The sequence below is a fragment of the Amblyomma americanum genome, chromosome 6 (assembly GCF_052857255.1).
Source record: "Amblyomma americanum isolate KBUSLIRL-KWMA chromosome 6, ASM5285725v1, whole genome shotgun sequence".
Lineage (NCBI taxonomy): Eukaryota > Metazoa > Arthropoda > Arachnida > Ixodida > Ixodidae > Amblyomma > Amblyomma americanum.
This window is the reverse complement of record NC_135502.1, coordinates 125409739-125481827: the sequence shown is the minus strand read 5'-3', so window position 1 is coordinate 125481827 and position 72089 is coordinate 125409739. Positions and strand designations below refer to the sequence as shown.

Genomic DNA, 72089 nt, shown 5'->3' with positions numbered 1-72089 from the left:
AAGCGCACAGTGAGGAAATTGAAGGTGTCAGCAAATGCAGTAAGGAATCCCCATAAATGCCTTTCACGAGTGTGTTCAGTCACTGCGAACAGGAAGGGCAAATGAGCACTCAGACGCTTGATAAGCACAGGTACTAAAAAGGGTGCTTTGGCGATTTGAAAGAAGATAAAACGCGAAACAAGCTGGTGCAGGAATAAGTGAACAAGGCCTATTGCACACAGACTCTAGAGAAAGAAATAGGTTATCGCGACGCATGGGTTGCCATTGCGAGCACCATACGAAGGTAGCAAATATTTCGTGCGGCAGCTGCACTTCCTTCCACGCACAGTGGTAAACCTGCAACATATAAGCAAGTTCTGCTAATAAAAAAAAATGTTGCAGACTTGCGTCCGAGCAAACACTCACAGGTCCCTACCCATCCAAGACTGGGTTTGTCGCCTCATAGAGATTATCTGTGAATCCCAGTAGGCTCTACTGCTGCGAATTTGGTGAAGAGGAGTCCCTAGGTACTCAAGCGTCCCTCAGTTCCAGCTTATGCCACCAAAATGACTTGGCATTGTACCACAATGACCCAACCAAAACCCCTTGGATTTATATAAATTAGGAGCGTCACCTGATACCTCACAAACCTGTTCAGTCAAATGTAATGCCACAAGCACACTCGTTTTGTCAAAACCAAAGAGGTCAACATCATCTGCATAGGCTAGAATCCTAATTTCACACTGCACCAGAGAGAAACTACGGATAGTTGCGCTGTTATTAATACTGAGGCAAATGGGTTCAAGCTATAGGGCAAACAACAGTGGCGATAATGGACAGCCTTGGCGAACAGATAATTTCAATAGAATATGTTTGGTTAGTTCATGGTTAACAATCAGCCTTGTACATAACTCCTTATAGGACAGTCTTATGCCCCTAAGCAAAACATCACCAATATTTGCGTGCTCTAAGACCGCACACAAGAAATCTTGACAAAATTTATCGAATGCCTTGGCAAGGTCAATCTGAAGCAGAGCTACTTGTCCGGATTCATCTGATACTGTCTCCATTACTGAACGTGCAATATTAATATGAGTTTGGATGCTGCGGCCGTTGATACCACAGTACTGATGCGTTCTTTTTAAGTCAGAGACAACTAGCTGCAGACGATTGCAAAGACGCTTTGCAAAAAGTTTGTAATCTACATTGCAGAAGGAAATTGGAAGATATCCTCAACTGTTATCAACCGATTAGTATCTGTGCTTTTTGGAATTAATATCGTATGCCCAGAATAGAAAGAGGGGGGGGGGCAAAAAACCAACATCATAAGAAGCTTGGAACACCTCCATCAAAACAGGCGCTAGGCAATTTAACAAGGTTTTATAGGTCCCGCGAGTTATATTATCTGGCGCAGGAGATTTCTGAGCCGTGAGGTCAGAAATGGCGGATTTAATTTCGTCCAAAGTGATTGGCCTCTCTGCTACAGCACTCTGCTCATGGTCAAGCGGAGGAAACGCTTCGAATAAGCGGCAGTAATCTGATCTCATATTTATGCCCGCAGAACCCCCAAACAGCTTCCGATAAAAGCCAACGAAAGCGTCAATAATACCAAGGCCACCGGTGTATATGCAACTACCATACTGAATTGCGAATATTTCATTAGCAAGAGTAGTCTGTCTTTCATCACTGAGGGCTTGACGAGATGGTTGCTCATCTCAAAACGTACGGTGCCTAGACCTTATCAAGGCCCCCTTGTAACTTTCGGTTTCCCACTGCTGAAAATAAAGCTGTGCTCGATTTCAGCGACGCCTTCAGCAGCGGACCTAGCAGACGCCAGGAGAACTGCACCAAGTAGCAGCTGCAGCAGCAGCAGCAAGCGGCTGTAGACAAGAAAGAAGAAAGAAGAAGGGCAAGCGCTGGTTCTTCTTTCTTCGTCTTGTCCGTCGTCGCTGCGCTCTTTTCTACTTCAATAAGCACCAACTCGCTCAGTTTTCGGTTCTTGTGCATTTATCACTTAAACCAGCGCCTCAGTACTGGTCAACAATCCTCATAAATGATACATTTTTCACATGTAGCTATCCCAGAGATTCTTATGAACGTAACTCGAGTACATGTTTTGTGAATGTTCTCGCTCGGCGGCCTATCTCGGCAAGACTTGGTCGGCAGACTGGTTTTGTCTCCGTCGCCGGTCTCAAACCATGTCACACTGCGAAGGTGTCACAGTCGGCCTAGTGTGACAGCTCGGTCTGCCACAGACATAGTCTGCCGAGCGGGTTGGCCGATCTCTGCTGTCTTCGTCGGGTGGGCGTCGGCGGCGTGTCGCGCTAGTGTGACAGGGCCTTAACAGACGAGGACAGAAGAGACCAGAGACAAGATACAAGATACCGTTGTCATGTGGCCTATACTACAACTTGTATAACGGTGAGACCGGCCGCCGTATCAATCACCGCCTATGCCAGCACGCGAAAGATGTAGAAAACTAGTTACGCAAAAATAACATGGTCATACACTGTAGGAACTGCGAAGACTGCGAACACTGCGAAACATTTCTCAACAAGGCCATCATCATCGCCAAATATAAAGATGAGAACTCGCGGCTCATCTTCGAAGCACACAACATACATAAATACGGTGACACGTGCGTTAGACAGCCGTGGTTGGCTCTGATTCCACGAGAGCTTGCCTATTACAATAAGTGACACCTTTTGATAGTACCCCATTGTGGACTTTCCCCGATATGTTTGATGCTTAGTGTTTTTCTTGCCATGTTTCCTTTATCCTGCTGTCTTTACTGTCGCAATAAATCATTTGGTTGCTACTCAGCGCTTTTGTCTGTGTTCTTATCTTCCTTCCTCTGTTAGCGCTTTTGGATCGGTTTCCATCAAGGATTGGTTGTTTATTTACTGTGTACTGATTTATTTGTTTTACTTATTTACTCTGTAAAGACGAGGAAGAATATTTTCTTCAGCGGCAATCCTGTAAAGAAAACAGCGAACATTCGCCTTAGGGGCAGCGCGTGTGTCTGCATGACTTAAGCCTGAGGACAACATCATCATCATCATGTGTCTGCATGACATGTCTGACCTCGGACTATTTTCGCCGCTGCTCCCGTTGCCCTGGGAATATTCAATAAACTTCCGTCTTCCAGTACATTTACTGACTTACAAATACACCCCAAGAGGGAAGCATTACAAAGAGAGTTGTGGTTTACCAATATAAAAGTGAGAATGAAGACACATTCAATAACACCCACTAATAACTGTAACGATCACAATTGCTCAGGATTGCTCTTACGCACCTGTACAACGAGATAAGTAAAAGCTTTTAATTGCTGCAGTCGAAGTGGGAAGCCTCTTCCGACCACACGAGGCAAGAAGTAGAAAAAATATTTAATAATTCTGCTGCATTGCTGCAACGGAAATTTATAAGCATGATCACTTTTTGAGATGAAACCTAAGCGGGAGTAAAAGTGAACTAGCGACGTAATCTCCCAGCGTGGAAGAATTTGTGAAAGACCCCGACTCACTAAAAATTTCTGTGCGAGCTTAGGCTTGGAATGCTGAGCCGAGATTTCATAGTAATGACACTGGCTTTACGTTGAAAAATAGCACTGAACGCACAGCATGGGTTCTCATTTACTTTGAGCTTATCATGTATTGATATGTGATTTGGAACCCAGAAGGCATTGCTGAACTCGAGTGTCTTGTAGAGAAGTAGCTTTAGGGATTATTAATGGGACCCGCCGCGCTGGCTCAGTGGTTAGGCCGCTCGACTACTGATCCGGAGTTCCCGGGTTCGAACCCGACCGCGGCGGCTGCGTTTTTATGGAGGAAAAACGCTAAGGCGCCCGTGTGCTGTGCGATGTCAGTGCACGTTAAAGATCCCCAGGTGGTCGAAATTATTCCGGAGACCTCCCCTAGGGCACCTCCTTCTTCCTTTCTTCTTTCACTCCCTCCCTTATCCCTTCCGTAACGGCGCGGTTCAGGTGTCCAACGATATATGAGACAGATACTGCGCCATTTCCTTTCCCCAAAAAACCAAGTATTATTATTATTAATGGCTGACATAGCTTTAGTTTCGATTATCTTCATTATTAGTGCGACAAATGTTCAAGTTCCATCCAGGATCGTTAGTTATATGGGCTCTAAATGGTGATATGATGACGCTGGTTCTTGCACAAAGCGTTTTCTTTTCTTTGAAGGCGTGTTTTTTGAAGCACGTGACATACGCATTCCTTTATAGAGTCGAGCCCACATACAGCGAACTTGACGGTCACGCGGGTTGCGTTCGTTTTATCATAAGTTCGTAGCAAGTGGACTTGCCTTAGTGCGGCCAATAAACTGACTCGGACATAACTGGCGGTAATTTCTTTCAAAATCGTCGTTGAACTATGTGTGTTTCTTCAAGACAGACTCTATAGAGCCGCTTTTCAAGCTCCTATAGCGGGAATGAGCTGCTTGCCGAGACGCTTGCTCTGTATGAGAGCGATTGTAGCGTTCGCCGAAACTGCTTACGGTAGGTCGCTATCCTCGTCTTTTTTCTTCTACAAAGTTGCGGTAAAGCAGATCCAAAGCTACCGCTTCGCACGTGCGTCTGTCGTCTGCGCGTGGCCTGCACGCTGGGGCCGCAGAAGGCAGAGTTTCAATTGCGCAGGCGACGCATTCATTGTATAAATCGCTGACATTAGTTGATGGCCGGCTGCCTGCATTAGTTTAGCTTTCAACGCTGGCACTGTGCCGCTCTTACGAGGCTTCTGCGTCCAGTTTAGACGACTTGCCGAGCTGGTACACACGCACGCACCGATTGACCATTTAGCCTATCGGGGCGCGCTTCGCCGGTGGTCAACTGCAGTTCAATGCCCTATTTCTCGACAGACAGCTCTACTTCACGACCAAATCTGCTAAAGCTGTGCCACGGCTGACGCCTTGACCATGACCTTGAATAAATAAAATAAATATTGCCGCGACCGCGATTCCGACCAGAAGCGGCGCGAACAGATAAGCTTCTCTGGCCACTGCACGACAGCGCTATGCTATCGCCGCAGCCAATGACGCCTCGTGTTAAACTGCAACAGACTATCGCGCTGCGTATTGCACCTCGCCGTCTTCATCGACTTCCATCTGCGGCGAGAAGAGATCAGATCAGCTTAACCTCGATAAGAGCTTAACCTGAGTCTAAACACATGCCTTCACTACTACTGGCTTTAGGTACGTTAAAACCCTACCACATTTTCATTGCTTTTTGGAGGGGTCGACACTATTTATGGGGGTATCACGGGAGCTGGGAGACGCTCTTTTGTCTCTGCGCAGACAGCATACCGCTTTTTGGCTCCGGTGGCGAGTTTACGATGTCTCCTCGTTTGCAATAACCGAGTGCTACGGCTACGATGATTCGTTTTTTCTGACACGCACTGCCATAGTCCTAACACATATCGGGATGGTAGAACCGACCCTTGTTCGTTTTAAGGTTTTAAGCGAGCATTTGTTATAACTGAGTCTTTATAAATGGGCTCGACTGTATTTGCTAAGTTCCTTTAAAAAGTTGTCACACCTAGAAACAATGCTGTTCTTATCTTACTGTAAGCATGTAATGCCACTAACATTCTTAATTACACGAAGCACTACACGATCGTCAGCAAACTGATGAGCAGAGGAAGAGACGCAATTTGGTAACTCATTACACGTCACTATACTTCAGTACACATCATATCCTCCCTGCAGGGGATCCTTGTGCCGCACTGCTATGCGCGCGCGTTGTGCTCGCATTTTAAACGGCAATCGAGAAAATTATTGAACGTGACTATCAATGTAAGTTCGCTGCAGAGTACAACGGCAGCTTTTTATTTACAAGTGGTTCTGAGTTGGTACGAAAGATGCTGTTTGGTCGGGGTTTTGAGAGCTAGTTTTGAAGCGCACGATTTAAGAGGTGATACTATGTTGTGATTAGGAGGGGATGCTGTTAAAGAAAATGCTGCATTGAGGAATTTTGGGTGCTGTATTTTGTTTTCATCAGCAAATACAAAGGCGTCCATGTTATCTGCGTAATGTGCCGAAGGTTAAAGTCATGGCAGCGCTTACGCCTTCTTGAGGCACATGAATCGAGACCTCTGGCTTGCATGGCGTTTGTCTGAAACACGCTGGTTCCTTTGCATGACAGCCGGCGTCCTGCACTCGCCCTGCTTTTCGCGCCTCCGCGTCACATCGCCTTTACTGCTCATAGATTGCCACACACCAATTGCGATCTTTGATGGCGTGAGAACCTTGCGTAGTCTGATCCTGCCTGGTGGCTCAGTTACAGCGTTCGGCTAATGAACACTAGGACCGGGAATGAAATCCTGGCCACGGCTGGCGCATTTTGGTCGAGGTGTAATGTAAAAACGTTCGGGACCTTCCAAGTTACATTCTTAAAGAAGAAAATGCGATAGCAATTGCATTTGACCCTCCCCCAAATTTTGAAACGAGGCCCACCTCGGAAAAAGGATTAAGGTAGATTAGTAGGTCGATTACGCCGCCAACAAGACGCCACCAAACGCTTCGGGACGCCTCTCCGGAAAACATGCTGAAATTCGTCAAGCTGTACCCCGCCGGCTGCGCTTTCGCTTCGCCGATTGTCCTTGCTGGCGATTGATCCCATTCGTTGTGTGCGCCCCATCAAGGCTCACCACCCCCAAAGTTATCCAACGCCGTAGACATTACGAAACGCATGCAACATCTTGCAGTTCAGATGGCCGTACTGTGTAAAAGAGAATACGCATATGTTCACGCATTTCAGTGATCACAAAGCAGACACTACAAGGACGAAAGAGACGGAAACAGCACAGCGTCAATGAACGCGCCGTCCAAGCGCATTAATGCGCGTTTTTGCCATTTAAAATTAACCCAAGAACGCACTAACAACATCAATAAAGCTATCCTAAAACGTCCTGTGAGTTACGGCATCACTTCCGTCATTTCACAAAGCAGCTATCCGACAGTTCGCCGTATACTAGTAAGGCAAGCATCAATCTATTCTCAAGAACATGCATCTGCACTCATTGCGAAGAGCAGAGTAACCGAATGAGGGAAAAACTGCTTTCAGGTCTATCCGCTTTAATGCTTTCGTCCAGCAAGCGTCACGCAGCTCTCAGCTATGTTTACCGAAATCGATGGACGCGGCGTTTCTTAGTGCACTTGTTTTTAAGATTTTGTACTGTAGGCTTTTTTACAAATTATTAACTCGGACACGCCGGCCGCGACGAAGGGAACTCCGCTGCGTTGCTATGGTGACCCATTAGGTACGGGAAAGTAGGTATTACGGTAACGAAATAGCTCAAAAAAGCTCTGCCGAGCTCTGCAGCTCAGATGGATGTCAGGATTCAAAACGAGGAACTTCGGTCCCCTTCCGTGAAATGTAAACACCTCCGCATGCTCAAGCCCCGCAAGACTGAGGGGAATAAGGCGATGACATCTACTAGGACATCCTGTGAAAAAGCATTCGTATACCTTCGGATAGAATGTCTTGTGTTCAGGCCACTATGTCTACGGCTGAATTATGCATACTGTAAGCAGAATTTGTGGCAAGGTTCGAGAGAATTAAATGGAATTCGCTGCAAGCCTTCACAGTATCTCGGGCCAGCAAACGTGCGTACAGAGCGTAAAACACACTGGTAGCGCAGCCCGAAACAGGACTCGTCGACGCAGTCAAAAAACGCGCTCTGACTCGAAACTAGTTTCCATTGGAGAAAGAGCAGATCTATAAGAAGGTATAAGCTTATTTAAAAAATTAAAAGCTTAAGTAAAAGAGTGCTTATCTAGAAATGATTTGCGGATTAAAAGATGAATTTTGCACGAAAAGGAGAAGTGAGCAATTCAATCTACATTGCTGCAACGGTAGTAATGCTACACGAACGTTTCTGCCCAATTGCTTAAGGCATCGAAACGCGTGTACCTCCAAAATATGATTGCGCACGCTGGTAAAAACATCCAGAAGCAGTGGAAGTTCCATACAGTTCAATACTCGGGTATTTATTTTTCCTTGTATACTTAAAGAGCTCCCTAACTATCCGCCGCGGTAGCTCAGTGGTTAGCGTGCTCATCTGCTAACCCGGATAAACGGGTTTAATTCTCGTCGCGGGACCCGTGCTCCAATAGAGGCGCGCCTTTTCCAGGCCTTGATGTTCAAGCCTGCATGTTTCCTTCAACTTGTCTCGCAACTCAAGAACGTACGTGTACGTTGTCTTGAGATCTGATGCAATCTCTTTATTAGCCCACAGCTCCTTGAGTATTGCAAGTGGACTTCTAACGGTTCTCCCATACAACATCTCGAAGGGCGAGAAACCAAGACTCGTTTGCGGTACTTCGCGGTAAGTGAACAGAAGAGCTGGGAGATATCTATCTCAATCAGTAGGTATCTCGTGCCACATTTTCGTCATCATGTTTTTGAGGGTGCCGTTGGACCGCTCCACAAGCCCATTACACATGGGATGGTAAGGCGTTGTCAGTAATGGCCTTACTGACAACAGGCGGTTAACCTCCTTCATTAGTTCCGATGTGAAGTTCGAGCCCCGGTCACTGAAAACTTCCCTCGGGAACCCATCACGCGAAAACATTTCCACAAGTCCCTCCGCCACTTGGATACTGTCAATAGTTCTCAGTGGAGTAGCGTCAGGATAACGAGTGGCCACGTAACCAGAGTAAGCACATATCTACTGCCTTTGGCGGACACTGGAGAGATTGGCCCCACAATGTCAATCGCCACTCGCTGAAACGATAGGTCGATGGCTGGCATCTTGCCCAGAGGTACAGGACCAACTCTTCTCTTCGAAACTGTGCGCTGGCACACATCACATGAGCGAACAAAGCGCTTAACGTCACTCTGAACACCCGGCCAAAGGACTCCTCGGTGATCCTAGACACCTTTTTTTGAACACACTGCTTTCCGGCCATAATGGCGTCATGTCCTAAGCGTAGCACGGTCTCTCGCATATCTCTCTGTAACACCAGCTGTTGCACCCGCCTTCCTGAACTAAATATGCATTCCCTGTGCAGAAGACCATTTACCAATTGATATTCGAAGTACGTGCGACTCTTCTTTTTTTCACTTTTTTCCCGAATATTTCGAAGCAGGTCTTCAGGCTCGGGTCTTCTTTTTGCCTAATTGCAATTTCGCCCGGTGCTACGCTCAGGCACATCGTAACAGGAGTAGAGAGCGGACGCTGCGTTGCTCGGGCTGTCGCTTGAGCTCTTGTCTCCACTGCCGACGAGAAACTGACTGCACCCGTATGAGCTGTCGCAGGCCTTTCCTCCTTTGGATGTTCTTCAACGTCGAGCATCCTCCACTCGGGATCGTGGTCTTCGACACTTTTTGCACCCGTAATGTTTCCCAAGATGAGGTCGTAGATGGGTTTGTCTACGCATTTTGCCACTACCTGCCCAGTATAATATGGCGTGGACACTAGAATCCTGGCTTCAGGAAGGTACCTTACTGTGCTATTTACAAGAGTGACGGCCGATGCTTAGATCCTCGTCCTTCACAAGGCTTCTCCGAACCAAGACTGTGCTGGCTCTGCTGTCTCTAAGCACCAATACAGGACGGTCCCCTATTTGCCCAACCACCACCGGCATTGCTGCTTTCGACTTGGGTATTCCACTCACTGCCTCATTTTCCAGCGGCGTTTGCTCTCCTTTCAGTTGTGGAACTTCAGGTGGCGTGACAAGTTCTACCCTAGAGTCGACAACGCATGCAGCTCTGTCCTGCGTTCTGTATCGGCACTAATCCAGAGTATGACCCCTCTTCTGAAAACCTTGACACACAACCTGTGTTTTTTGGGCAGCGCTACTAGTTCGACAGTCAGCTGCACGGTGTCCCACCTTGCCGCAGAGAAAACACCTTACTGGCTTTTAGATGCACCGCCATATGCTCTTGGTTTTGCCGCATCATTCTCTAGGATTGTTTGGGGTTTCCTCCTTTGTCTTACTCAAATTTCTTAGCCCTTGAGCCTCGTGGAATTGGTCTGCAGTGTCGGCGCACTCTTCCAATGAACACAACTTTCAGGAATAGCGCTAGCTTTGAGCTGCAGCACACTTTAGAACACAAAACTAACAAAACTAACACAAAACCCAAAGACTATAACTACACGCGACACGGGCACACTGCTACCAGCGTCTACTACTAGCGTTCTGCTATTAGCGGTCAGCGTTCGTGCTCACGGTTGGTTCGGTGCGGCTGCGACGTTGTATGGATCCCGTAGCCGGCGTCGAGGCGGCGTTCGGCGTGCTTGGGCTGGCGTTGCTTGTGGCGTCGCTGGCTGCGTCGTATAAGCTCCCGGTCCAAGCGCCCGCGGAGGTGATGCCGTGGAGGTGAGTGCAAACTGAAAGGCCCCATGTGATATAAATCAATACTGAGCCCTCCTCATAGGTCAAATGCAACTTCAGGACGCGTAACCTAACACCATACAGCCGCCGCGGTGGCCGAGTTGTTATGGCGCTCAGCTACTGGCCCGAAAGAGGCGGGTTCGATCCCGGCCGCGCCGGGCAAATTTCGATGAAGGCAAAATTCTAGAAGCGCGTGTACTGTGCGATGTCAGTGCACGTTAAAGAACCCCATGTGGTCGAAGTTTCCGGAGCCCTTCACTACGGCGGCTCTCATATAGCTTGAGTCGCTTTTGGACGTTAAACCCGCATAAACCAAACCAAACCTAACACCTTACAATTTACATAAATGTCTAAACACCTCTACATGTATTTAATAAGCTGATGACAAAACAATTTTTCGCAAAGGAAACTCTCTAGATTCATTGATGAACTGGCTTAGTCATGATGCCTCTAGAATTGCTGAGTAGTGCCTGGCTAATACGCTAAAGTAAGTTGAAGTAGCCTAAGAGTTCTATGCAAATATGTACAGTAACCCATGCAATCAGGGCGTAAATGAGAGAGGCAGTAGCGGACAGGACCGGGACATCCCGCCAGTAAAGAAAGAGGAAGAAAAGTAAGCTGCAGGAGCAATGAAGAGGGGTAAAGCATTTGTTGAGGATGAGGTAACAATGAATTTGTTTAAGGACGCAGAGGAAAATGTGCTACAAAAACTAAACACCCTGCATACGAAATGCCTTATGACGTCAAGCGTAACATAAGCTGAGAACAATGCTATCACCATCTTAATTCTTAACAAAGCAGACATCAAGCACTTGAAATATTACAGACCAATCAGCTTACGGTTCCTTGTATATAAAGTATTTAATCTTATTTATTTACAATACAATGGTCTCAATGCAAAACCTTGGCAGGCGGGCAGTTAGGTGAATAGAAAGTTCAAAATAATACAAGGCATATTACGAAAAGATCAAAACGAAAGCAACTCTACAGTGACCATTTCTTACTAGTAGCAAGGTTAGCAAACAATAACTTCAGAATTCAGAGCAGCTGAAAAAATGAAACAACAAACAAGTTCTGCAGCAGTCGTTTATGATAGCAGAAGTAGTATTAGCAGGAATATTTCATGATAACAAAAAAGGCAGTACTAAGCTAGAAGCAAGTCAACAAGAAGAAAGTCACAAACGAAAAAGTTTACCACGGCCATCCCTACAAAAAAAAAACGTCTCAAGGAATGAGAACCAATGTAGATTGTGCAATAACTGGTAGAAGGTCGGATGAGGAGCATTTTACTGGTTTCTGTTAGGTTCTAACCTTGAGGTAAAGGAAGATAGTCATTCCTCACTAGTAATCGTTGAATTGAGCTGAATCCATTCGCTGATAACTAAAGGGAAAAGTGAATGCTTGATAGCTGAGTTGAGTTGCAATTGATGCACCATAGCGTCACTTATATGCTAATGATGACCTAAAAGCTGTCGGATCTGCCCCGCTATGTGCACCGTCGCTTATAATAGTACATATTACCCTCCCGCAGTCACCATCTATGCACACATTCACTCACAGCAGAACATGGTCCACTCCAGAAGTCAGCATCTATGCACATATTCAGTCACAGTAGGCCATACTCCGTTCCTGCTGTCACCATTTAGAAACAATATACGTGTCCTGCAGATATGTTAAAAGAACGCGTGCAGCCTGCCTTCTGCATGTCTGGATTTTACTCAGGTCGACAATGTCCTGAACTCTACTGTGAACGGTTCCTGTCTTCTTCAAGGAAGCCAACAACACATATCTTCCGCGTTGTACTCTGGGCAGTACATAACATAATGTTCTATATCCCCGCACACACCACATAAAGAACGCAGCGGAGACGATGTCATGTCCGTCATATGCATCCAGACAGGAATACGAGCAGGGCTCGTGCGAACTCGATGTAGTAGATAGGATAGGATAGGAAAACTTTTAATATCCAACAGAAAGAGCGTAGCCAGAGGGCTACCCGCCTAGACGACGGCCGAAAGGTCTTGACTCTCGGCGGCGGCTTCGGCCAGTCGGACGAGTTGTAACTGAGTCGCCGGGTCGGAGCTCAGTAGTAAGGTCTCCCATTGATCTTTTGTGTTAATACCTCGTCCCTCCTGGGGAGCATGAGGACATTCCCATAGTATGTGGTTCAAGGTGGCCCTAAGTTCGCAGTTCGCGCATTTTTCTGAAAATTGCCCTGGGTACATAAGACTCCAGAGGGCCGGGTTTGGAAATGTGTAAGTTTGTAACCGGCGCCAGTTGATGGCTTGGTATCTGGACAAGGATCTATCCGCTGGAGGAAGTCTAGCTCATTGCAAACGATAGTGTTGTGTAATTTCTATGTAGGTCACCATGCGATCCCTGTCTGTAAAGACCACCTCGCTCGGGTCCGCCCGGAAAGAAAAGCCTCGGGCGAACTCGTGGGCCGTCTCATTACCAGGCAGGGATGCATGTGCTGGTGTCCAGGCTAGCGTAACTTTCCGGTCTATTACATGACGGCTTAGAATTGTATTCGTTAGAGGGGAGACCCGGCACCTGCTGAAATTTAGTATGGCAACTTTGGAGTCACTGATGATGTATCTCGCTTTTGTGCCTACACAAGCCAGTGCTATGGCAGCTTCCTCTGCAGTCTCTGGGTTACCCGAGAGTATGGAGGCACTGATTTTGAGGAGTTGTTTATTATTGACGACCGCGACGGTCATCGTGTTCTTACCATATTCAGCGGCATCCACGTAGACCACGTCCTCGTCTTTGTAGGAGCGGAAGCGTCTCTCTAGCGCCTCTGCCCGCTTGGCCCGGCGCACTGAGTGATGAATAGGATGCATATTCCTGGGTAATGGGGGTACAACTATATTGTCTCGAATTTTTCCGAGCATGTCAACTTTGGCGGTTGTTCTGTTATCTCGGCTAATATTGAGTTTTTCTAGAATGGCCCTGCCGGTTGTGGTCCCGGCTAAGCGTTCGATTTGGGACGTTCTCACTGCTTCCGTAATTTCTTCCAGGGTATTATGCATTCCCAGCTCTAGGAGGCGGTGAGTGGATGTACGGATGGGCAATCCTAGAGCTTGTTTCGTGCATCGCCTGATAATCCCATTTATCTTTTCCTTTTCTGAAACTTTAAGGTCAAGGAAGGGGGCAGCATACGATATACGGCTTACTACGAACGCCTGTACAAGCCGTAGGAGATTCTGCTCTTTCATGCCGTGTCTTCTGTTGGCAATCCGCTGTATGAGCCGCATAGTTTGTTGCGCGCAGTTTTCCATCTTAGTTATTGCATCACCGTTATACCCGTTGCTTTGTATAATCATTCCTAAAATTCTGATTTTTTCAACATGAGGAATCTCCGCCCCTTGAGTTTGTAATTTGATGTTAGGGATGGTTCTAGTTTGTCTTTGATGCAGAGGTCTATAAAAAAGAAGTTCAGACTTCTGCGGCGAGCATTGCAAGCCCCTACGGCTGACATAGTTTTCGACCTCATTTATGGCCTTCTGTAGCGTACTTTCGATGTGCGCGTCGTGGCCACGGGTCATCCACATGGTGATATCGTCCGCATACATGCAGAAATTCAAGCCATTTATCCCCTCCAGTCTCGTCGGGAGCCGTATCATGGCCACGTTGAAGAGAATAGGGGAAAGTGCCGAACCCTGAGGGGTGCCTATGCTGCCCAAGTGTATGTCTTGAGACTGACTTTCACCAAAGTGGATGCGCGCTATCCTGTCCGAAAGGAAATTGGCAATGTAGTTGTATGTGCGCTCCCCGACGTTTAAAAGAGCCAGGTTTTCTAGTATCGCCTCGTGTTTTACATTATCGAAAGCTTTAGTGAGATCAAGTCCCACTATTACTTTCGCATCCAGCGACTTAGTGTCTAATATGTCATGTGTGAGCTGTATCATGACATCTTGCGTGGACAAATGCGATCTAAAACCTATCATCGAATGGGGGTATAAGTCGTTGTCTTCCATGAAATTGTTTAGTCGCGTTTGTATGACATGTTCCATCAGTTTTCCAACGCAAGAGGTGAGGGATATAGGCCTTCGATTTTCTAGATTGAGCGTTTTGCCTGGCTTAGGTATGAAACTTACCTTAGCGGTTTTCCATTGTTGGGGAATCTCACCCTTCTCCCAGCATTCTTGCATGAAATTGGTCAGCGCCGTTATAGATTTGTCATCTAGGTTTCTAAGCATTTTGTTGGTTACACCATCGGGTCCGGGGGCTGATTTGGTTTTCAGTTTTAGTATTTCTGCTCGAACCTCGAATTCGTGAATAGGGGCGTCTAGTTCGCTGTTGGATTTACCCTCATAGCGCAGTAAGGTAGTTTTGCTGGTGGAGCCTATATATCGACAACGAATTGCATCGAGGAGTTCGTGCTCCGAACCTTCCTGCTCCGAACCTTTGCCCCGCCGCGGTGGCTCAGTGGTTAGGGCACTCGACTACTGAACCGGAGTTCCCGGGTTCGAACCCGACCGCGGCGGCTGCGTTTTTATGGAGGAAAAACGCTAAGGCGCCCGTGTGCTGTGCGATGTCAGTGCACGTTAAAGATCCCCAGGTGGTCGAAATTATACCGGAGCCCTCCACTACGGCACCTATTCTTCCTTTCTTCTTTCACTCCCTCCTTTATCCCTTCCCTTACGGCGCGGTTCAGGTGTCCAAAGATATATGAGACAGATACTGCGTCATTTCCTTTCCCCAAAAAACCAATTATTATTATTATTAACCTTCAAATTTATAACCTAATTTCTGTAAATTTTGTCGCTTTGTTAATTTGCTACCTTCTGGATCCAGGAGGTGCCGAAGGAGGTTCCATGTTTTGGCGAGGCCGATATTGCCCTCAAGCTGGTCGCACATTGTTTCCCAGTTCTGATCGCAGAGTCTAAGTGCATATGCCTCAATCGCTTTGTTGTGGCGCGCTAGGCGTCTTCTGAGATTGCGATTCCACTTTTGTCTCTTTAATCGCTTTTCCATACTAGCTTTGGCCTCCCACATATGAAGAAGGCGGCTGTCTAGTACTTCAAGTTCCGCGTTGTCGTCGAGCATTTTAGTCGCATTCTTGGCATCCCTGCGGAGTTCCTCCGCCCATTGTTCTATGTTTGTGATTTCTGCCTTTCTCCCGTCCTGGTTACGAGCGTCGCGGAAAGCGTCCCATTCGATAATATGCGGGGAGCGCGTTTGGCGCTTGGCAGGGCCGACGTCAGTTTCCGTGACATGTAATGGTCACTGCCTAGGTTTAGCAAGGAGTTGGACCAATTAGCTGTACCCGCATTCTTCACCAGGGTGAGGTCTGGGGACGTGTCAGCGCACACGCTGTTACCCATTCTTGTGGGGGTAAGAGGATCCGTGTGCAGGGTGAAGCCCATTTGCTGTATGTCTAGCCATAGCTCTCTCCCCTTCGTACAGGGCCGCGGGTAGCCCCACGCAGGGTGGTGGGCATTGAAGTCACCTAGAATAACCAGTGCGTGCTTGTTGCCGATACGCATCACTTTCCTGAAGAGGGAGTCGAATTTAACCTTCTTTTGACTTGGAGTGCTATAAATATTCAGAATGAAAAGACTGCGTTGGGTATTTGTGGCCGGAATAAGTTCGACGAGGACGTGCTCTATGCGGCGGATGCCCGTGTCATGTTCCATGGCCGTAATGTTCCTTCTAACGAATGTGGTAACATTAGGTTTGTCGCCTATGGCGTTAAAAGCTTAATAACCAATTAATTTTGACGCGCCTCCAGTCTTCTGGAGGGCGATAACCTCTGGGTGGACCTTCAGAGACGCAAGGAGCTGCTGGAGGATCGGCCTTTTCCGCCGATACCCCCGGCAGTTCCATTGCCACAGCAAGTAGTTGTTATTCTTTGTGTATATGGCCATGTTGAATTTGCTGAATGGTATGTTCCACAGTTTGCTGCCATATATTGATGGCTAAGAGCTCATTCCTGTGTCCTTGTGTTACGTCTGTGAGTCCCTGTAATGCGGAGAGAATCGACTGAATTTGGTTTCGCATGTTAGTTTCCAATGCCTGAAATTGCGCTTGTATTTTGGTATCCAGGGCCTGAATCTGGGTCTGAATGTTGGTCTCCAGTTTATGGCAGACTTCCTCCAGCGTAAGTTCGAGTTGTGCGCCCTCCAACGATTTTCTCTTGCTGGGTGATGGTAGGGATTTCTCCACCACCATCGTACTCTCCTGGGTATTATGTGGAGGATTTTCGGCTTCCTGTCGTTTCTTATCTATCTGGATCTTAAGCGGCAGCTGCTTCCTAAGTTCCGCGTTTTCATTTTGAAGGGCCGTAACCGCCCCGGTTAATTTTTCCACCATGCGTTTAAGTTGTAAGATGTCCTCAGACCCACCGGGTGGATGAGTACGGGAGACCTTATCTACAAAGCTCACCCTCTTGTGGTCATCCGGCACGTTGGTCTTGTCCGTGGGCGGGGTTTACCCTTGCTGATGACACTCAGAGCGTCCCTCGATTTTGGGCCGGGCTCCGATGTTCCATTTGTTGCCAGTGTTGTCCCGCCCCCTGGAAGCGGAGCACTTGCGAGAGCTGGAGTGGTCCCTGGAGCTGGAACGACCCCGGGAGCCGGAACGACCCCGGGAACTGGAACGACCCTGGGAGCTGGAAGGGCCCTTGCAGCTGAGGCGGTCCCGGGAACCCGAACGACCTCGGGAGTTGGAGCGTCCCGTGGACTGGACGTGACCACCAGAGCCTGTCCCCGACACCACGCATGTGAAATCCCCCTTCTGCCCCGGTTCTTGGTCTGCTCTGTCGTCCAGATGCGTTGTTCTCGCTGTCTGTTGTTGCCTTGCTCTCATTGTCTTGCGTTCGTTCCTTCCACTGTCGCTTCTTAATTATGTGCGGGGTTCTGTACAGTTCCCGGCACTTCCTGTCTCCGAGTATGTGCCCTTTCCCACATAGGGCACACTTTGGGTCACAAGTATGTTCCCGAGGGGGGTTGCTCATACCACATCCTCGGCACTTATGTTGTCTGGGTTCGGGCATACGTCGGCTCGATATCCGAGTTGGCCACATGTCACACAGACCTCATATTTTTTCTTGTAGAGATGACAGCGTAGCGGCATACCTCCATAATAAATCCAGTGCGGCACTGTCTCATCTTCAAAGAGTAACAACACGCTGCAAGACTCACGGCCAAGTCACCTGACTCCCATCACCTCCGGGTTACGCGAGCACTTCAACATATCTTGAATGAATTCCACTGTGTGCGAGACCGGACTTCCATGTATAACTCCTTTCCCACAGCCGTCCGGAGTAGCCAGGTAGACGAACGCGTCAACGCGTCCCTTTGGCGTTGGAATGGAGCCGATTTTCAGGTACTTTTGCATCCTCTCCTGGCTGTCAGTGCATATGAGAATCGAGTTTTGCTTGTGGTTGACGAGCACGATATCTTCCTTAACTTCCGCCGGTTTAAAACCTGCCGCTATCTTCACCGCGTCCGCCACTGTTGCGTCAGTGCGTTCCATGATCAGTTTGAGACCCCCTTTCGGTCTGAGCACTATTTTATGAAGCTCGGGGGAGAGGCGCGGCTGCTGCGTGTCAACAGATTGCCTCGCCAGCTTCCTTCCCTCTCTCTTTATCGCCATTATGTGCACTGAAGCTTTGTCTTGCCTCCCATCTCGGGTCGGGTCGCCAGCTTGCTCTCCCTCCCCTGTCTTCGAGAGGGCCTTGACTTTGGAATAATTAACCTTAAACCAACCTACTTGAGAGTGGAGCTCTTCAGGCTGGATACTCTCTCCTTCCACAGTTACTTCCATGCGAGACATGGCGCAGCTGAGTTACACCGCGACAAGCCAGCCTGTGCGTCCGCTCGACGGGCGGCTCGAAGAGCCGCTCACCAGGTTAGGCTTAGCAGCCTGGCCGGGTGGCGTGAGCCCAAAAGTCTGTAGAAATTGCAAAAGAGGGCTGCACTTGCCGAAAGAGTGGTATCCCGGTGGTCGCGAAGACTTCCGGCGTTGAAATAGCTCAGTAGTTTGCGAGCACAAACGACAAAACCGACGAAAACATCGAAAATTTGCGGAGCGCACATAGGATGCGTCCACTCTCCTCGACGCCGGCGTCCGAGTCTCTCGATGTAGTAGAGGGGCCTGGGATCTTCTCAGTCCCTTGGTCACACATGGGTTGTGGGGCGAACTCCACAGGGTACTAAAATGATCGAGCACCGTTTCTCTGAAGAGTCTTTTTTCATCTTGAGGTACTTTTCTGAAGAATTTCTTCACAGAGCATTATGGGCATGACTGTCTGCCAATTCATTGCTTCTGACTCCTATGTGAGAGGGCACATATTGGAAATATAGAGTAAAGCCTCTGCTGTGCAGATTCTGCACCAAGCGTAAAGAGCTTATGGACAAGGCATCAGTAGGCAAATCGCGCTCTAACCTCTGAAGGGCAGCTTTTGAATCAGTTATGATGACAACAGGTTGAGCCGGACAAGACGCAACTTCCGTAAAGCCGCCTCAATAGCAACACTTTCGGCCGTTGTGGAGAATACGACAGCAGTAAAGCGTGCAGACCACTTACAGTCCAATAAAGAAAAGTAAAAAGCAGCTGCGTTAGCTTGTGTGAACTTGTCCACAGAACCATCCGTGAAAATTTGGAGATGGCGGGCATAATATTTTTCCAAATGTTCAAGTACGAGCAAACGCGTTGCTGCCAAAGGAGAGGTGCGCTTCGCGCTCACATGGGGAATTGTGGCCTTACAGTTGAAGGTCGGAAAAAACAAGGGAGGTTTCGACCGTTTTTTTTTGCCTTCGAACATTAAGGCCTAAAGAACTAAGAGTATTAAGTTCCAAGCAGGCCTTCGACTCGTATTTTTTTTCCTTCGAACATTAAGGCCTAAAGAACTAAGAGTATTAAATTTCAAGCAGGCCTTCGACTCGTATCTCTGGCAGAGCTGCTGGAGGAGGGATTGCCCAGCTACTGTCTCTCCTAGACGGCCAAGATACATTAGTAGTCTTTGAGAAGCGACAAAGCTAAGAGGTTTCGATAGGGACTCATGAAGCACTGGCTTGTTCGCCGCCGCCTGAAGAACTCAAATCGCTCTTCTCAGGCCCTCTCTATGGAAAACTTCGAGATGTTCAAGTTGTGATGCCGAAAGGGAAATTAAAGGTAATTCATACATTACGCGACTGACCACCAGCGTTTCATGAAGTCTGACAATAGAAGAAGGTTGGTTTTCCCATTTCTCACTTGCAATTCTACGGATCACATTGAGACGCGAAGACAGTGATGAGACAATCGCGTCGACAGCTTTTCGCCACTGTAGATGGGGGTCAATAATGACGACCAGAAGACGAGTGTGATTGAATTGGCGGATGTAATAGTGACCAAGGTCTATCTTCAACCCCGCTTTACGTCTTCCTAAACCTGGAAACTGAACAAATCCGGATTTTTTCATTGATAGAGAAAATCCCACACCTTGAAGGTAAGCTTGTACCGAAAGTACAGCCTGTCGAGCTATCAGGGCTATTCGCTTGTGTTGGTAGCCAGTAATCTAACTACAAATGTCATCAGCATATATTGACTTACGCACTTGCCTGCAATTTTATTGCAACGAATCGGGAAGGCCAGTCATTACGAAGTTAAAGACTGTGGGGAAAAGAACACTTCCTTGAGGCACACCTCGTGATTGAACCCTTTCGGTGCTTAATGTACTCCCTAACCGTAAACGATCCGCGCGATCACTTATAAACTTGTAAATGAATCTTAACATATGGCCCTGTATACCCATGCCTTGCAAACTGTTTAGAATTGAGCTCTGAAGCACGTTGTCGTAAGCTTTCGCAACGTCAAGAAAAATGGCTAAGGTGGAAAGGCCGAAAGCTCTCTGGTGTTCAGTGTGACTCACCAAGTCTAAGACGCTATCTTGGGCACTAAGACCTCGGCGGAATCTTATCATATATGTTGGAAGTGCCTTGCTGTCCTCAAGCCACCACGTAAGGTTCTCCATCAAGTCAGCTACACAGGAGGTCAATGGCACAAGGCGATACGAGGCAAGCTCCCTCATGTCTTGCGGAAATCCTGGCTTCCCGCCGTTGCCTTTGCGCGGCTGTTGCCGGCGTCCCGCGTTGTTCTCCTCTTTCGCTTTCTCGCGCCTCAGGCGACGGAAAGGAAGGCGGTTGACTAATCACTGTCATTCGGCTGCAGCTACGTCCCGGCTTCCCAAGGGCCTTTGCCATTGGTGCCTTTTGGCGGGAACTCAGCACCTCCCTGGGCGGCCGAACACCACGCGACCGTCCGAGCGGAGCCCAAGGAAAGACTCCTCCGAGACAGCGTATGGTGCGTACGCTACTGTCTGTCCGGGCCGGCCTTTGCCGTTCGTACCAGTGCATACTCGAGCTCGCCAGCATGGATCCTCACCCTGCAGCGGCTCGAGCCTCTCCAGGGGTCCAGCGACCTCCGACAGGCGAACCTGGCGTTGGCTGCCCAATCTCTCTCGCAAATGGCCTAACGGCCGACGCAATAGAGATCACAGCACTGCCGCGGGGACGATCTCCTGCAGCGGCGTGCTAGCGGCGTGAATTACTCTTGTCGCTCCGAGCGCGCAGCGGGGCCTTTGCCCCTCACGCGCCCCGGGACGGGGTGACTGTTGAGTCTACGTACTGCTGGAGGACGGCGTGAATAAACGTCTCCTTTGTGAACTCGGAGGCCTGTGTCTTTGCGGCGAGTCGCTCTCCTCTCTGCAGAGGTTGAGTGTGTCGCAGCGGTGTCACAGGGTGCGTGTAGTGACGGCTGATCGGGGACCTTGGCTCGCGCGAAGCCCGAACGCGTGGTGGTTAGTGGCCTATTCCCACTGAGAAACCCACAGTCTTTGCCAGGCTTCAGTACTAGAACTACACATGTCACCTTTCATGACGGAGGAACATCGCCCGTCTCCCAAACTCGACTGATGAAGTTTAAGACCTCCTTCCTGAGTTCCAGGGGCAGATTATGTAGCATTCCCTTGGTGATACATTCGGGACCTGGTGCACACCGGCGCCGCAGGCCACCTTCCTCGGCACCTTCCTCTGTCAAGCACGCAATAGGTTTTCCTTGCGTATTGCAAGAGATTAAAAAGGCTTCCTTGGGCGAGATTCTCCATAAAGGCTCCAAACAACTCTCCATATTCTCGTCATCGGTGAGAACAGTCAAACTAGCGCAGAATCAGTCTCTTTGCGATCGGTAGAGTTTGTTAGTGTGCCGTCAAATGGCACCATTTAGCCTATTAAAGGTCGTCTTCAAGTCCCTGTCGTCCTGTTCCGCATGAGTGGTCGTTCCGCCTTTCTTCTCGCTGCACAAAGGTTCCTGAGTTTTAAACCCGGGGCCAGAAAATGATCCGGTAACTTTACTGCCGTGGTTGCTGCCATCTTACTAGAAATAATTTTCTAAATAGCACCACCAGAAACACGTTCTGGGTGCTCTCTGTACTTGTCCCAGTTGACCACATTGCTGTATATAGGCCCCGCATACGAAAGTCGGTAGCAAACAAAAAAATCGAATAATGATCACTTCCCATGCGATCAGGCGCTGTTGACCACCCACGCGGACGTCAGGTGAATGCAAAGTCAGGTCTATAGCTGTCGCTTAGGCTGCAGGCCGGAAGAAAGTGGGGCTTCCGTCATTGGCAACACACAGGCCCAAACTGTCCATAACATCTACAAATTTGCGTCCACGGGAATCCGAGGTCCTCTCTCCTCAGACGGCATGATGGGCGTTGAAATCAGAGCAGATGGTTCGAGAAGCTGGGCAGCGGTCGCAGAGCGTCTGCAGAAACAAATCCAATGCTAACTTCTTCCGCGGGGACACGTACACAGATGTAACAGAAAGAGTTCGAAAGCCGAGTTGTATTGTCACAGCCACTACCTCAATGTTATCCGTGCAAAGATCGGTAACGCTTAAAGAAAAATGTGTAATTTCTCTTCTTACGTAAAGCGCGGCACTTCCTGCAGGAAATGACTTTATGCTGCAGTTTTTATGGGTGACATATTCAGTCAAACATCTCCCGCTTGGCAGGCCGGCTTCCGACAGGGGCAATACTGGAACACAAGTCTCTTTTAAGAATACCTTTGGTTCCGCTAACCGACTTAAAATCGCAGCGCTGTTCCATTGCAATATAAACGGCACTTTTCGGTATATATTATATCCATGAAGTGGCACACCATCCATAGTAGATCGAAAGGAAGTTCGCTGCGAAGGTGGTAATCATGGACTCAAAAGAAAGCACCAGCTGTAGGAAGTTCTTCCGGTTACCAGGTGGCATCGCTAGAACATGTGAATGCAGAGCCCCAAACAAAACATGAAAAAGGTCAGGTACACCTTGATTTTTAAACTCCTTATTTTGAGGCAACGCATTCACAACATCGCCAAAAGATGCCGCCAGGGACACTCTTGGCCGCAGCAGCTGGTTTTCTCGTCACTTGTGCACATGAGAGTCCCCCTTGCCGTCGAGTCTGGCTGTTATCAGGTCGCTTAAGAGCCTGGACACTTTTTGCTGGAGGTCGAACAACCGACTCGCACGCAAGGGACCTTTGCGTCTTGCTGGACTCAGGTCTCTTAGGAACATTGTGGGGTAACGGAACAATATCAGACTACAACACTGGGAACTCGTCAAATCCTGGCACAGGCTTCTCAGTCCGTTGTGTTTTGGGACCAGCAATGAAGGATATCCGACGGTGCAGAGCGCTCACACGGAAGGGGCAGCCTCCGAAACTCGCTGGATGGTCGCCATTGCAATTGGCACAAGCAAAATCGGCCTTGCAGGCTTCAAAGTCGTGGTCGCCACCACACCGCTTACAGCGTCGCTCCTTTATGCAAACTTAGGACACATGCCGAAGCCGTTGGCATCTAAAACACCGTGGAGGAGTTTCAGTGAAATTCGCAACTGCGTGTTTCGTGAATCTCAGATCATTCTTTTCGGGGCGCTCTGTGTTAGCAGCGAATGTCAGCACGATGGATTTGGCACGTTTCGCAGCCCATTGCTTTTCTTGAGACTCCCCACGACGCACGAGTCGTTTCACGTGCCGAACACCTTGTGGTTTCAAGTAATCATGTAGGTCGCTCTCTGAATACCACTTTGGTGCACCCTCAATAACACAGGTGCTCTTCATGTCGAAATGGGGCAGTCGCAATTTAACTTTGATGTTACCAATCTGAGAGCACTGCAGAGGCTTGTCAACCTGCTCTTCCGTTGAGACATCCAGCTGAAGGGCTCCTTGCATGGTGGACCGACTACGAATCGAAGCTGATGCCAGCAGTGATTGAATGGTCGCGAAAAGCAAGATGCGAATCCTCTCTCTTAAATTAAACCCTTTCTCCGTGGGCCCACTACTACTACCGGGATCCCCACCATTCGAATGCTTGCGATGACACCAACTTGAAGCCCTCATTGTCTACGTCAGCCATATCGGCCACTGACTCGTCACCGTCCACAATCGTTGACTCATCCCCACTGAACGATGAGGTCTCGTTGGACGTGTGGTCGTCTCCATGTTCTGGTCGCTCCACAGCCTGGGAAGCCATGGCCGCCTCTTCCGAGGCAGCCTCCTTAGATTGGCGTGGTCCCGTTAAACATGCCGGCGCCGGAGCTGCCGCACTCTTCCCATGGGGACAGTACCGCCTTGAAGATGCAGCCGTCCTCGAATATTCAAATAAAACTAAGTAAATTAGGCAATATTAGGTAAATAACCAGGGCTGAGGCGACAGTAGGTCGAACAACGCCTTCGTCTTCCTCGTCTTGCTTGATAGCGTCGGTTCGACAAGTGTATGCAGTCAGCGTATGCGCACGCTTATGTAGGGATTGCCGTGACTGTGAGAAAGATGCATATTTGATACATTTATATTGAAGTTTTTGTGCAATACATGGTAAAAAATTAAGGCTAGACTCCTTCGTCCTGTATGATAATGACGGCAGGCCAGATGGCACTGCAAGTTCAGTAGGGGAGTCACTAGGTTTGTATTTTTATGTATGAAACTTACTCCTTTTCGTTTCACTATCTCAAACCGAGTGATGAAGGTGACTGATTGTGGGAACCAAACGCTGCTTGCATATCCTAAAACCGATCTTACAAGGGTAGTTTAGGCGAAAAGCTCGGTACTTTTTGGGGCTAGACGTAAGCAACTTCTAAAGAACAGCCTCTTATAGAAATATGACAGCGTGGAATTGGCGATGCGTACGTCCCATATGTGTTCTGATGCTAGAGTTAAGCCTAAGCGTTTGTCTTTATTATGTAGTCGAAGTTATATAACCGTTTATTCCTGGTTACTGATGCAAACGGATTTCTTATTGTTTAGTTTCATCTACCGTGTGGCACATCATTAAACAAGTTTGTTAATAGAGCTGCTTAGAGTAATTCATTTATTTATTCATACTGTTGACCCTTACTAATGGTCATGACAGGGATAGAATGAACAATACAAACAAAAAGAATAGCACCTATTAAAATTTCATATATGACAAAACAAAATAAGGAACAGAACAGGTCTCTTATCGTTTTGTACAGAACGCAATGACTGGCGGAAAGCTATACGTTACTAGCAATTTTATTGGTAATATCATTGATAAAATCTAAAATCAACAGTTGCCCTAGGACCGATCCCTGGAGGACTCCTGACATAACAGGATCTGGTCTTGATTGATTTTTTTCGAAAGATACAAATTGTGAGCGGTTGGTTCAAATCCGGGGTCCAAAGTAGCACTTTGTGGTCTCCTAGTATGCTGTATAGTTTCGATTATGGATTCTTGTCACTGACATTGTCGAATGCTTTAGAGAAATCGAGTTAGCATGGTGTCCGTCTGACTGCAGGCATTAATGTCAAGACCGAGGTCATGCGGGGCCTTTGTTAGTTGAGTAATAGTTGATAAACCGTGTCCAAAGACATGCTTAGGAGGGTAGTAATAAGTTTTGGCTCTCTAGAAAGTTCGGTAAGTTTTTTGATATGATGTGTTGCATAATTTTGCTATATGTACTGGTAGGCGAAATAGGCCTGCAGTTAGAATTTGTGTCTCCGTATTTATGAATGGGTAAGGCCTTCGCTATTTTTTCAATCGTCTGTTAATATCGAGGTCGGAAAAAGAACTTAAGAAAAATTTTACAAAGATATTTGCTGTGCCATTCTGCATATTGTTAAAGGAACTCGTTCTAGATATCATCTGGACCACTTGTTTTCCTTGTGTCTACGTTTAGCAGAAGGTTAAGAATACCATCGTCTGGTACGTTGAGAGGGCCGATACGTGACGTAGTTGTGCAGCAACTCTGAGGGAGAGCGCCGCTATATTTTTTAAAAACTGTTTTGAATAAATCGCTGTGCATGTAGCGTTGGGACGTTTCTCCTCCACGGAGAGACTGGGTATTCAGTTTTTTTTCTTTGCGGAAATATTTCCAAGAACTATGAGCATTGTTCCTAAGGGGTGCAGGGAACTAAGTACTGTTCCTATGCAGGACTTGAAATCTGTTTTAAACCAGCGACTGCGTTGAATAGTTTCAATAATTTGGTTACACCCTGTCCCTTATCTTTGATAGATTTACGTTTTCACTTTACTTGACATTGTGCTTGAATCACATTTGTTGTAACACACGGGTTATATCCAATAAGTCGCTTTGTTTTTTTTTTGTTTTTTACGGAGCAAATGCGCCTACACCTTAGGTTGCAATATTTCTAAACAGCTCCTAAAAGATGTTCACATCAGTGGTCTCATTAGAAGCAATGTCGAAAAATGCTTGAAATTCGTGCGCGAAGTTGGTTACTATAGCAGTGTCATCTAATATGGTGAAATTACTTTTTTATGTTGCTATCACATATTAGTGTTTTGCCTAAGGGTAATCGGCATGTGTGTATAGTATGTTCCGAGGTGCCATCTATGATGTCAATGTGATTAGGTTTCCGGGACAGTGATCGCTGATTTGTATCGGATCTAGAATTTAGCTGAGAAATCCTTGTATACGTGAAGGTTTTAGAACAATTTGGTGAAGATTAAAATCCAACGTGAAATTTATGGCGCCCTCCTAACCATTTGACATATAATACAATGCTGTCCAATTTACGTCTGGGAGCGTGAAGTTATGTATGATAATAAGCGGGAACTTCGGGCATGGTTTTGAAGGTATTCGTGAATTGCGTTCACCCGTTCAGGTCGAGAATAAGCACTTTATGTAAAAGCAGCGGTGATTTTCTGTGCACCTTCACAAGGGGTCTAACAGAAGATAGACTCTGTTGTGAAATTTAGAGAGAATACTGAAAGGAAGACACTTTTTTTTGTCAGTAATATATGCCGCCTCCTTGTGAACCGCGGTCTTTTCATATGACAGAATATTCTGGGCGATCGATCTCCTGATTAAAGTTATCTGGTGAAAGCCAGGTTTCAGTGATTCCAACTATATCTGGTTGTTTGAGTAGGTTTACGGGAAAGTGATCGCTGATCACTATCAGATCTAGGATGTTGCTGATAGATGCTTGGATACGTGTATTTGTCAGAACAAATTGCTGAAGATTATAATTCAACATTAAATCTGTGAGGGCCTCTGAAGCATTTGACATAAAATTCAGTGTTGTCCAAAATATGTCCGGGAGGGCGAAATTACCGATGATAATCGGGAATTTCGGACATGGTTTTGAAGGCACTCGTGAATTGCGCTGGATTGTTCATGTCGAGAAGAAGGACATGTGCAAAAGCAGCCAGTGATTGTCTCTGCACCTTGACAAAAGGTCTTGCAGAAAGTAGATTTTGCACAGGGATCTTCAGGGAGAATAACGAAAGGAAGCGGCTTTTTTTTATCAGGAACACAACGCTCCCTCTTCGTGAACCACGGTCTTTTCGCATAATGGAATAGTTTGGGAGACCAATCTCGTGATTAGAGATATCTGGTTAAAGCCACATTTCAGTGATTCCATCTATATTTGGTTCTTGATAAACTAGGAGGCACTCAAGATATTTTGTTTTCTTCGCTACACTACTTACATTTGCACTGATGATGTAGAGTTCTTTGACTGTGCTTTGTGGCGGCTTACACGTGGACTGAATTTTGTGTCGCTTTCAGTGCGAAAGCATTATTCAGATGGGTAAATTCTGAACAAGATCGTGCAATGTCTGTGGTTTTCGAATGTTTGTGGGTTTGTGCCAAATGAAATGAATAAATAAAAAGAAATCAAACAAATATCCGCGACTGGGATCCGAACCCGTGACGGCGCGAACAGATAACCTTCGCCAGCCCATGTTCAACATTTTGAACAAAAAAATTGATTTTTGTAAAATGGTAAGGCACTGTTATTAAAACTTTCAAGGTAATGATTCCTGCAGCCGATATTTAGGAAAATCAATCAATTAAAGTTTTTCAATCCCTCGCATCGAGCAGTTACGACTGCCATAGAACACCAAATGGGAAAGCTTTTCACGATGGCAAAAATGTTAATAGCAAAAAAAGCAAGCTTCGTGACGGAAAATCTGCGGTTTTAATGATTAGTATAGTGAAATCTTTCAATGTGAAAAATTGCGTTCATTAACTCGTTCACGTGTAAGAATAATTTTGTCCAGAATTGCTGGGTATGATTTCGCAGGAGCACTAGGCCATCGGCGCAGCTGAAGACGTCTCGTGTTGTTGGTGCTGTTGCCCCAGAAGCGATTGCACATACTCACGGTGGGGGATTGGCCAGGGCTTAGTGCAGGCCCAAAGAGGAGAAAACAGGAGGATAGGAGGATGTGGAGAGAAAACGGTAGCCCTAATTGAGCAAGGGGAACTTGCAAACACCTAATTCTCTGCCGTGCTAACCGCCGGCAGGAGTGGTTGAAGTGATCTATCGTTTCAACGTCCCCGCATGACGCACATAGATTGGATAGTGTGAGCCATAAACGGCATAAATAATGATTGAGACGAGGAATCGTGGGCCGCAACAGCGTCACGGAAATATCACATTTCTTTCAAGCACATGAACAAATGTCCCATGGGGATTTTAAGTATTTAGAGTCCGCTGTAGCAAGGAGGGGCTCATGGCTCACGTACTGGTGTATTTGGTAACGTTCATAACGAGACGTGGTTAGCAGGATGAGGTTTAGAACGACGTAGGCAACAGGCCCAGTGATCGATGATTTCGCTACATAATCGCGCATCGATTTTGAAGTAATGTCACAGTGCCCTTGGATCCACTGAAAACGAGCTTCTTGCACATGAAGAGGCACAAAGTACCTTAGGGATCAGTACAAGAGACTAGTTCTCGAGCTGTCACGCACTGCCACGACTGAGAGACAGTGTGAAAGTATGATTACATGAGAAATATAGCGCATATGTTTTTGAAGGGACACAGCAATAGCGAGAATTTCAGCAGCAAAAATTGCCGTACAATCTGGGATCGAGACAGAAAAACTCCAATCTAGTGCGTGGGAATAAGCGCTTTTTTCTGCTTTTCGCCAAGTTCAAAGGTATTGCCCATAGTTTATCTAGAAACAAAGCTGGGTTTGTGAAAAAATGGATGGAGCCACTCCAGGCACTGGCTTAAGTCACCATAAGAAGGTGGGCACTGTAAAGCTGAACCGAGAGTTCAAGTCCCGTACGCGGGCTTCCGTAAAGAAGACATTTGTCACTGATTTTGGCAAACCCAGGCAAAGCCGTAGAGCGTGCCTCTCCAAAAGCACCAGAGGTCAAATTTTTATATAGGACAACCGGAGAGCAGGACGCAACCAAACTCCAAAATTGGTTTTACGTAAGTCTTATAGCGAAATAATAAGTTTCTCTGCGCATACCGAATTTCTTAATGCTGATTCGCGTCAGGTGACTGACAGCGCACCCAGCTTTCAGGACAATACTTTTGAAATGAGGTCGCCAGTCTAAATGAGGCTCGCATCTAACACCTGGGTGTTTTAAAGTCTCAGCTTGTGGGATTTGGGCGCCACAATACAGAAGACAGATATGAAGAGGGGACGCTGGAGAAAAAACTAGAACGGAAGATTTGCTCACATTGAGAATTAGATGTCACTTACACAGCGAAACTCCCAGGCCATTGAGGTAGGCTTGCAGCAGCTGGTACAAAGAATGAATACCTCTTGCAGATGCAAACAGGCTATGTCATGCGCATAGACATACACTTTGTTGTCACCCTGAACAGGTATGTCCCGCATAAGTATATTAAAAAGTAAAGCAGACAGAATCGATGCCTCAGGCACACCTCTAGTCTGAAAAAAGGTTTCGGAAGTAAAAGAACAGTCGCAACAAAAGAAACATCCATCTTTTAAGAATTTCTGTACCCATGCAATAATGTAATAAGGCGGCCTAATGTCGTCAAGGTTGTTCAAGACTATGGAATTCTCTACGCTGTCATATGGTTGGGCGATATCCAAATGGTCTAAAGCCGCGACCTCTTTCTTCTCCATTCCAGCACAGATTCTGCTTTCCAAATCTAAATGAGCAGTCCAGATTGAGCACCCTCGACAAAACCCTAGTTGATAAGCACTGAAGCCTTGTAATGTCATAACGTGATCTGTAAGACGGCTGTGAACAATGTGTGCAATAAGCTTTACTAAAATTGCAACAAGGAAATCGGTCGAATGTTATCGATTAGAAAACTCTTCCTAGATTGTTTGAGAAGTAAGATTATTTTTGCAATTTTAAATTCGGGGGAAGGGGAGGGGAGCCAAGCTATCTAACACGACACATTAACAATATGCAAAACATCAGAGGTAAAGTCTTGCACAAGACGCTTCAACGTACCGATAGCGACCCCGTCTCATCCAGGAGCTGCAGGTTTGAGGCCGGGAACTCTGGAGAATAATACAAACGATTGGACAGAAATGAAGGTTGTACGCGGTGTGGGTAGGACAAACGGAACCACCAACCACGCTTGAAAGCGCAGAGCAAGGCCTTATGCTATCTGGTCATGTTGATTTTGTGCTTCCTGGGGCTCTAGCATCCCTGACCCTGTAACACGAGAGGATGGCGAATTATGGTCGCGTTCATGAACCGGTACAAAGCTTTGCGATTATTTGAGCTGGATAGATAACTATTGAAGTTCGCATTGTACTCTTCCTTCGGTGGCCTCGAGTTAAACTTCAACACACTCTCTCGTCGTGCGTTGCACATCGTGTTCTTCATCACCTAATACTACTATCAAACTAGTCGCGCATTGAGCTATGCGGTGAGAGTGACAGAGAGATGTGCGCTGCATGCGTTGGCGTTGACAACACTGCTGCTGAAACGCGGCAGTGGAGCATAGGCCGTCGACGTAGATTCTGTAAATTTCCACTGACGATAACAAAGTTTAAGACGCGCATAACTGGCTCCCTGGGTGAGTGGACACGTCAACTGCGCTTTAAAGTAAGTGACGGTAGCGCCCACCTGCAAAAACTGTGCTTTCGCACAATACTTCGTGCTTAGCAATGCTAAACTGCCACCTATTTTTTTATGCAAAGGAACTCTTCTCTATTTTCTTCGTCCCAAATATAGGCTCGTCTATTGATGATTAAGTTGTCAAATATTCACGCTACTGTTTGGCACTCACCCACGGCTGCTTTCCAAATGTCTCCAACTCTAGCCAATAAATTTCACCGATGGAATCTTTTGTGTCGTTTAGTTTAAAGTCTTTCTTTAAGACCACGTTTTTTTTGTCTCGAATATAGTAGCTTCGTAGTAACTGGTATAGTCTTCTTCTTTTCAAGTCTACTTAATCTGTGTATTCTTTCAATGGCGACGGCGCGTAGTTCAAGAGTGTCTTGTACAACTGTTTCGTCAACACGTTGTTCGAGAGTTTCACTGGTTTCAGTCTCCTCCTCCGGCAGTCAGCGTATAGTTGACTTTGGCCTTTTTCTACAGCGTTCGGATGATCGCTTCTTTTCTCCGTTGCTCGAATCACACGGCCCATGCAAGAAATTTAGCTTTAGCAGGTGGCGAGTTTGTTTTCTGTCACAGAGCATGATGATTTTAGTCTATTCAACTAGCCGTATTTCTTTTCTGCCGTTTATATCACTAGAAAATTCTTTAGGTTGTCTGGCAATCTGGGTAAGATCCGGGCCTGGGTTGGTATGCATATCTCCTGCTAGGAGCAACAACTTGTCTACAAGCACAGTAATAGTAGGTAACTGTTGCGGGCACGGCAGCTCGAAAAAAATCGCCACTTGAGCGGGTACATTGACCAAATATATTTCTAACCTACGCAGTATAAATGAACGGGTTAATGTTCCGCATCCTAGTAGTGCTGCCGAGACCAGTGAGAGTGGAGTCTTGGAAGTGACTATATACATCCTGGTTGTACTAAAGTAATCGTAATTAGAGGCAGGACAACGTTGCACTTCAATGAACCAAATGGTCAGACAGGCTTTTCAAAGGAATAGGAATACTCGACAAAAGACCATATTCACGTTATCTATTAGGTGATAGAAAAATGCACAGAATACAACCAACCCCTATATGTAGCGTTCACAGATTACAAGAAAGCATTTGACTCAGTCTCGAACTCTCAGCAGTCATGCAGTCAAAGCGGAATCAGGGTGTAGAAGAGCTTTATGTAAAAATACTGGAGGTACATATAACTGCTTCACAGCTATTGTATTTATTCCTCCATGATGTTAGAAATAAAATTGCAATAAGTAACGGCGTCAGGCAAGGGGACACGATCTCGCCGATGCCATTCACCGCCTGTTCCTAGGAGGGATTTAGAGGCCCGGGTTGGGAACAGGTCGGGGTTAGAGTTACTGAAGGACACCTTAATAATCCGTGATTCGGTGATGACATTTCCTTGCTAAATCAGTCAGAAGAGGAACTACAAGCATGTGAATGAGCTGGACAGGTAGAAATGAACGGCGGATCCAAAAATTAATATATCGAAGCCAAGTAACGTTCAACAGTTTTGGAAAGGAACAGAACCGCAGTTTACAACTGGTAGGGAGATGGTTGAAGTGGTAAGAGAATGCGCTTACGTCGGGCAGGTAGTGACCGCAGATCCGGATTACATGAGTAAAATAACAAGAACTGTTTTTCTTGGGGTCATAGTTGATATGTACTTAAATTCCGAGAACACGCATGCCGCTTTTTTTTTGCAAGAAGAAACGGAGCCTATGAAATAGGATTGCTAAAGAATATCGTTCCTTACTAATTTCGCTCTAGTATGTCTCCGTTCATCAAATACAACGCTTCGCTATTACTCTATTAACAAATGATATTATCAACTCCTAATTTAAATCAATATTCTCACGTGACATTACTATAAAAATTTCGAAATAAAACGTTGCAATATTTCTTGCTTACAAAACACTCAACTTCTTAACAGTAAACAGAAAACGGTAAACAGTCCCTTCATCAGTCTGACTCTGTGACCTCTTTGTGTGTTTTCAATAAACAATGTGCAGCACTGTCCGAATAAAAACTTTCCAAACTTTAACCCTCGAAGGGAATCAGCCGGGCCAGTTGGCGCATGACAAGAAAAATTCAAAGCGCTAAGGACGGGACAAAGTGAAGCGCTGGTGTGTGTGTCTCCTTTCAATTTGTCCCGTCCTTAGCGCTTTGAATTTTTTCGTTCAACCTTCGCTAAAGGGAAGAATGAGGGCGCAGAAATGTCACAGAAGCTGCGATCAAGCATTTCCCTTTACAGATGAAATAGCTTCATTAACCTCTGTTTCTGTCTGGTTAGCAACTATGAGAACAATACCAGTACTTTCAGAATTAGGAAACAGCTTTGTGCTTTACAATGGACTGTCAAGTGTGCGCGCCAGGTAAACCAGAATTAATTTCTATGGTTCTTGAAGCGTGTGCTCGCATATTCCCACTCTTGGCCAACGTCCTCGCTGCATAAAAGCAGAGGGCTAACTCAGCGGCCTCCCAACCTGACTAAAATTTCGCAGCATGCTTCACCGAGCACCTGTTTTTCTTCTTTTTTTCAATGTATTCACGCTGCCTTTATTCACTTTAGAAAAAATTCCTTAGTTTTTCTGGACGCGTGAATAGGTCAACCAGCGTTTAAACTTTTTGAGGGGATAGTTTTTTTGACATGGAGTGAATGGGAACAGCGCGAGAAAAAATTTTTCTGAGCCATACAATACGAAGAAGCACACGAGATATGCGCTGATTAATTTTTTTAGGGGGAGGGGGAACATTTTCTCTCCCTTGTCTTTCTTCTGCACTCTTGCGTCCATAGAACCCTCAGACAAAAGCCATTATCTCCTCTCTAGAATTCCTTCACAGTGCACTGCTGTCAAGACGCATCCAAGCTTGGAGTCCCGTGACACCACCCACGTACATCGTTGCCACTACGAAAAGATATTGGCACCCGTACCTGACACGTCTTCTTTGTGAATGTCAAAGGCAGACCTTGGTTCTCTCTGTACAGCCGCCCTTAGTACCACGAGGCACGAAATTTTACCCTATCTGCCAGTCAGTGTGTTCTAAGGCTGCGTACTTACATGCATGGACCTTCCATGGATATGATTTGCCTCTCGAGGAAGCCACCTGGACCTAGCGAGCTATCAACCCGCTTCCCCACGACTCGGCTGCACCTCTGGAAAGCGACAGGCTGCGCTAGTCGGCCTGTATGTACGCAGCCGATAGAGCCAGTCGTTTCGTCGCCTGGGCTATAGCCACCAAGTGATCATTAAAGCACGAGAAACCTTGCATCCTCCTTATATACCTTACCTAGCCTATCATACTGTACCACGCACAGCAGCGCTGACAACTTTGAAAAATGGACAATTGGTTGTCATTTCACTCATTCTCTAGACTTTCAGTGTTTCATTTTTTTCAGGTGCTAGCTGAGGACTTCAGTAGCCATCTACCGGAACCGTATACTTGAATCCATCGCGGGTTTTCTTGCCGCATCCGGTAGCGCCTCGCCTTTCTTGCTTATCGGAGACTTCAATATGAATGCGAGAAAACAGAAAGAATTCGTCAGCGACATCTCGTTACTGAGCTTCTTTCTGGAAACAAGCCCTAAGCAACTAGAGCCATCTCGAGCTAGCACTGCTGTACCAAGAGCGCCACCAACGTTGCCACTGACTCCTTCAAAACAAAGCGTGCACCAACTTGTTCACATCCTGTATAAGATTATAAGAATAAATATGAGTGATCATCCAGCAGCATCAGCCAGTGCTGCCGTACACCGCACCAACTAATTAGCGTGGGTGTCTTCTAATTTTTTTTTCAGGAACGTAAAAGTATTGTCGGTGCAACCAGAATCTCCCAGTAACGTTAGCCCCATGCTTTTTTCAGTGACGTCTGTCGTATTCTGCAAGAGAGACAGTTGTTTTTCTCGCTTCTGTTCGCTTGAAATTATTGCCGCATACAAAAAGACGCCAAAGATGACGACTGGGTCTACGAGCTCTTCGACATTGTTATTGCGCTACTAACGGTTTACACAAACAATAAGGACACATACAGATTGTATGTGTCCTGCTTGTTTGTGCAAACTGTGAGTAGCGCAATTACAATGTCGAAGATTACAAACCGAAAAGGCCCATTTGAAGCTCTTCTACGAGATCGAGGCTGGAAGAGAAAGGAGCTGAAACGCAGGACACTTTCTGGTTGACCAGTAAACCGTTTTTATCTTGAAGCCCTCCTTGGGGTCATACCGAGTCCTGACACTGGTGGAGCGTGCTGGGTATGCATAGGACTCCTTCCGGCAGTCCACAACGGGTCCCGGACATCGACACTATTGTTCATCGCGCTAACCTAGCCGCCGCCTTCTAAGCATTTGCCCCCCTGAAAACTCCATTTACGGCCGAGCTTTTGGAAACCTTTATTCACCTAAGTGGTACCAGTCATCGTAAAATGACGGCCTATCACCCTCAAACCAATGGATTGACGGAACGCCTCAAGAAGACCATCGCAGACATGCTCTGTATGTACGTCGATTTGCACCAAAAGAATTGGGACAAAATTGTTCCCTACGTCTCTTTCGCCTACAGTACGGCACGACAAGACACCGTTCGCATGACGCCTTTCAGCCTTCTTCATGGACGATCAGTGACAACTATGCTGGATGCCATGTTTCTTCCGATTGCCGACGGCGACTATGTCGATCAGGACACCGAGGAATTCGCACAGCGCGCAGAGGCGGCTCGCCAACTAGCGTGTGTGCGCATCATAACTCAGCAGGAGTATGATGCACGACGCTACAATCTTCGCCACAGATATGTCATATATGAACTTGGCGACAAGGTGTGGCTCTGGACCCCTATTCGCCGCCATGGGATCTCCTTAATACTACTACGGCGATATTTCGGGCCCTATGTTGTGCTCAGACGTCTAACCGACGCAACGTATGAGGTGGTGCCAGACGGGTTGTCGACATCCAAGCGGCGCGAGCAACAAGTCGACATCGTCCATGTAGCACGTATGAAGCCATACTACTCGAACCAAGCTTGACATCCTACTTTCGTTTATTACCATCGAGACGATGCTTCTTGAGGAGGGGGGCAAAGGCCTCATAAAAGAAGACGCCAAAGACGACGACCGGGCCTACGAGCGCGGGGCTAAAAGAGAAAGAAGCTGAAGCGCAGGACTTTTTCTGGTTGACCAGCAAGCCGTTTTTATCTTTAATCCCTGCTTGGGGTACTACCCAGTCATGACAATATGTGTATTCACTCCGGAGAAGAACATTGAAGGTCTGGTATTACGTATGTGGGCGTCCACGCCGGTAAGAGTCATTTTTTATTGAGAATGCTATAATATTACTCGGCACACACTCCGGTGTACCTCGGAACATCCTTGACTATTCTAAGTAGTCCACTATTACGAAGAGGGGGGTGGGGGAAGGGCATGAGTTTTGCTAGATTATAAGTGCATTTTCTGAAACATATTTATTGAAAGGTAGTGACAGAATGTTGTCTAACGAACTTACTGCGAAACCTATATCTGCTAGATTGGTATTGAATGCGTCGTTGCGATTGACTTCATACGCCACTCGAAATATAAGTGGCAGCAGGTGTTGTCCATTTTTGAGCAGCTTCAACACACAAAAAAAAAATAAACTATGATAAGACCCAGTCCAACTGTTGGTGGGTTCGTCCGTCCAAACGCTCCTTTACTTAACATTATTTAGTTATGTATTCATTCAGATTTCTGTACAGACGTACAGGGCCTGCTAAAAGGTTAGAGTTTAGAGTGTACATTGCCCGTAGAGGTCTCTGTCCCTACCGCGTAATGCGCTCGTTTCAAACAAAAACCACGAAACACTTGTGAAAGTGGGGAGTGGAACATGTGAGGAATGGGGCACACTGCGCCAGTTTCATTGGCTAATATGATATGGCTGTTGCGATGTTCAACACCCTCGCAAAGGAAAAGCAGTTCACAATTGGTAACGAGGGGCTAGAAGTGGTAAGGGAACACGTTTACTTAGGGCAGGCTGTGGCGGCTCATCCGGATCATGAAAGGGAAATAACTAGCAGAATAAGAATGGGGTGGAGCGCATATGATAGGTTCTCTCAGATCATGAATGACAGATTACCATTATTCTTCAAGAGAAAAGTGTACAACAGCTGTGTCTTTCAAATACTCGCCTATGGGGCAGAAACGTGGAGGTTAACGAAAAGGGTTCAGCATAAGTTAAGGACCACGCAGAGAGCTACGGATCGAAAAATGACAGGTGTAAGGTTAAGTAAGAGACAAGAAGCGGGCTGAGTGGGTGACAGAACAGCGCGGGTCAATGACATCCTAGTCGAAATCAAGTGGAAGAAGTGGGCTTGCGCATTGGTTGTAACACGACGGCAAGATAACCGGTGGTCCTTAAGGGTAACAAACTGGATTCCGAGGAAAGAAAAGCATAGCAGGGGGCGGCAGTAAGTTGGCCGGATGAGATTAAGAAGTTTGCAGAGATAAGATGGCCGCAGCTGGCACAGGGCATTATTAATTTGAGAGATATGGGGGACGCCTTTGCCTTGCCGTAGGCACAGTCAGGCTGATGATGATGATCCCGCGGCGACGCCAACAGATTAGTTTCACTGGCCAGTGCACGGGAGCATTATGCCGTTTCCGCAGTTGATCACGCCCCGTGTTAACTTCTAGCACACTCTGACGCCGTGCATTGCTCATGGTCGGCTTAAGCAACTAATACTAATAGGTAGAAGATGACCATGCGCCGACGCCCACGATGACGAAGCTCTTGAGTCTGGCGGCTCATGCTCATGCTGGTGAACTGTTCCTTGTTACACTGCCTCGCTCCGCTGCTTGGTCGATTAATTGTGCAAAGTGTTTTGCAAGAGTTCCATGTCACCGGCGCTTACCATGTAACAATAAAGCAGCCTTTACTACTATAGAACTAATATCGTTGCCATACGTACTGATGACCCAGCAAAGAAAAATCATGAGGCAACAAGGTTAAGAATAACGGCCTGAGGGGCGAGTTGGTGCATGATGAAATGAACGGCGGCGCAAACAAGGACACTAACAAGAAAGAAAGAGACACCACATGCGCACACTACCAACTGTTTATTGAGCGGAAAGGTGGCATATTTAAACATTCAGCTCAAGCATGTGACATCGCATTATCGCTCCGAACCCAACACGTGGAAAAAATCATCAACATGATGTTGATGATTTTTTCCACGTGTTGGGTTCGGAGCGATAATGCGATGTCACATGCTTGAGCTGATTGTTTAAATATGCCACCTTTCCGCTCAATAAACAGTTGGTAGTGTGCGCATGTGGTGTCTCTTTCTTTCTTGTTAGTGTCCTTGTTTGCGCCGCCGTTCATTTCAACAAGGTTAAACTCATGCTTTCGCAAGTTGACTTGGTTAAACTACTGCCGCTGCTAGGATCCTGCCCGAGACCTTCAGATAAACAGCCGAACGCGAAAGCTCCTGAGCCAGCAGGACAAGTGAGATGTATTTACGTTTATCGTCATGATTTTCACGGCATTCCGACCTACGTAAGCTACTCGGCTTCTTGCGATATTTTTTATGTACAAAGGGATTATAAGTCACAGTAAACGTAGTTCATGCAAATACTTGAAAGCTTTTTACAGTAACGGACCAAATCAATAATATAACAAGAAGCAGAAGAAGAAAACGGTTTTGGGCTGTAACGCCCGGAATACATGGAGCGTTTTTGAGGCGATTTTCGCCCGACGGCGCAGATTTGACGCCCGGCGTCAAGAAAAACGCCCGCCGCCGCAGATCAGGAACGGCTAGATTTTGACGCGGCGTGCGCGCGTCAGACGCTACCGGAAGTGCCTGGCGGACTCACTTCCGTCTGTATTCGGCGGCAGCGGCCAGCCGGCTCAGCGTCCCTTGAGCACTTCGCGCGCGTTATTCACCCTCCTCCTTTCTTACTTGACAGATGGGGTGCACCTAGAATTTCCTCTTTATTTTCTGCTTGTCTTCTATTTCCCTCATCTTCATGAGCAATAATCTTTTCTTTAACAACAGAAGACGCCGATGTGCCCCCATGGACACTGGCCTTGGTCACAAGAATAGAAGCGGCGTGTTCTCCCTCGCATTTATCTCCCTGCTTGCCGTCCGCACGAAGTAAATGAAAACTCTTTTCAAAACTGGTTTTCAGCAACGAGAGCCACAGAACGAAGCTCACATATAGTGTCTGCCCAATCCGCACCGCCGTTTCAGTCGCACAGGGTCGCCAGACGAAACAGTTCTGGCCAACTCTCTCCGCTGAACATCCACAAAAATATCGAGACAATACTAAACATACCTGAAAATGTGTATTGACATAACTCTAGGATAGTTATTGCCTAATTTAATAATTATAACACAAGCAAACAACATATAAGCATTGATCGTTCATTTAGTGGTGGCCAAAACATTTTAGCCTTGTCTGGCCACACTGCGGCGGCGTTCGCCGCTTGTACGCCTCATGTAGCCTGGCCAGCGTCACTCCGGCGCGTTTTTTTGTCTACGCGCGATAATCGCAGGAGAAAATCGCCCCATGTAGCCCCCGCTTTACTCTGACGACGCGACTAAACGTGGCGTGCGACTTTCAAAGCGTAGAGTTCATACGATGCGCCACAAAGCGCATGTCTTAGAAGACCCGTCATGAAAAAAAAAACGGAAAAGAAAGAAAGGCTCATGACCTATGAATGCGCTAGCTCTGCTTGCCACCTCTGTGTCGTAGCTGCTCCTTGTTGCTGTCGCGCGCCGCACGCTCCGGAAAACTGCGCATGCGCTCAGACAATGAGACGAAGGTTTTCGCACAAGAATGGACTTGTTTCATGCTGCTTCGTCGCCCCTCCGTAGTTTCGACAACTCTACCATGTTTGCTGCTCGGGGGCAAGGAACGACGGTCGCGCAGTTATCGCCAGTTATGCCTAGGCTATGCAAGGTTTATGTGCCGTCCGGAGACTGTCAGTGGTGAGTTGGAGCGCTAAACAAAACAGGCCAAGTGGCGAGGGAGTGTCCGAAAAAAAAAATCGGCAGTGGCATAATTTGGCTAACCCTGGAATTCAGCTAGCAGCAAGAACGCTTGCTAAGCGTCTGAGGCTCGACCATGGCAGCTACGCTACACGCTCGCGACGGCCGTTCTATACATATCCACACGACCACGTGGCTATGACGTGGTATCCCATGGTTTTACGACAACCCATCGAATGTCATCACGTGACTTCACATCACCTCGTCGGATGTTCTTAAGGTCAAAGGTCAATGGTCAGCCTAAAGGTCACCCAATCTCAAAGGTCAGAAGTCCAAGGTCAACTAATGGTCAGGGGCCAAGGTCAGGGGTTCGACACCATATCTGCACCACATATGGTTATACACGGCTAACGTAGTTCGGCTGAAGATCGTTCAAGGTCATTCTCAAGCATTCAAGTCCATTCTTCGACGACTGCTTTGCCTAGCGTAGTGAAGTTTTCCTCTGCAAAATAATGAATGCAGGACTCTGACTTCACACACGGGGACCATTGCTTATATGACAAACGAGGTCCGCGAACATAAGTCGAGAGAGCGTGAGTGCCGCCAACCCTTACCACCAGTATATTACATAGCTACCAAGGGCGAGCACGTAATAACCGAGCTGAATGAAACAATGCGTCAATTTTTCAATAAAGCCTTTTTAGTATAGTACCATCCCCTAACAACCACGTCTAAGTAACATCTCTCAACTCCTCCTCTGCAGACCACATCTCAAATCATCTCAAAAGCTTCCTTTAGAAGCCTCCCTCTAAGCTATATGTCAATATATTGTACAGCTGGAGCTATCATTCTGCAGCACAGTTAGGCTGACTGTTCAGTGCGATTTTTTCATATGTTGCTTTTTCCAGTAGGAAATTCTAGTTCTGGAATCTATTCGATGCTTCGTTCATCTTCAGATGGTCAGAAATGAAGGCGAAACAGGTAGAATGTCGAAATCTTCTCCCTCGTGCAAACATATGGTAGCCTTTTTCATCATTGCAAGTAGTTGTAAACCCGAAATGCTTTGTACAACCAGTCAGCAGATTTTAAAACGGGTTATTGATGCTGCTATCCGCAGTCTTCAAATGGGATTCAGCCTGGTTGCGCCAAACACACCACACTCTGCACCTGTTCATAATGACAACACTGTAATCTCTATTAATGCCACTACTTTCGCGAAGGTCGCTTGGGTTTGCTGCCAACTAATCAGCTATTATTGTTGTGCCCTCTGCGGATGCAACTGTCCTGCGTGGCAGTATTCATGCTTTTCCTTTTCGTAGCTGTATCTTGAAACATCTTAAGTCGTAGTCTTCATCATCTACCTCGTGGTGAAGAATCTCAGGCCTGCGGCTGCTGAAGTATACGACGTGCAGTTAATGAAGTCGAAGTCTTCGACTGTACGGCCATGCACTGCATCTGTTGCATTTGGTTGAGATGGTAGTCTTGGTACCCTCTGATAGCATCGACAGTGAAAACTCCTTGCTCATCAGGTTTAAACCGAATGGCAGTTCCTGCGTCCCACGTCGATGCCAACGTCATCTAATGTCAGTAAGAGTACGCCTTGTAGTTTCTGCCGCAAGAGGTCGACCACGGCGGCCTTTGTCACTGCGGTGAACATGTAGACTGTGACTGCAAAGTCACGTCGTCCACATGCATAAACTTCCACAACGCACAAATCTCCACATAAGTCGCACAGTGGCGTACCGCGTCCTTAAGAATGAGCCACATCGATGCAATATACACCAGCGCCAGACTTAACAAAAGCCGCACAGTGCCCATCCTGGTAGCCAAATATTAAAATAAATACGCAAAAATTGCAAAGCATGGCTTCCAATTAGACTATAGATGAACTTACTTGTTTCCATGGCGTTCCAGCATCAAGTAAGAAAACTGCACTGTAGTTCGCAAGAATGTGATCTGAAAAGCATCGACTCCGTCCGCAATAACAACATCCAACAAAATAGGGTCAGGAAAGTCAGGGACGACTGTCTTCTTGTTGTCTTTTCCATCCTCTACATCGTCGACTATAAATGTTTCGAACTGCGCCACAAGCGCCAAGCACAGTATTTGGCACTTGGTTCTGACAAATGGAATGCGGCTAAAGAAAAGGGAAAGTAAAAAGGAAAGGAATCGCCATTCTCCAGTACACTCCAAGCGCCTCTTCTTCCTACGCCGGGCGTTGAAAGGCATGACGAAAAAGTAAACCAAAAGGGTTGATCCAGGACGGTATATCTTTTAACTCCGGAAAGCGGGAAAAACAGTATAACTCGCTGTTTAGCACAGTTCTTCCAGAGAAGACAGGGGAGTAGTGGTGCTGGGCACTAGAAATGTCGCGTGCAGGGCGAGATCACGGCCTCGAGCAGTTCGCGGCACACCTCGCTTCCTCTGCACCGCAAGCGCGCTCGTCCCCGCGTCCGCTGCCTCCGATGACAAAGTGCATCAACGCGGTGCCCCGGCGAAATCCATTTACAACTGGAACGTGGTTTCGAAGCTGTCTCTACCACTTTCATTGCGGAGGGTAGCAACAACGCTCTCTCTTCGGTCCACGCCGTCCTGGAGAGAAGTAGAAAACAATGCGCTGAAAGAGAAGAAAAAAGACGAACGCGAGAGAAACAAAAACGCTCTACGAGAAGCCATAGCCAGCTTTGTTTTCAGACGCGGTAGTGTTTAGACACTCCCTGCTACCCACTCGCTTACTCAGTGTACGTCGTACGCTTCCCAAGCTGCACACATGGCCAACGCCGTCCGTGCTGAAGTATTTATTTGCCTTCACCCATCCGTGCTTTCATTCTGTTCTCTCAGTCGGCCTAGTTTGGTGGTTCGCTTGCACACCGTTCCGCAATATCTCTCTCTCTCTCTTTCTTTCTTTCTTTCTTTCTTGCTTTCTTTCTTTCTCTCTTTCTTTCTTTCTTTCTTTCTTTCATATTTATTTATTTATTTATTTATTTCTTCTTTTGTTTCTTTCTCTCGCTCTCTTTCTTTCCTCTCTTCTTTCATTCCATCTTTCTGTGATTCTTTCTTTCTCTCGTCCTTTTGTTTCTTCATTTCTTTCGGCGACTAAGAGACAGTGCTGTCCAAATTTGACGTCGACTTCTCCATGGTCGTCATATTGCGTCACTCTTTGGAAGGCTCCCATTTGAAAAACTAATCGAAGCACCCAGGCTGCAATTGATTCTAGGGGAGCATCTGTTGTTTAATTAAGGGGTAAGCCTTACTTGCCCCACTGAGCAAAGAAACAACCCGCCAGCGTGCGCGCTTGTGTGTGTTCGTGTGTGTGCGTGCGCGCTTGTGTGTGTTCGTGTGTGTGCGCGTGTGTGTGTGTGTGTGTGTGTGTGTGAGAGAGAGAGAGAGAGATAAAACTCTATGGTACACAAAAAAGATGCCGTGTTCATACAACCTGGAAAGTGGCAGTGAATGAGAGGTCGCTCGATGTTGCTCGGAAAGAGCAACCTGGATAGCACAAACGCCATCAGTGTCGGTACCTACACCTGCGATTGCAGGGCGTTGGTGCACCGCTTAACCCCTGCACCACTGCGCCAGGAGTGGTATCAGGACTGCCAGGGATCTATCAATGTAAAGTTGAGATTGACCTAGGTCGGTGCATCCGAATGCAACCTGACGCGGCAGCTGGTGTGGAAGGGGGCCGAGGTAGGGCGGCCGCTGCCCAAAACTTTTAAAGAACGTGCCTTCATCCTATAGCAGCTGCGTCCAACATCAAAGAATAGGTTTTGCGTGATCACAATCCGCTGAGAAGGATGTGTTCGTGTCTGGCGAAGAAACGAAAAATAACTTGCCCCTCATGGGTATCCAATAATGTCAAGGCAACTATCGAGCATCGTAAGCATGGGATATGCGTTTTAAATACTAAACATAAGAAAACTTCGGCCAATGTTTTCGCTCCATCCACAGCGGATGAACGCCATCGCCATCAGCAGAGCTGCGTCCCCTGAAGGACAAAACACTCGTCCACTGATCTCCAATCAAGCCTCTCCGGTGCCAGCTGCGACCTCCGTGTTTCCGAAAACTTCCTAATCCCGTCATCTCACTTGGCTGTCTGCCGCCTGCAGGTAGGTTTGTTATATCTCTTTAGTAGTGCATACTACAGCTCTATGGGGTTAGAGAAGAGATGGGAGTGAAATATATCCACTGTGACGTTATTCGTGCGATGTAAAAAATAAAGTATGCACCGTTGCGAAAAGAGAGAAACAAAATGTGCTCAAACACTCTGTTGATGGTGGTTAAAAATAAAAAAAAAGAGAAGCCGATCGAGGGAAGCAACTTTTTTACGGTTTGGTTCTTTCTGCTCTTTGGTATGCATTGGCCTCGTTTTTAGAATTATATGGCGGTTGCACATTCGCTTCCAGGTAGTGAGAGAGCCTCACGAGGCAAAAAATTTTTCTGAAGTGTCATTTACCTTGTTTGTGCAAATAAATCAAACGAAGTGAAGCATCATTATTTGATTGTACGTAGATTGAAACTGTGCTTGAAAGTGATAGTACGGGAAATGTAGAAAGCGATGTTTGTGTAATCGGCTCTTTTTGTTTTCCGCGTTTAGCAGCAAACTGTTGGTTATTAACAGAGCCGACAGGCCAAAAAAATGAGGCCATCATGAATTCTGACTATTCAGTGCTTTGCCATAGAGAGCTGTAGGAAGCATAGAGGAGAAAGCGGTGTGAAAGGCGAAACTCTCTATTACAACAGCGGCAAAGAAATAGAATCGCTTTCGTTTTGATTGTATTTATTAGATTAATTCCAGATTTTTTGTACTGATTTCTAAATGAAAAAGGGTGTTCTATTATAAGAACAGCCGCACTTGTGAAATATTCATTAACTTATTTGTTCTCAATAAGCCTCATTAGCAACAATGCGAAGATAACGGATTTTACGCAGTGCCTTGGATGTGATTAAATCTACACCATGTTTACACATGGCAGGCTAGGTGTTAAAGTGAAACCAGGCTATTTATATTCACAAACACTCTGAAGTGCTGTATGATTAAGTTTGTGCTTTGAAGAACACGGCTTCCTGCTCCTAAAGAAAGTCATTCCTGCTCTTAAAGATCGCCGCCACAAGGTTGGCATCCCAACATGCCACACCAAATCTTCTTTTCAGTCTTATCTTCTCCGCACATCTGTGGAATGGAACCGCCTTCCCCCCGATATTGCAGCCATTCCTGATAATAAAATCTTTCATAACGCTGTAGCTAATATTGTTAATTCTGAAGTAAGTTGATTGTGTGTTTTATCTGCTTCCACTGTATTGTATACATTGTTTCCATAGTATTTACGTTTTATGGAGGAAATTTATCTTGTAATACTTATTTTCACTGTATTCTATATCATTGTTGTTTATCCTAAACCCACTCTTCTCTGTAATGCCTTTGGCCCTGAGGGTACAATAAATAAATAAATAAATAAATAAATAAATAAATAAATAAATAAATAAATAAATAAATGTGGATTCACTCGTGGCAGTATTTATCTGGCTGATAGCCCAGCAAGTACCAAATTCTTAAAATTGTTTGCCTAGCACTTTTGCAATGAGGAAATTAGCTCTCTTATGTGACGCAAATTGAGAACGATGCGTAAGAAAACAATAAACGCAACTGAGAAGGAGTTGATTGTTTACAATTGATTACGTTTCTAGAGCAAGCTTTAAAAGTAGGCGGCCCAATGGATTTGCTTTTGAGGCAAACTCTTAGGCTCAATTTGCACTGCTCGAGCTCTAAATCTATGAAATCTTGTCTTCTCTCCTCTAGAATTTACGACTATCACGGATGCTACCAGAATTATATTAGACTAATACCTGCAGCCCGGCAGTCCTACAATATATGGAACGTGGTCGCCTGGGTGCTGGCGTCTGTTACTGTAGCCGTTCCCTGCAGATACCGGTTACTCATGGAGCGCTGCGAAGACCTGGAGTCACTGTTTACGTCTCGCCAAAATACGGAATAAAAGCAATTGGCAAATTATGCGTGCGCCACAGAAACTTTCGCAAGACTAGTCATAGAGCAAGAGGATGCCTTAGAACACGTATACAGAAGAAAATTTGATTAATGCAGTCGTCAGTGTGATAAGGCCGCATGTGATATTCAGTTCACTTTAGGCTTTATTACTGCTCTTTCTCAGAATTCTAATGGCATTCAACCACGGCCGACACGTCGAGGAGTTACCATTGGTAAGCAAATGTGCGCTTTGTTGAAAAAAAGACGGCTTGTTGTTTTGTGTATGTGCGACGCTTCACGCAGCGTCCAAACTGGCTTATATGCGATTTCCTACAAGCTATTGCTGTTTTATTAACCACTTGTGCAAGCCATTTCACAGACAGCCTTATGTATTTTTTTGTTTGCTTTGAAATGAAGTATATAGCTTTTGCATTCGTGATGCGGCGGTACACTTTTTGAAGTATTATGAAGGAACAATGCCAACTGAAGTAAAAGTACCGTTAAGGCAATAATAAAGCTGATTCATAAAATTATGCGCATAAATTCCTATTGACATTCTAACGTAACTTTTCGGCCCTCTTCCAGACATGCCCTTACCAACGCAAACAAATCTGATTTCGGAAAGTAGAGAAAGAGGTCCTCGACATCAATCGAAAACGAAAACATCAATTTACTTGCTGTGCTTCAGGCAATCGCTCAGGCCTCAAGAAGGTTCTCTAACGAGATCAGCCCCTAATTGAAGGTGTTCGACCTTCTTTTTCAGAAATTGATTAACCTGAATCCACCAACATTCTTTTTTACCTTACATGGTGCGGTGCCCCTAACTCATTGGTCTTCGCAGTAAAATATGCGTTCAGCAAAGCGGCCTTACATGCTCCTACCGCCTTAGATATTTGTGTGAATCCCAGGTCTACATAGCTGTAGTTCTTTGCTATTCACTGTTGTCACAGGGCTGCTCATTAGGCTAAACTTCCTCACTACAAGTCGCTTGCGTTTACATTCTAAATACCTAATGGTACTACGACAAAGCCGCTATACTGGTCCGCCTTGTGTAGGCAAGAGGTCACCTAAATGAAGAAAATAATCGCAGCTCCCAGGTTTTGCTTCCTTCCGGTTGATTAGAGCTTTCAGAATAAATCCTCAATGTCTGTGTAGAGTCTGGCCTTTTGAGTTCGTGCGTACACACAGTGATGAAGAATTTCTATGACAAGCCGTGAAAGCTTGTTCTTTTTTTGTTTATTCGTGCACTGCCTGCCTCTCCAGCACGATTGTTTTGGCGACAGCCGAGTTCCAATGCAAGATACAAATGACAATGCGTGATGTAGGACTAAGAACGAAGAGAGAGTGGCTATTGATGAGGTGTCATAAAACCTGGGGAAGACGAAGAGAGGGGCACAGCTACTAAAGTGTTTTGACTACCACTGAAATTTTCAAAACGCTGCATTCTCATCACGAAAAAACATACCAAGAAAGGTGGGTGGGAGTGAGAGCACCTCAAGCAATTTGGAGAAAGCGCTGCATGAGTTGTTTGAAAAATACCACGAACTAGTGGGAAAGCATCCCGCTGACGTTTCCTATTTTTTCGTTCCAGCGTGGCCCTCATTGTACGAACATCGTCCGAGACGTCAGTTCCAGAAATTGTAGGTTCGCCCTCTGTACTCTGTCGCCGGCGCTGCTGTCGATGCAACGACCTCTTAGTGGCCGATTGTTCCCCCGTCAGGCTACGCCGCTGATTTGCTTCTCGCTCGGCCGCGAGCACAAGTTGGTCATGTCGACGGCGGCGGCGAGGCTCGCAAGCGGGAGTGCGACGACTGTCTTCACCATCACACATGACACTGCGCCACGCCAGCGGCTGAACTGTCAACAGCGCTGTTCTTTCCGTTCGTTATTAATGCGAGAGCATTACTTGGATTTTTTTTCGAAAACTCCGCTGTCATCAGAATCCCGACCTGGTAACTAGCGCTATGAAGACATGGACATAGAAAGAAGCAACACGACCAACGCTGGACTTGCAAATGATATTTCGTTACAGGACTGGAATATTTATATACACGCTGAGCTTGTGGCAGCTATCAGCTACAGTGGCACCAGTCGAGCGACAATATAAATATTGCCGTCGATAAAAAAAAATCACCTGCAAGTTTGGCCTGTGTCCTGTTGCTTCTATGTCGGTGTGTTCTTAGCGCTAGTTACCATGTTGGGATCTATAAACCAGCTAGCCCATTTAAGAGCATTAGGTCAAACACCCATGGCCGAAACGTGGCACGCAAATGACGTCATCAATACTTTAGGTGCAATACGCAGCCAACGTTCCCACCGCTGAGTACTACCTCAAAGCTCGATTGAGGTGTCCACTTAGGGAACCAGTTATTCTTTTCTCAAAATCGACAGTAAAAACATTCCGCTGGTTTCGCAAAAAGGAAAGGCACACACCTGACTTAATTTGCAGTTACTTCCCTCCTGGGCACTTCGATCGGCGTCCTTGGACATACTTTATACATGCAACAGCTTGTGGTGGCTCCGTATAACGACTCACGGCGTAAAAACGTACCAAACGGAGAACCAGTCCCTTCTCTTTACGGTAAACAAAAGTTGATCTGTGATTGGAGTTGGATAAGCTTGGCGGCCGTACATTAAGTTTTGATAAGCCCTCGAACTTATTCTTCTACACCGAAGTTTTTCCGAGCCCACCAAGGCTAATGAAAAATATGGGCGCGCCATTTGTGTCCACACATGAGCACCGATATTGCCATGCACGTATAATCGCGAGGCCTCCGCGCTTGATAGAAGCGACGACAAACCGGCAGATGGCTCGTGAGGCGAGCGTGGGCTAGACCTCGCTTTAGGATTAGCGGCTCTCCTTGGCTCTTGACAATATTCAATGAAATAAAACTAAAAATTCTTTGTAACGATTTCACTTCTGTATGCAATAAATGTATCGTAAAATAAAATGATATCCTCTAATTCTGCTGGTGCAGATTTTCTAGTGCAGCTAGTCCATTATTACCAGAACAGCCTTCCACACCTTACCATCTCAAATTTTTAATCCTATAGGCTCACTGGGTGTCTAAATGCCTGCATATAATTTACGCAATTTTTTTTTACAAACACTCATAATACCATAAGTCTGGCATTGTTCCATTGTGATATTGTGGCATTGTGCTCTTATAGAAGAGCCGGGTTCTAAAACTGAATTGGATAATTATGGGCCAATAATAAAGCGATCAGAATGGTTGCTTGGCGGGCTAGTTGGTTCATATCTAACATGTGTTGCAGCGCGAACCACAAGAAGGGACGACGACAGACAGAGTGAAAAGAGCGCTGACTTCCAACTATTTATTTTCCTGATAGGCCACGCATTTATACACATTTGAACCTTCAGCAGGAAAGGGCAGGCAAAGCAATCAGCATGAAAGGCCTAGGAGATTAGGACAATCACCATCGATCCAGAAACTTCAGCTCTTTCTTGGTTAGAACAACTGATGGCATGCTTACACACCTGTCCTCTGCACGAGCAATACTTGCCGCCTCGATTATCTCCCTAACACACTGGTCATTGTGTCGAGCAACGATTGTGCTTTTTTGGAACGCAGGCGCGCAAGGTTTTCTGCGGCGGCGTGCAGACTCATTGCCACAATTACGACAGTGCGTGCTAAGATGGCCCTGGTCACCATCATTTACATTCTTGTTGTGTTCTTTCAATCTGGTATTTATGCACCTGCCGGTTTGTCCAATGTATTCGCATCCGCAGGACAACGGAACGCGATATACGACACCATCTTCGCAAGTGACAAACTGATTCTGGTGTCTAATCATGCACGATTTTTCCTTTTTGCTGTAGCACGGGTTAGTCTTCTTGCACAGAACTGATAGTTTGAGTGGGGCCGAAAACACAACATTAACGCCTACGCGCTTTCCAATCTTCTTCAAGTTGTGGGAGGTCTGGTGGATATACGGAATGACTGCCACTTTTTTGCGTGCATCCGGGCCTGTCACGGCATTCTTTTCAGATTGCCGGACGTTTTTCATTTTCTGGAGCAAGCCCTCGGCCACAGAAACCACAGCAGGGTACCCGGAGGCCCTTGTGGTTTCTGTGGCCGAGGGCTTGCTCCAGAAAATGAAAAACGTCCGGCAATCTGAAAAGAATGCCGTGACAGGCCCGGATGCACGCAAAAAAGTGGCAGTCATTCCGTATATCCACCAGACCTCCCACAACTTGAAGAAGATTGGAAAGCGCGTAGGCGTTAATGTTGTGTTTTCGGCCCCACTCAAACTATCAGTTCTGTGCAAGAAGACTAACCCGTGCTACAGCAAAAAGGAAAAATCGTGCATGATTAGACACCAGAATCAGTTTGTCACTTGCGAAGATGGTGTCGTATATCGCGTTCCGTTGTCCTGCGGATGCGAATACATTGGACAAACCGGCAGGTGCATAAATACCAGATTGAAAGAACACAACAAGAATGTAAATGATGGTGACCAGGGCCATCTTAGCACGCACTGTCGTAATTGTGGCAATGAGTCTGCACGCCGCCGCAGAAAACCTTGCGCGCCTGCGTTCCAAAAAAGCACAATCGTTGCTCGACACAATGACCAGTGTGTTAGGGAGATAATCGAGGCGGCAAGTATTGCTCGTGCAGAGGACAGGTGTGTAAGCATGCCATCAGTTGTTCTAACCAAGAAAGAGCTGAAGTTTCTGGATCGATGGTGATTGTCCTAATCTCCTATGCCTTTCATGCTGATTGCTTTGCCTGCCCTTTCCTGCTGAAGGTTCAAATGTGTATAAATGCGTGGCCTATCAGGAAAATAAATAGTTGGAAGTCAGCGCTCTTTTCACTCTGTCTGTCGTCGTCCCTTCTTGTGGTTCGCGCTGCAACACATGTTAAATAAAGCGATCATCTCGTATCTTTATGGTGCTCAACGTCCCAAAGCTACTCAGGCTATGAGGCTCCGAATAATTTCGACCACCTTGGGTTTTTTAACTTGCACTGACATCGCGCAGTGCACGAGGCTCTAGAGTTTCAACTCCATCGAAATTAGGTCGTCACGACCAGGGTCGAACACGCGTCTTTCGCGTCAGTAGCCGAGCGCCACAACCACTGAGCCACCACGGCGGCCCATCATGTCATCTTCAAGAAATAATAATCTTATCTATGAAAACCTACGTGGTTACAGAAGAACACTTTCGACTTTAACGCCGCTTGCCGAAGTTACTAATCACATCGCTAGCCCAATTAATGAAGGCAATCAGAGAGATTCAGTATGCATAGATTTTTCTAAACATTCGATGTTGCTCCTCACGGTGACTTTATAACAAAATTTCTAGCGTTTTGTATAGATTTTGACATAGTGTTATGGATTTCCAGTTATTTACAAAACACGAACGAATGTGCTTAAATCGGTGATTATGCTTCACAGAATATGAAAGTTCAACCCGATGTACCCCAGGGATAAGTTCTTGCTCCTCTTATATTTCTCATTTACATCAACACAATGATTTCTATAAGCCATGAGAAAATAAGATTTCCAAATTCTCCTTATCGTTTCTGTAGATTGAATCTATGCTAGGTGTGGGAGTTGGGGAGTTCAGTTAAATGCGGTTATGACCAAAAGCATCACGTTCACTGTAAGTAACCGCCTCAAAGGTATAGGTACATGCTTCGTGACACACAGGTAAAAATTTTAACCAAATAATGTATCTGGCACTCAGCCTAACATACCACCTACATTAGAACCATGCATCAAATCCATTTTCTCTGAAGGTGAAGTTATAATAAATTATATTGGGAGAAAACTCAGTAACGCAGCTGCTGATACTGAACTCAGTGTATATAAAACTCTTTTCTTACGTACCTTAGAATACCACTATCACTATACAAAAAGCCACTATCAAAAAAACCTGAAATAAAAAATTAGAGCGCATTGAGAAATTACCAGTAGGGTTTGTTACTCGGATTATGGGAAACTAGCGCTACCATTCTAATCATTCGAACAAATTTACAAGCGCTTTTACAACTTAGGACCATTTCGAGACGATAGTTTTTATGCCTCTTCTTTCACGACCACGTTAAAATATTATGTTCAGAGTAGTTACAACCTGCTTTGAAACAGTCATCTAGCGATAAGCACGGTAAAATAGTTCATCAACCAGTTAGTCGTGCAAATATTCACAACTACTCCCTGCTTTAAGCGGCAGCTTACAATTGGGACAAATTGCCATAAGATGCTGCAGAGGGTGCGTCCGTAGGTTTATTGGTTAACTGTATCGAGAATGCCTACTTTTGATGTTTGTATCTCTTTTTTGTCTGTGTATTTTAGATGAGAGAATATAATTTTTATCTTTGTGTATTTTCTGTCTTGACCACAAGAATGCTTTGCAAACACACCCGCATGTGCCCGAAAAGGCCTGCAGTATGTTCAAATAAATAAAATAAATAAAAATGACGAGTATAGCTATTTTAGTTATCTGGACGTTTCAAATTCAGCACTTGGTATAGAGTTAAACACTCTTGTCTAGGTGACCTGGGCAGGATAGGAAATTATATTTTAATGCAGGTACTGAGCTCCAGAGACAATATCTGTGTTCGAAAACATCGTGCTGGCATACACAAACCATCCGGGCGCAAGCACCACGCCCCGCGCAAAGTAGCTAAGTTAATATTTCGCTTCATTTGCTCTGGAGTGCACCTATCGAGCGCTCATGACAAAATTCCTCCACACTGTATGTTTTCCTTATTGCTACGGTCAGCCTTACGATATTGTAAGCCGTATTGAAACCGCCGATCCAGCGCAACTTTTCTTGCTCCCGAAAACAGAAGAGCGTGTTTCAATGAACGATTTAGCTTCAGACCCACAGTTCTGAATAAACCGCGACGGATATCATGCTCCTTCACTTTTTCGGAGAGCTGCTCTAGATCACCGATTGGAATACGCATTATTTTCAGTGCCTACTCAAAAGTTTTGTAGCTGCTCATTCCAAACTTATTGAAATAGCCTCCCAACGCGAAGTGACCTCGGAATTCTCCAGGGAATAATAAAGCTGTATAAAACAGCCCATGAGAATGCGGCTGCAGCCCAACAGACGAAAGACCGCCGCCCGGCTGAGGCAACAGAAGATTGTTTCACAAAAGTGAACACAAAGACAGCGCCGAAAAGAAACACACAATCCCTTCGGCCGCAGAAACGCCGATGGGCGGCAGTTCTGTTTCCAAGAGCCGCTGAAGCAGTTCAGCGATGGCGGTTCGGCGGTGAAGGGGACGAGGTCGGAGACATGTTCATGCGAGATAAGCGGTCGCGTTTCGCCACTGGCGCAGGCAACCGTTGGCCTTCTCGAGGAGGAAGGCTCTTTTGGCGACGCCAGACAATTGGCTTCGTGTCTCTGAACTGCTTCCCCGCAACCAGTGGCTCCACTTTGTGGCTGCCAGAAAACATTCTGCACAACAAGCACGTGGTTTGCTGCCGTGCAATTATTGCCAGACTTAGTCGTGAACCCTGCTCTGTGCAGTTTGCAGTGAAGTGTTGTTTTTTTTTTTTGGTCCGGTAATGCGTGTGGAACTGCCTTTCTGTTTGGTTTTGAATTTTTTACTCTGTATTGAGCAATCATCACGCGTTGCTGCAAGTGCGGCTTAGGATGGAGGAATTGGAAGTTACAATGGACAGCAACACCGGCTGTACAAAAAAAAAAAAGTAAGAAGCATTATACAATATTCGAACATTAACTCAGAATATAGGTACTTCTTAAATTGGATATGTGATCCCGTGCTTAAAACCAGATACGTATTTCACACAGCGGAAACCTGCTCAACGAGCGATTGCAACGAATTCATTCAAGCGTACATCTAGGACTATGGCGCCGCGCCCAACTTAGGCAAGGCATGAATGACACCTTGCGCCGTTTTAAAAATAATTGACAAGTCTTAATCAATACGAATCATGACCGAGTGAGTAAATGCGCATGGAAAATAAAGAGAGCCGCTTGCTACATTAGCATGCAGGCGTTGTATTTTGCATCATTGTGAGCTGAAACGTTGTCCACCTTATTTTCTGCGAGCGCGCAGGGAACTCTTTAACAATAAAAAAAACTCCGATGTACGATCGTTGCCTCGGAAATATCCTGCTCAGAATGCTTTCCTCTTGGAGTGGGTCGCAGCGAACATATATCAAGCGAGGAGAGACACAAAGAGAGGTGCAGGAGGACAGGAGAGATACAGAGAAATCAAGCGCCTGTCGGTCGCGGAACACGCTGGAAGCAAGCCTGGCCGCCGCACTGCCACTCTGAGCAGACGCTGCAAGAAACACCGATCGACGACAGGCGGAGACGTGGACAGCAGGGGCGCAGTAAAAGGCAGAAGAGAATAAAGAGCATAGTGCACAATATTCTGCAATTACCACCTCATTTTTAAACGCCCGTTACCGCAATCGGGATGTGAATCAATCGCAATCGCTTCTTTTGTTTTCTGGACGGGGAACAGTCCCATTGTTTTCTTGTTACTTCGTACACGGTGGTAACAATGGTTCCGTTTCTGCAAGCTTTTGAAAAAAGTCTCCAAATTAACTATCTCCCTGTTAGGCAGCGCATCCACAAGGATAACTCCACCAGTGTAAAAAAAAATGACAGGGTTTCAACTTGGTTAAATCTAGATTGCGAAAGCAATCCCAAATCGCCTACGTCAAATTTTGGGCAATGGGCCGGCCCAAATTTGGAGGCCGCGATCTTGACGGACACGCTGCATTAAGGTTGAATGTCGATGTTCGATCAAATCCGTCGAGGCCAGATTTTGTAGGTGGGCCAACATTTTGGGTTGGCCCGGGCCAAATTTCCAGGTTGCTATTGTGTTGGGAGTGGTCAATTATGGTTACACACCGATTCTCGTCCAAATCTGCCAAGCTCAAAATTCGAGGGGTGGGTGGGCCAAATTATGGGAGTGGCCTGGGCCAAGTTTGGAGGTCACCATTGTGATGGAAGCAGTAAGTTATGCCTAGACACCAGTTTTGGTTCTAATCTGTCAAGGTGAAGTTTGGGGGCGGTGGGTGGGCCAAATTTTGGGGATAGATCAAGGCCAAGGACAAAGACCATGCCATCATGGTGTACCAGGGCGGTTATGGTGAACCTTGTATTCATGGTACACCTTATGTAGCTTACTGCAGCGTCATTGTTTTCAAGGTAATCCGAAGACTCGGAATCACAGATCGTGTTTTGCATCAAGTACAGGTTTCGCTCTAAAACAGTGATCTGACATCACCGGCCGACTCAGTCACCTCAAATTTTTTGTTCTTGGCTGACTTGGAGGGCGCCACTCCGTCTGCTGCTTTTTGGTGCGAAAGCACTGCTCCGATGGGTAAACCTCGTACAAGATGGTGCATGGTTAAAGGTTTACGATGTTTTTCGGCTTGTACGAAGTGAAATAATTAAATAAAATAAAGCAAAAAAAATACTGCCACGACTGGGATTCTAACCTGCGCCGCCGCTTACAGTTCACCTTCGTTGTCCACTGCGCGAGGGCACTAGCCAAGAACCGATTTTTTTTTTCCCTGCCAACTTCGTCATGCCGCAGCCGATCACGTTTCTTTTTAGTCTACAGCACGCTCTCGCGCTGTGCATGCAGCGTGCATGCGTTGGAGAGGGCAACGTTGCTGCAGAAACACGGCACTTTAGCAATACGCGATGGCGTTGACAGCATTGCTTCCGAAACGCGGCAGTGGAGCATTGGCTGCCGCATACATTGAGTAAATAGGCGTTGACCATGAAAAAGTTGAGGACCCGCATAGCCGGCTCCCTGCATGAGTGGACACCTCAATCGCGCTTTCAGGTACGTGGCGGTGGTGTACGCCTGCCAAAAACTATGCTTTGCGGCCAGAATTGTCCTTTTACTTTCCTTAGGGCATGACATTATATAAAACAAAAACAAAAGACAACTGAACATTCCAAGTGTCTTGCGGAAAGCCTGTAGTTTAAAAATCTCTCTGGCGATCCTCGGTGGATCTGTAACCGCGTTAGCTACTGAACCTTCATTATATCCGTAATCAAGACATTAAGTGCGTTACATCCAATGTCAACACATAAAAGTTCGTTATATCCGAGGTGGCGTTAAAGCACGCGAAACTTCCTTATATCCGAGTTTACCAGACGAACTTTCACCTATCCCTGATGGCATACTTAGACTTTTTATTTTCGAGTTTACCTCTCTGAAGTTCGTTATATTCGAGGTCGCATAGTAAGCGTGCAGGAGCGTAGCCAGGGGGGGGGGGGGGGGGGGGGGGGGGGGGGGGCTTTTGGGGCTGCAGCTTCCCTCGAAATTTTTTCGTACTGTTATGCGCTGCTGACCAAAACAACCACCAGCGCTGGAAATCACGCTGGATTTAGTCTACAATGTCTTTTTCACGCTCGTAAAGACATTTCGGGGCGAACAATGCGAACTCGGGCTGGATTTCGTGGCAATTAACACCCATGCACCCGGAGCCGCATAATGTAAGGAGCCCCATCCGAGCACACAGTTTCAAGTTCGTTTCGATGACAAGCAGGCTCTTTGCGGCACTCGCGACGGCCGCGGAGTCTACGGAGCGCATGGAATTCAATTCCGAAACTTTATGGATATAAATTTCTCATAAACTTTGTTCTTTACATAGAGAATCAGCGAAACCAATACAAGTAAAAAGCTCTGTTCGTTCAGGCCCATAAACGCCTAATTAGGAAAGCGTAGGACTGTTCATTAGCCTTTAACACCGCAGATATTTTTGCCGTTTATTGTAACATTTCGCATCATGATCAAATTTATCATGCGAATACGAAAATTACGAGGAAATAACCAATATGACCAACCTTGCTCACTGAAAGCCCGGCCCACAAAGTGTTTCCCAAAAGCACTCACGGATATTGGGTTGTTCAACTTGTCGCATCATCTCTGGCTTTCGGTTGTCCTTTTTTCCTTTTTTAGCTACCTGCTTTCACTTCCTTTTTGAACCAGACCAACACCCTTCTTTAATTTTCTATCAGTGTGTGCCCTGTGTAACGTGCAAGTAATGGCCAACGGACATGTGGAAAAATGTTCATCTCCCTTTGTTCTCTCCCCTTTCTATCTCTCCCTCCGTTCCCCTTCCCACGTATAGGGTACCATACCGGGCGCTGCCTGGTTAACCTCCCTGCCTTTCCCTTTGACTTTCTCTCTCTCTGCAGAATGGTTGTTGCCGCTTTGCAGGCAGCTAAAGTACACATTTCCGTATTGATTTCTGCGTTCTTCCTGTATTATTCTACATATATGGTTCTGTCGCGACCGCACACATGGCCCAAATACATGTCATGATTTCTGCGTTCATAGTTTTATCCTTGCAGGATCGCCGGTCTTTCTATGCGTGAAGGTTACTGTCTGTGATTGCGCAAAATGTTTATTTGCCTTGATTGGCATAGTATGTAGAGCAACATTAACTTAGGTATTTAAATTTATCAGAAAATATACGTATATTTAAATATCTTCTTCCCATGTTTTGTGTATACGTGCAGTGAACTTTGTTTCTAGCGACGCTTTTTTTCCCTTTTTCAAGCTGTATCTTCGCATTTATGATATCCCATTGGATTTCCGCATTTCTAATGCGTATTTTGCAGGACTCCTGTTTTTTATATGCGCTGTCTTTTGCGACTACAATTTCGACGCAAATACAATACTCGACCAGGACCAGTGAGAGCTGCACCCGCGCAATACAAGAACAGCGCCACTGAGATTTTTTTCTGGCCATTGCATTAGTGCAAATTCGTAAACAAGGTTACTGAATGACAAATATTCGTTAAATTATTTGTCTTCAACTTGATTATTCGTACGAGGGACATGCACTGCTTTGCTGGTTTCCAACAGATATAGATCTAAAATTGATTAGACGTTTTCTTTACATACTAAATAGACAAAAAAGATGTAAGCATTGATATCAGTTATTGCTGCCACGGTTTTGTGGCATACGATATATTTTTTTATGAAAAATAAATATTTTACTTGTCTTGGCAGTGCCTAGCGTTCAAGAATCTGTTCGCAGCATCTAATACGCAATAACATTGCCAATGGCAATGCAATTATCATTAACGTATTTGATACCCTCTACAAAATCTATAAGGAGGAGGCCGCACTGCAACATGAGCCCCCTCGAACAAAATTTCTGGCTGCGCCCCTGTAAGGGTGTTTACAGGCAGTAAATAAGTTCGCAACAAAACTTATGCGCAACGCGGGGCGGCGGTCGCCATTTCAGCTTGCGCAGACCTTTCTAATGCTAACGTTTTAAATGCTACCTAATTGGCAAACACGGGCGCACGCAGTCTATTCATGCAAACGATTTCTGTCATGGGGGCGGATACCACCTTTCAAAAGGGCGGCAAATGCGCAAACCCCGTTAAATGCGCAGATTAAACCTTAATTCATAGTTATAATAGCGTACTGTTGTTACTGCAGTAAGTAAGCCGGACGCAGAGTCATTGTTTAGAATAACCATCTACCGTGTATTTGACTATCTTAACTATTGCACTTCGTTTTGCCGGTTACCTTATCGCCAGGAGTGATGAATACTCGAAGCCCAGATAAGCGAGAGACCTCAGCTGTGGTCTTAGTTGCCCTCTGAACCTTCATGTTCTGTACAGAGATGTACACCGCACTTCAGGAGAGCACGAAAAAATGATCGCAAAAGTTCAAGTACTCTCGTCTGAAAAGAACGCACTATGGCTTATTTGAAAAACCGAAGTGGATATAAACCATAAGAAGATTTCGCAATTGCATTTCACTCCCAATAATAAAACCGTCACTCATGTACTGTGCTTACAATGTTCTAAAATTCCTGCGTTTTCCGGTATTCAGTATTGCCATCTTCGTTACGAGAGCGAGATTTCCCAAGTCATGCACTTTTGCTGACACAAATCTCTGCTGGGACGCAAAAAGTTTAGGCTTCTAAAAGGAATGTATTTGAAACCGTTATTGAAAGTTTCTTCTCAGTTTCTTGTGAATCTTGTTTAATGCATTATGCATAACGCATAATGCATAGCAATCAGGTCTAACATGTTTCTAGAAATTACTGCGCTACCCAAAGTTGCTCCGCACGATACTGCCAACAGTAATATGCCCTGAACATGCCACTATCGTAATCCTTTGTATTATCACTGGACGCAGTTATGCACACGCAATTTACTTCATATTTGCCGGAAGAACCTATTCTAACGGGAACCATTACGTTAGTGCTTTCCGAAATGTTCGCTACACTGAATGGGACGATGTGCTGAAATGCTATTATCACCCACTGATTGAACCCGCCGCGGTGCCTCAGTAGTTAGGGCGCTCGACTACTGATCCGGAGTTCCCGGGTTCGAACCCGACCGCGGCGGCTGCGTTTTTATGGAGGAAAAATGCTAAGGCGCCCGTGTGCTGTGCGATGTCAGTGCACGTTAAAGATCCCCATGGTCGAAATTATTCCGGAGCCCTCCACTACGGCACCTCTTTCTTCTTTATTCTTTCATTCCCTCCTTATCCCTTTCCTTACGGCGCAGTTAAGGTGTCCAACCATATATGAGACAGATACAGCGCCATTTCCTTCCTGCAAAAACAATTTTTAAAAATTTTAAAAATCCACTGATTGATTTTGGATAGAATTGCGCTTTAGGGGAGGGGGGAGGTGGGAGGGGGCTTTTTAAAGTTTGCTTATCTGAAAATTTCGTTCAAGTATTTGAGCGAATATTGGTATGTATTCCAATTTTTTGCTTCAACGGTGCTTTGAAGGTGCACAGCCCAACATAATTTTCATTACTCTATCCACGCACTATGGTAAACTTCAAGTTGCTCAAACTTATTTGCTGAGTTCGCTTTGGCGTGCCGATCATTCTTCTTCAACAGTCGAGCCGAAGGCTGCAGTGACGCAGCACGAACCACAATGGTCATTGAGTTCCTCGCAATTAAATCTGGGTAAAAGTTAGTTAGGCAAATAGGTGTGCCGCGTATCACACGCCGCGGTGTTGTCCATGGCCTTTGAGAAACACCATCGAGGAAGGCTCGTCATTAATTTCAACCATCAGGAATTCTTCGGATTCCTGTTACATTACAGAGCACCACGGAAGTTTGTTATCTCGCCCCCGTCAAAATGGGGCGGCTATGGCCGGACTTCGATCCTGTGTTGTCCTGCTCAAGAGCAGAACGCCTTCTCCACTGTGCCGCTGCGACGGACACCTATGGTTAAAAGGACAATTCTTAAACCAGCACGTTAGGACGCCATTCATGATTTGCATTTAGAACAAATATTTTGGTCTTCATATCCAGGTCTCAAGGTAGCTAAATCAGTAGTTTCATAAAGATCAATGCTCATTTGCTCTTACATACGAAATTTCATATAAACTCCGAAACTAGAGGGAAAGTCGTATTAAAACACCTTGATTCTTGAAATCTACACCGTAGAGATCTCAGAATCATTTTAGATTTCGAAGATGCAGATGGCGAACTAAAGTTAGAAAAAATAAACAAAATTACTGGCGAGAAATTTTTGAAGCAAGAAAATGGCGCGAGATCTGCAATGAAGCACATTGGTCTGGGAAACATATTTCTTGCGTCCGCTAGGCAGAACGAAAAAACAAATTCAAGCTAGAGCGCATTTGTTTTTTCGTTTTGCCTAGCGGACGCAAGAAAAATGTTTCTCCAAATCCAACCTAGACAAATCCAAGCTAGAGCGCATACCCGCCGCGGTGGCTCAGTTGTTAGGGCGCACGGCTACTGATCCGGAGTTCCCGGGTCGAACCCGACCGCGGCGGCTGCGTTTTTATGGAGGAAAAACGCTAAGGCGCCTGTGTGCTGTGCGATGTCAGTGCACTTTAAGGATCCCTAGGTGGTCGAAATTATTCCGGAGCCCTCCACTGCGGCACCTCTTTCTTCCTTTCTTCTTTCACTCCCTCCTTTATCCCTTCCCTTGCGGTGCGGTTTAGGTGTCCAACGATACATGAGATAGATATTGCGCCATTTCCTTTCCCCAAAAACCAATTATGATTATTAAGCTAGAGCGCATTGTGCGAAAAAACTGGTAGCTCTCAGTGTGGACAATTCCAGTATCTTAAAATACTGGAAGATATCTATAACGAATGCACAGCTACCATAGTCGTCCTTGAAGTCAGCAATGATATTCCATTAAGGAAGGGTGTCAGGCAGGGAGGCACGGTTTGACCAATGCTATTCACCGCCTGTTTACAGGAGGTGTTCCGATTACTTGATTAGGAACACTTGGGGATAAGAGTGGCGGGAATCCGGGCTTCCCGTCGTTGCATTTGCGCGGTGGTTGCCGGCATCCCGCGTTGTTGTACTCTTTCACTTTCTTCCGCCTCAGATGAAGGAGAGGCGGCTGGGTCACTAATCACTGTAATTCGGCCGCAGCTACGCCCCGGTTTCACAATGGCCTTTGCCATTGGTACCTTTTGGCGGAAATTCGGGACCCGCTTGGGCGGCCGCGCGCCGCGCGACCTTCCGAGTGGAGCCCAGAGAGAGACTTAGAGACAGCGTAAGGCGCGTACTTACTGTTCGTCCGGGCCGGCCTTTGCCGTTCGTACCAGTGCATACTCGAGCCCGCCAGCACAGGTCCTTGACACGCCGCGGCACGAGCCTGCACAGGGTGGGATTAACGCGCTACACAATAACAAAGCGACAACTGGAACGGGGGACACAGGACAGGTTAGGGTGTAGCGCGTTAATCACACCAAATGTACTACCAACTAGCCCATATTGCTGCCTTGCCTGTACAGGGGTGCAGTGACCTCGGACACGCGCACCTTGCGTTCACTGCCCACTCTCTCTCGCAAACGGCCCAACGGCCGACACGAGAGAGATCACAGCACTGCCGCGGGGACAATCTCCTGCAGTGGCGTGCAAGCAGAACACATTGCTCTTGTCGCTCCGAGCGCGCAGCGGAGCCTTGCTCCTCGCGCGCCCCTGGACGGGGTGACTGTTGAGTCTACGTACTGCTGGAGGACGGCGTGAATAAACGTCTCCTTTGTGAACTCGGAGCCCTAGGGTCTTTGCGGCGAGTCGCTCTCCTCTCTGCAGAGGTTGAGTGCGCCGCAGCGGTGCCCCAGGGTGCGGTGGTGACGGCTGATCGGGGCCCTTGGCTAGCACGAAGCCCGAACCCGCCGTGGTAAGTGGCCTGTGCCCACTGAGAAACCCACAGAGTTAATCAACAATACCTAAGCTATTTGCCATTCGCTGATGACAGTGCCTTGCTCAGTCACTTTGGACATGAGCTTGAAAGCATGATCAATGAGTTGAACAGGCAAAGCAGAACGGTAGGTCTTAAAATGAACATGCAGAAAACCTAAGTATTGCTCAATAGTCTCGCAAGGAAAGTAGCGAGATGCTGGAAGTGGTGAAGGAATATGTCTACTTAGGGCAGGTAGTGCCCGCAAATCTGGATCATGGGACTGAAGTCAATAGAAGAATAATAATGGGATGGAGCTCATATGGCAGGTTCTCTGAGACCATCAATTGACAGTTTGCCAGTATCCTTCGAGAGAAAAGTATACAACAGCTTTATCTTACCAGCACACACCTACGAGGTAGAAACATTGAGGTTAACGAAATAAATTCAGCTCAAATTAAGGCCAACCCCACACGCTATGGAAAGAAAAATGATAGATGTAGCGTGAAGAGCTCGGAAAATGGCAGAGTGGGTGAGAGAACAAATGCGGGTTAATGTACCGTATTCGAAATCAAAGGGAAGAAATGTACTTGGGCAGGGCATGTAACTCGAAAGCAAGATAAGCGCTGGTCCTTATGGGTAACGGAGTGATATCAAGAAGAGGCAAGCGTAGCAGGGGGCGGCAGAAGGTTAGGTGGCCGGATGAGATTAAGAAGGATTACATTAAGGGATACGGTGGGCGCGGATGGCAAAGGGCAAGGTTAATTAGAGAGACATGGGAGAGGTTTTTGCCTTATAGTGTTTATAGTCAGGCTGATGATGATGATGACAGCAATTCTGCACAAAGTAGCTCGATTGGCTGTGCGTTCAGAAGGGTATGAACACTGCTGTCCGCACAACATGAGCACCAGCACTGGTTTTTATCATTCACGCCTGCTAATGCAATGACACTACAGTGAGTAACAACAGATTCCTTGTTGCACTTTGTTGTGCTGCCAGCGCTGTGTTAAGCGAGACAGGCTGATGGATTAAAGGGAATTGATGTGGGGAACAGTGCATGACTGCAAAGTTTTCTTGTGTACGGCATGGCTCCAGCTGTATTTAATGACTAGTGGCTGCTTCGGTCACGCTTGTGCACGTCGTGTCGTGTAGCCTGCCGCCCTTGGGGGGTGGTGCCGTGTCGTGATCACGAGTGATGAAATGCACCAGGCGTTGATTGTGTGCTATAGATTAACACCGCAGCTGTGGGGACGATGCTGAATTGTAGCAAGGTTATTTGGCCGTACTACGGGAAACTGCGCGAAGCCCCAGAGGCGGCGAGCGGGGTCTACCCTTACCAAGCACAAGTTTCATGCGGAAAAAAATAATAGTGACGTACCTCGGTAGAATAAACGGGGCAAAAACGCAGGCTTGCGGGCGGCTTCGAACTTTGTCCATCGTATATCTCAGGGTCCCTGCGAGGAAATTCTTGAAGAACATTGTGTTAGAGAGGGTACTCGGACATGGAATGGCTCTCCGGAATGGTGGGAACAGAGATTAGTTTCGATTGAGTCCGGAAAATACCGGTGTGTGATGACTCTATGCCTGTGTTCTTAACCAGGATACCTCCCTCGTGTGTGCAAACCTGATGGGCTAGTGAACACAGCGCAGACTGATTGCCGGAGGCTTCGGTGGTCAGGACAGATGCAGAAGACAGTTTCACAGGCTCTGCAGGATGTGTGTGAGTGTGTAGATATTATTAATGACAGGGGTGCAGTAGAACGGACAACTCGACGAATGGGCAATAGACTGCGGTACAGCTGCGAAGAAGGACGCAACACACAAATAACGCACAGAAATTATACGCAGCCCAGTGTCTTTTTCACTATGTGCCACTTCTTTCTGTGGTTCACCACAGTGGCGGATGTTTTTTCCAACAGTGGACTGCGGCCACCGAACATATTTTAACGTTCCGTGAAACCATGATTTCATGCTCTATAAGTGACAGGGAGTTTGATGCGGCTCTTGACGTTTTTGAACTCGAGCTCTTATTTTGTCGCCGGTTTCTTCTCACGGCAGCTAACAAAAACGGTCTCCCCCTGCAGACTGGCGCCATTGATTGCCACCATCGTCCGTTCGTCCGTCTATATTTGAACTAGCTACCTATGTACCTACAGAAATGAGTTGTGTTTTTATTACTTCTTATGATGGGTCTTTGTGGCTTCATTTTCAAGCAAGTCTCGCCACAACGAATGCAAGCCCATGGAAGGAAAACTATGCAACATGGAGTTCTTTGGCCACAGATTCCCTTGCACCATAAAAAATCATCATCACAATCATCTTATTCTAGTTATCTCGCTCTTGTGATTAAGATCAGCGGTCACCACATGTCCAAAGTCGGCATATTCGCTTGCCACTTCCAGCACCTCGCCATTAATTGCTAACTGCTGTTCCCTTCCGATGCTGTTGAACATTACACTTTAGTCTTCTGCATATTAATGTTTAGACCCACCGTTCTGCTCTGCCTCTCTGGCTCATTGATCATGCTCTGGAGTGCACCTCCTGAGTGACTCAGCAAGGCAATGTCATCAGCGAATCGCAGATTATTTAGGTAGTCGCCATTAACTCTCATCCCTAACTGTTCCCAATTCAGGCCTCGGAATAACTCCTGTAAGCAGGCAGTGAATAGCATTAGCGAGATCGTGTCGCCCTGCCGTAGGCCTTTCATTACTGGAATTTTATTGCTGACTCTATGGAGGACTATGGTAGCTGTGCAGTTGCTACAGACCTCTTCCAGTATTTTCACATAAGGATCTTCTATACCCATATTCCACAATGCCTGCATGACTGCTGAGATTTCCACAGAGTCAAATGCTTTCTTGTAATAAATAAAGACCACATAGAGGTGCTAGTTATATTCTGCGCATTTCTCTAGTAGCCGACTGATGGCGTGAATATGATCCATTGTGGAACATCTTTTACGAAAGCCTGCCTTACCATTTGGTCGATTGAAGTCTAAGGTTTGCCTGACTCTATAGGCGATTACCTGAGTAAATAGCTTGTAGGCAACGGACAGGAAGCTGATCAGAGTGCAATTTTTCAAGTCCTGGCATCTCTTTTCTTAAAAATTAATATAATATCAGCGTTCTTCAAAGCTTCTGGTGCGGTCGAGGACACAAGGCATTGCATATACAGGGTGGCTAGTATTTCTAGCACAATCTCCCCTCCGTCCTTCAACAGATCTGCTGCTACCTGATCCTCGCCAGCTGCCTTCGCATTGCTCCTAAGGCTTTCTTTACGTCCTTTTTCATTACTGACGGGACAACTCATTACTTTTCGCTGCTGTCTTTCTCATCAACATTCTGATCCATATTGCTAATAGCATTGCCCTCTTTTTCTCTTAGCGCATACATCTGGTTTTTACCTATGCCTAGTTTCCTCTTCGCTGCTTTTAGGCAACCTCCGTTCATGATAGCGTGCTCGATTGTCTCCATTATAAACTTCCTTATGTCGGCTATCTTGCGCTTATATATTAACTTCGATAGCTCTGCTAGTTCTATTTTGTCTCCAGGGCTAGATGCCGTCATGGTTTGGCGCTTCTTAATCGGATCTTTCGTCTCCTGAAATAGCTGCCGGTATCCTGTCGAGCCATCTTACTACCTGCTTCTACGGCGGATTCCGTAATGTTAGCAGTAAGATTATCACTCATCGTTGGAACATTAAGATCGTCTTCCTCAGTTGAAGCCGTATATCGATCTGTTCTGGAGTAAAGTCCCGAATTCATCTACTTTCCTTCTTGCAGCTACCACGTTAATGTGCTTCCACTTCACTAGTTTCTTACGTTTCCTCTTGAAATATAGGCTAATTCGAGACCTTAATATTCTGTGGTCGCTAGACCGCACCTTTCCGACGGCGTCCACATCCTGCACAATGCCAGGTTGAGCGCATAGTATGCAGTCTATTTCATTTTTAGTCTCACCATTGGGGCTCTTACAAGTCAACTTCCTGTTCTCTCGTTTGATGAAGTAGGTATTCATGATCCGTAAATTATTTCGATCTCCTAACTCTACTAATAACTCTCCTCTGCTATTCCTAGAACCCATCCCATAGTCGCCTTCCGCCTGGTCGCCAGCCTGCTTCTTTCCCACCTTCGCATTGAAGTCGCCTATGAGTACAGTGTACTACTATTTTACTTTGCTTATGGCCGATTCCACTTACTAGAAACATTAGACTATCTGGTAATCATGGCTGAATGTAGAGGCGTAGGTCTGCACCAGCTTCAGCTTGCACCTCCTATTGAGCTTAATTACGATAGCTGCCCCCCTCTGGTTAATGCTGTATGACTCCTCTATGTTGCCAGCTATATCCTGACTAATGAGGAATCCCACACCTAATTCTCGTCTATCCGGTAATCCGCGATAGTACAGTATGCGAATTCCTTTAGTACAGTTTATTCCTCACCTGTCCTCCTAACCTCACTAAGCCCTATGACATCCCATTTAATGCCCGCTAGTTCCTCGAGCAGCATTGCTAGGCTAGCATCACTAGATCATGTTCTAGCGTTAAACGTTGCCGGGTTCAGATTCCAATGGCGGCCTGTCCGGAGCAAGAGATATGCGCCACAGGTCTGATCGCCGCGGAGAGGACTGAGACGGGCTGGCCGGTTCATGTTGAACGGTACGACAAAACAGCGCTGACGGATGGCACGGCAGAAGAGACCGACGCGTGCGCTGTCACCGGTCACCGAGATCAGGCCGGACCCCATGCCTCGACATGCAATTCCATCGATACGTTTTTTCAGCGCATGTGTCTGTCTCTTCTTCTGTCCCGTCCATCAGCGCTGTTTCGTCGTACCGTTCAACCTGAAAGCCGCCTTAGTCAGTTGCTCCACAGCCGGCGGGGACTGAGGGCCGAGGGTTAATTGGTTTGTTCATAGAAGGCTGTGGCCAAGTGCTACACCAGGGTGGCCAAATCCTGTCCTGGAGAGGGAGTACGTTGTCGGTTCTGGTCACCAAGATCAGGCCGCACCCCACCCTGGCCTGGTTGTGCAATTCCATCGACATGCGGAGTTTTTTTTTCAAGCTCGGTGGAGAATTGCGCGGCCCCTGGATTTGAATGTTGGTCCTCTCGCAATATCAGTGGGATCTGTCAAAGTACGCATGCCGTCAGAAATTTAAATTGTACTATAAAAGTTGAGAAATAAAGCCGCCTCGGTGGCTCAGTGGGTGATTAAGGTGCTCAGCTGCTGACTCGGAAGACGCGGGTTTGATCCCTGTCACAGCGGTCGCATTTCTATGAATGTTTAATGCTAGAGACACGTGTGTTGTGCGATGTTTGTGCACTTAATGAACCCCAGGTAGTCAAAATTTCCGGAGCCCTTCCCTACGGCGTCTCTCATAGCATTAGTTGCTTTGGGACGTTAAATCTTCACAAACTACAAACCAGAAGTTTGGAAGTATTGACACCGACCGATATATATATTCCAGCATTTCGGCGCCAACTCAGCCCGTTCTTGAGAGGTGACTGAGAGACGAGGGCTTCAAGGAATGCGGAACTCAGGGAATGACAAGGCTGTGTCCCTTTTCCTTTCTGTTGTGAATAGGACAGAAGTCTCAGCCGATTTCATATGCACAAGGAAGTTTTCGACCTCTGATTTCTTTAGGATGCAGTCATTAGCCCCTCTATAATGGCCTCAGGGCCAAGAGGGTAACTGAAATAAAGAAATAAATAATGAGTGTAGCGAATAAAATCTTGCACTCTTTTTTTTAATTGGCCATCATTGTGAAATTGGCATCAGTCATTGAGATCGCAGCACTCATGGCAGTACCGCCTGTTTTTGTTTAGAACTCCCATTTCAAGTAGAAAAACATACTCTTCATGCAAATATTCAAGCGGCGCCACCCCGGCTGAAAAGTGGTAAATGATGCAAGTGCCACTCCTTACGTAGCTTTGTCTTTGGTGGGCGCTAGAACAATTGTTACGCTGGGGGGAGATAATGCAGTCGGCGATGAAACGATGCCTCCTCCTTGACACTGTGTCACTGAAACCGCTGCACGTGTACGCCTCGGTTCATGTTCTTAGAGCAATCTTATTATTCTTTATCCAGATTCCGTTGCCGCTAGTGTGAAAATGCGCCGTATTCGAAGTGCACGTGCCCGAAAAATGTAGCTTATGCATGACTCTTAATGCTGTAGCAGCCAGTGCAGACAGATGACAGTGAAAGGCAAAGAAATGCTGTGGTCAAGGCGGGAAAAGCCTACAATACAGGAGCCGGACTTCACACGAGGCCACTCCAAGGAAGAGCACCTAGCTGCAGTTATATGAAAATCACACCGCTTAAGCCCGAGGTGCGCTTCCGCAACAGTAATGTGCCTTCGGAAGGGCCGTAGGCACGCCAGCCATCATTAACTAGAAAATTCAGAGCTGATTACTCTGTGTCCGTATTCTGATGCCGCTGCTGCAAAATAAAGTCTTTCTAACGCTTAATCTGCGTTATCTAATAAAACCACTTCTGCCTGTCTCATCAGTTCAACGCCGTTTGCACGCTCTCCAATTAATTTGTTCCGCGACGGATAAAGATCTGTGTTGTCAGGACAGTCGAGTTCTGGGACCTTGAATTTAAAATGAGCACGGTAAGGAGCAAAGTTAGGAAAAGACGCTTCCATTCGCTCACGAAGGTAAAGTGCCATGTGTGCGAAGAGCATGTTAGTTAAAGTCGACGAATGAGCACCCTTGACATTTCTGTGACTTTAAGCGCAAATTTTTTTTTTTTTGAAGTGCCTCATATGGAGCACATCTCGAAGTTTGTACCCAAAACGGAGCGGGCGTAATTTTCAGACGACAAGAAGGAACATATGCTTGCAAAACTAAGAAGCAGGAAATTACAACGCGGAAATACCGCGTGGAAGGAGCACGAATCTGTACCTGATTTCTTAAATGTTCACTGCCAAGAGCTTAGAATGGATTGAATGACGCTCCTGCAAACAATGCAGGGGAACGGTGGCACCGTTTTATGGTCCCGGAAGCATGCTTCCCCTGGCATGATCGGATGACAGTCGATGCAGATCGAAGCATAGTGCTCGCCGTGTGTTCGACCGTGAAGGCTATCCAGGGCGCGTCTCTGCTTCTTAGAATTGCCCAGAGTGCAACACGCAGCCTGCTAGAGTGCAGCCTCGTGGCCGTTCTCTTCTCACCCGGTTGCTTTCTTTATTTCTTCTCGGGTGTCTGCGCTTTGCCTTGCAAGAATGCGGCTATGCGGGGGGAGGGGGGGGGGGGGGGTGTCTTAATGCACAGGCGCAGGTGGCACACGGCGAACACCAAAGAATGATTGTGCTACGAAACGAAAAAGGATGACGGGACTGCGTCCCGGATAAAGAAGGAAACCGGAAGAATGTGACAAAGGCAGAGATAAGAAGGCCAGGGCGAGCGTTGCAGGGCGTGCAAAAGGGGAAAGGCAGGAAGATCCCGGGCTGGTTAGGAAGGAGGGGGTTACGACGGTTATTGACTGCAGAGACGGCTTCCCCTAGCCGGCGAGTTCTTTCACCTTCTTTGATTGCATTTAGCTCGATTCCGTCTTGTTGAGAATGAGAAGCAGTCCTGGGCACTGATACGGCGATTGCCATTTTTGCTAGTTCTGCTGGTTGTGCACACCTTTGACCCACTCAATTTTTCTCATTTCTGCACCACACAAACAACCCTTTTCCTGCCTTTCAACTTTGCCTTTTCTAAGGGCTTGCAGGCCAGTTTCTCTTCTAGTTTGAGCTTCAGCCGCAGCCAGCATTCTTTCAGCTGTCACTGGGAACGGTGGCTTTCCTTGAGCATTCTGGGACGGCACATATCCAACATTGCGACTCGTACGTTCTGCCAAAGCATCCATGCCCCATTGGTCCTTATTTAATTTTTTCTCAATACGTCTACCAGCTTGCGCCGTTGCAATACAAGCGAAACTCAAAGAAATTCGGGGGTTTGAAAAAGAAATTCGGGGGTTTGAAAACAACCAGTGTGCGCATCTGCCTTTTAGCATTGCGGGTTTATATAACTCTTAGTTGCGTGAAAAGCAGCTACAGCGCAGAAAAGTCGCTCTGACGATAACGAATTCAGCATTCCTCCCTCTGCTAGCCAGTAAATCAAATAATAATTGGTTACCTTGTAAAAAGGGGCCGTAATGGTACCACAAGCAGGAGACAAAAAGTAAGAATTTGTAAAGAGATGGCGAGAGAAAGTTTCAAGTGGTACCTTTCAGGTTAATTTTCACACCTCGAGTTTTTCACCATAAACTTACGTAACAAAGCTCTAGGGGCGTTTGCAACATCTTTGTCGAAATGCGGCGGGCACTTTTGCACTAGGGACAACCAGAATAGCGTATTTTGACGTGTGTGTGTGTGTGTGTGTGTGTGTGTGTGTGTGTGTGTGTGTGTGTGTGTGTGTGTGTGTGTGTGTGTGTGTGTGTGTGTGTGTGTGTGTGTGTGTGTGTGTGTGTGTGTGTGTGTGTGTGTGTGTGTGTGTGTGTGTGTGTGTGTGTGTGTGTGTGTGTGTGTGTGTGTGTGTGTGTGTGTGTGTGTGTGTGTGTGTGTGTGTGTGTGTGTGTGTGTGTGTGTGTGTGTGTGTGTGTGTGTGTGTGTGTGTGTGTGTGTGTGTGTGTGTGTGTGTGTGTGTGTGTGTGTGTGTGTGTGTGTGTGTGTGTGTGTGTGTGTGTGTGTGTGTGTGTGTGTGTGTGTGTGTGTGTGTGTGTGTGTGTGTGTGTGTGTGTGTGTGTGTGTGTGTGTGTGTGTGTGTGTGTGTGTGTGTGTGTGTGTGTGTGTGTGTGTGTGTGTGTGTGTGTGTGTGTGTGTGTTACACTATGAGAGCAGGTCATTTTACCCCTGCGGCATGAGACAGGAATGCATAGGCTGGCCTCTCCTCCTTCTCTATCAATAAGCACTAGCGAGCGGGCAGAGGCAGAGGGTTACGTACTATATTTACCGTCTCTTTCCTTTTCTCGAAATATTCTCACAATGCTAAGCCCCAACGAACTCTCGCTCCCGCTCGACATATCAGATCTGTCTGCATGGCGCTGCAGCGCATTGTGCTTGCGCAAGCCTTCAGCTTGCAGGCCTGTGTGGTTGACTGGTGAGCCTGTGAGACCAGCGCGCTTGGTGAAGCTGTAGCCCGATACTTGCAGCTTTTCAATTCTGTTCGTCCAGCGCAGCAACAGGATGCTTTGAGCGTGGTGAAAAAAGTCCGCAGAAACGCTCGCTTCTGCAGACGCAGAACTAAACTTTATTAGATATCCGCCTCCATTCAGCGGCAGGGGTATAAAAATATTAAGCGGGGGCATGTTCCCCGAGAGGTCCAGCTGAGAGCCCAGGTGCACTAGGGCATGTATGTTGTTGACAAGCAGTGACGCCTCCAGGGAAAAGTAGGTAAGAACGTTCTTATTTATATATTTATTCAATACTGCCAGCCACCTCTTGGTGGCCAAGGCAGCAGTGGGGATACAATTGCACAGTGATTTGTCATCGAAAAAAAGGAGGGGAAAAAGGCCTGCAGGCAGGCAGCAATATATCTGCGAACAACTCAAATAATGGACAAGTAACAAACACTCTGCATTAAAATTAAAAACAAAGCGCGACAAGGGCAACACTCCAGAATCGAACCAAACACCCTAACTTGACCGGCTGGGGTTGATTGCAGATAAGAATGTTTCGGCTGAAGATAAGGTGACCACTTCGCGAGGTAACGCGTTCCAATCGGCTATCGTTCTTGGGAAGAACGACAGCTTGTATGCAGTGGTTCTGCATTTGGGCACTACAATTGTTTTATCGTGTTTGTGCCGAATTTGTCGCGTTCTGTTCTACTGCATATAAATGTCAAAGTCTATTATATTCTTGTGTGATTATTGACGATGTCGAATAACATTTTTAAGCGATGCATTTTGCGACGAGATTCCAAGGTGGGTAAACCGGAACAGCTAAGATCAGATATCGATACCTGTCTTCCGTCGGCGCCAAGAATGAAACGTAGTGCTCTTTTTTGGACACGCTCTATACATTTGGCATCCAATTTCGTATGCGGGTCCCATACTACGTCAGCATATTCGAGCAATGTACGCACTAAGGAAGTATACGCCACAAGCTTTGTTTTAGTGCAAGCATGTTTTAGCCGATATTTTAAAAGTCATAGTCTTTTAGATGCTACTGAGGTTGTTTTCAATGTGCGGACTCCAACTTAGATTCGAACTGATCGTTAGGCCAAGGTACTTAAATTCATCTACCCGTTCAAGAGAGACGCTGTTAATTTTGTAAGAGTGCATCAATGGAGCTTTTTTCCTGGTTATGGTCATTCGTTTGCACTTACTAACATTTAACGACATTTTCCAGTTGTTGCCGCAATTACTAACAGGACCTAAATAGTTATCTATAATTAGCTG

At 46.5% G+C, this 72089-nt stretch overlaps 1 long non-coding RNA gene across 1 annotated transcript; it reads left to right on the top strand.

Moving 5' to 3' along the window:
* The first annotated feature begins 35784 nt into the window (after positions 1-35784).
* LOC144094978 (uncharacterized) lies at positions 35785-48375 on the top strand. Its single transcript, XR_013306643.1, has 4 exons — positions 35785-35927; positions 43540-43697; positions 45759-45807; positions 47166-48375. It is a non-coding gene; the product is annotated as an uncharacterized LOC144094978 (long non-coding RNA).
* Positions 48376-72089: the final 23714 nt, after the last annotated feature.